Raw genomic sequence first — 72089 nt, 5'->3', positions numbered from 1 at the left:
AATAAGTCACCAGGACCAGATGATCACCCAAGAGTTCTGAAGGAAATATGAAACTGCAGAACTACTAACTCTGCTATGTAACCTGTCATTTAAATCAGCTTCTGTACCAAATGACTGAAGGATAGCTAATGTACACCAATGTTTAAGAAAGGTTCCAGAGGTGATCTTGGTGATTACAGAACAGGCCAGTAAGCCCAACTTCAGTACCAGGTAAATTGGCTGACACTATAATAAAGAACAGAATTATTAGACACACAGATCAACATATGTTGGGGAGGAGTCAACATGGCTTTTGTAAAGGGAAATCATGCCTCACCAATCTATTAGAATTCTTTGAGGGGGTCAACAAACATGTGGACAAGGGTAATCCAGTAGATATAGTGTACTAGGACTTTCAGAAACGCTTTGATAAAGTCCCTCACCAAAGACTTTTAAGCAAAGTAGGCAGTCATGGGATAAGAGGGCACGTCCTCTCATGGATCAATAACTGGTTGAAAGATAGGAAACAAAGGGTAGGAATAAATGGTCAGTTTTAACAGTGGAGATAGGTAAATAGTGGTGTCTTCCAGGGATCTGTACTAGGACCAGTACTGTTCTATATATTAATAAATGATCTGGAAGAGGGGGCAGACAGTGAGGAGGCAAAATTTGCAGATGAGACTCAAGGTAGTTAAGTCCAAAGCAGACTGCAAAAAGTTGCAAAGGGATTTCACAAAACTGGGTGACTGGGCAACAAAATGGCAGATGAAATTCAATGTTGATAAATGCTAAGTAATGCATACTGGAAAACGTAATCCCAACTGTATATACAAAATTATACGGTCTGAATTACTTGTTACCACTCCCAAAAGAGATCTTGGAACGGACCATGTTTATGGATCAGCTGCAGATACGAATTTTCTTTCAGTGCCGGGATCTAAATAAGACAGAAAATATAATGTCACTATATAAATCCATGATATGACCACAACTTGAATACTGCATGCAGTTTTTGCCACTTCCTCTCAAAAAAAGATATATTAGAATTAGAAAAGGTGCAGAAAAAGGCAACAAAAATTATTAAGTGTATGGAACAGCATCCATATGAGGAGAAATTACAAAGACTTGGACTTTTCAGCTTGGAAAAGGATGACTAAGAGGGAATATGATAGTGGTCTATAAAATCATGACTGGTGTGGAGAAAGTAAAGGAGGACCTGTCGACCTCATTGCCGGGGTATGTTGTAAAGGCCAAAACTATAACGGGATTCAAAAAAGAACTAGATAAATTGATGGATTATAGGTCCATCAATGTCTTTTTAGCTAAGGGGGTAAGGGATACAACAGCATGCTCTGAGTGTCCCTAGCCTCTGATTGCCAGCGTGGATGATGATGATTGCCTATTCCATTCATTCCCACTAAAGCACCTGGCTTTGGCCGCTTTCAGAAGATAGAAAGGCTAGATGGGCCATTAGTCTGACTCAGTATGGCCATTCTTATGTTCTAAATTGTATCATTTGCCCATTTGAAATATTTTGTGGGAAGTGATAACTCCGCCCTCAATCCCCATCCTCAAGATGACAATGAACTTGAAGCCCAGAAAGTCAATTCACTTTTGTATTGAACTGCCAGCAGATTTTTATTGTAGTTTAAATATTCATATCCCTTAGTCATGGTAACTACTTTCTAATTAAGATACAACTTATTTTGTATTTCAGGTTTATGAAGAAAATGACTACAGGAAGGTTCGATTTGTTGCTCGACAGAAGGAGGTAAAACACATAGTAGCTAGACTCTTCAGGATATGATTTTAATTTTCTTGAGTAATGATGCCTTAAATATTTAGGTTTATCAAAATAAATAGCTTTAATGTCTACAATTTTTAAAATGTGTTACAAAGTAGAAATGACAGATCTGTTTTGCGCTGTCTTCGAACAAGTTGCTCCTCCAGACTCTCGCTGATGTGTACTTCTTTGCTTTGATGTCAGACTGCTTATATACTCCTCTGTTCCACAGCTTTGATCTAGGGGGTTGTCTACCTGTGGAGTTATTCAGGAACAGCTATTAACCCACTGGACTAAGATAAACAGGAACAAGGCACTCTTATTCTAGAATAAGTGTGTCCACATATGTAGTTATCTGGAATAGTACCATGACTAGACAAGCCTTAAATTTTATTTACTAACTCCTACTCCCTCAAATATTGTTACTCTGGAGAATTTCCTCTTAAACTTTTTAAAATTTGTATATATTAGCCACTAAATTTCAGTTAATAACAATACATTTTATTCCATCTACTCCATGAAAATCAAATTCTGTCAAACTGGATTAAATCCATAGATGAATGTAAAAGTAATCAATAGATTATCAAAAGATACTTGATACATGTTTATTATTTGAATTGTGGTAGCACTTAGAGTCCCCAGTGACATGAAGCCCCTATTGTTCTAGGTGCTGTAAAAACACATAATGAGAGAGTAACCACATTTCATACAGAATTTTAGTACTATATTACTGTTTGACTATCCTTTAATAATGAATGATCTGTCTGTGGAAGCTTACTTTGTCTTGATCTTTCCAGCAGCAGTTCCAAATAGAGCAATAATAGTACTCTATTATAGCAGAGTACTGATCATGATTTGCTTAGTTAAAATTACATAACATTTTACATTATAACTGACTTTTCAGTTGTTTGAAAACTTCCTATGCTTGGGCTTAGCCTCTAGAGGCTGACTTGTTTTGTAAAGTTGAGCAAGAATGTTTCATCTGTTTTTCTGAGCATGACAAGATTAGTGAAAGAATTGGAAAATGTACCTTATTACTCAAAGAACTGTTGTGATAATTGGACCTACAAATTTACTCTACTTGTTAGCTCAATTGTAAAAAGTGAGTGTAAGTTTATGAGCTGTCATAATAACCTGTAACAACAAATATTAATGGGAAAAGGTGCAAAAGTGAGACAGACTGAATTAGTCCAAACAAAAAAGTCTCCCGATATGACTCAAGGACTGTGTTAAGATTATGCTTGGTAACAAGAGAAGTGTAGAACCAGAATTGCCGTGTATAAAACTAGACCTAATTGGTGGACAAAATGATGAAGGGATGGGATATTCCACCCATCATTCCCTTTTGGGGTCCTTAAAGAAAGCTTTTGGGAGAAAGATTGGTTACTGGAACGAGGTTCACCATCATGGCTGCCATCCTCCCTCCCTCTGGACTCCTTGGTCTCATGATTAGGATGAAGACGGTCCAGAGAGAGATCCTGAGCAGACCAGGCCAGGAAGAAGGAGCCAAATAACATTGCTACCTCCACTGGCTTAGGCTAAATCCCAAATACCACCTGAGCTGTGAGACTCTTTCTCACCCTCACCCCACTAGTGTCTTCTTTTTCCTTCCCTACCTGATTTCTTCTCTTCTACTATTCTTTTCCCGTCTCTCTAAAGAGAGTCTGGCATAGTCTGCTAAGACTGTATATTTTACAACACTGCTATAAGCTGTGACAAGCAAGAGGCAGCAAAAAGTGATGCCTTAAATAGCCTGATGCTCATATGAGTTTGCCAGGCCTGAGAGTGGCTGATAAGACTGTGCTGTACCTGTGTTTCTCCAGCAGTAAGGTTGCAAGTGAAAGTCAATACCAGGGAGACAAGCTGCAGCTTCTATCTTTGAGGTTCTTTTTCTCTCCCTTTGTGTGTGTGTTTCTTGTTTTGTTGTCTTAGGATTGCACTTAACAGCAATAACGACAGCTCCAGCTCATCTCTACTAAATTCTTATTTCCCCAAAAGGAGAGTTATTACCATTTTCAATACCACCTAAAAGATTGTCAAACAAGGATTTTTTTTCCTTCTTAAAAAGTGTCCAGCTAAAGGGAACAAGGGGGGCATGTTAAAATGAAAGTCTTCTTTAATACTTTACATTTCAAATACTTTGACTGTTTTCCTACTTTTCTGTATCTTTAATAAAAAGTTAGGATTTTTAATGGTCTGTTTGCCATGGTTCTAAGCAGGCTGAGGTCTCTGTATACCAAACCCCAAACCTGGTTTAAAACTGTTTAATGTTGGACAGTGATTGGGTTGTATTGACACCTTTAACTGTTTGGGCTCATATATTCCATCTAAATTAATGTAACAATGCTCAGTCTCTTTAATTTAACAAAGAGAAGGTTAAAGGATGACTTTATCACTGTCTATAGGTACCAACATGAGGGGAAGAAATTTGACTAAGGGCTTTCCGTTCTGGCAGACAAAGATATAACAAGATCCAATGATTGGAAGTGAAATTAGACAAATTCTGACTAAAAAATATGGTGCACATTTATTACAGTAAGAGTAACCATTTGAACAATTTATAAATGGTTGTGGTGGATTTGTAGTTACCGGAAATCTTTAAATCAAGACTGTATCTTTTTCTAAAAGAGATACTCTAGTTCAAACAGGAATTAATTTAGGAAAGTCCTGTGGTGTATTTATATTGGTCGGTGGGGTGGTGATGGTGGTCAGCCTTGTTGATCACAGTGATTCCTTCTGGCCTTATAATCTCTGGGGAAAAATGGGAGTTTGAAAGGAATACATGTTTTGGGCAATCCTACTGCCTAAATGCATAAGGCTGGAAGCTGAAATTTGGCATGAAATTAGTTTCCACCGAAGAGGAGTCTCAGCCTTATTTCAGCAGATATAGACTTTGATTTCACTATTTTCTAGGTAATTGAAACTGGGTTCTGACCGTGTGCAGTAACTTTTTGTTAAGTGTGCACTGAAGAAGGTTGGTGGCATGTGTTTGTGCACTAAGTTAGATTCACAATGTGCAGTCCAATCAATTTAGGCTCTGATCCTACAGACACTTAAGCATGCACTTAACTTTAAGTATGTGTGCAAATATATGCAGGTTTGGGGCCATAGAGTCAGGGCTGAAGCAAGAACTTTCATACACTGTGTATGGTAATTTAGGGGCTGAGAAAGGGTTCCAACTGATCTTGAAAAGTGCACAGTGGAAACAAAAGCTCCCCTGGATCCCATATGGTGCACAAGATTGTTATGTGGGAGTTGGATTGTGGTAATTCAGCGCACTGTTTGCAGTTTGTTGGAAACCTGCAAAACTTGGAAGTCATACAGCCTGAAGCTTCTATAGAACAACTTTTTAATATTATATATGATGGTGGATAGACTTCATTGGGCCCTGTTGCTGTTGAGCTGGCATACAGGAATAAAAAAAGATTATGTATTATAGAACACTTTATTATGAAGCTTCTGTAGAACATCTTTTTAAAAACAAATATCTTCCCCCTTCTCTCCTAGTAATTCAATACCAAAAACAAGTTGAGACCATTAAAGTTGCATGGGTAAGCACTAAATATTCATGAAATACCATAGCAAAGGATGCATGTGCAACCTTCATTCTGTTCTATGTGAGGATGCATTACAATAGTCCTTAATTACATAATCACATTTTTTCTACAACCTTAGCTGCATGGGTAAAGTATCTGTAGTATTGTGTGTGCTAGAGTCCATGAACGTTATTTATATGAAAAGTACTCAGGACACTAATTAAGACAATATATTACAGATTAAGTATAACTGAGAATAATAGGGAAAATGTGCTGCCATTTATAGGGTTTTAAAATTTAATTACAGCATTAAGTCAGGCCTCAGTTCAGCAAAACAGTTAAACACATTAACTCCATGAGGAGTCCTATTGAAGGCCAATGAGACTATTTATTTGGCAAAGTTACCGGTAAGTACTTATTTGCTAGACAACTAGAGTATTGGGTCCTGATCCTGTACACAAAGTGAAATCAATGGAACTACTTGTGTGTGTGAATGTTTGCAGGATGGGGCCTTAGTTCATTAATATATCTTATAGTAAGTACAGTGTTACTACAGAGGAGTGAGGTTCTTGAACAGCCTTCTAATATTAGTGGGGGCAAACAACCTAACTAGTTTTAAAATGGATCTTGTTAAGTTTATGTACAGGATTACATGACTGTGTTGCCTTTGTTAAACACCCTTGCCCATTGAGGTAGATGTTGGAGTTCACAAAACAAGTCCCTCAGACGTCCCTGAATTCCTTTTGGTAAAACTAGTGAACACCAGACTTGACAATCCTCATATTTTTAAGGGTAAAGAAAAAAAAAAAGAAACAAATTTGGGGGCCTTCTTTATACATCTTAGAAAAACCAAATTAGACACAAGCCCATTTTAAAATAAATCTTAGCAGGATCACCTTTAACTTTCCTGGTCTACGTCTTAATTATGAAAATGAGAACGTAAATGTTCTTTGGGTGAAGGGTGAAATCTGACACCATTTCAAATAAATATTTTTTAGTCTACTTATATTACAATTTTTCTTAAAATCCCCACTTTTGTACAGGCACTAAAATATGTAAGTGGTCTCTTTTTTTTCCCCTTCTGAATCTTAGAATCATAGAATATCAAGGTTGGAAGGGACCTCAGGAGGTCACTTAGTCCAACCCCCTGCTCAAAGCAAGACCAATCTGCAACTAAATCATCCCAGCCAGGGCTTTGTCAAGCCTGACCTTAACAACCTTTAAGGAAGAAGATTCCACCACTTCCCTAGGTAACCCATTCCAGTGCTTCACCACCCTCCTAGTGAAAAAGTTTTTCCTACTATCCAACCTAGATCTCCCCCACTGCAAGTTGAGACCATTACTCCTTATTCTGTCATCTGCTACCACTGAGAACAGTCTAGTTCCATTCTCTTTGGAACCCCCCCTTCAGGTAGTTGAAAGCAGCTATCAAATCCCCCCCTCATTCTCTTCTGCAATCCCAGTTCCTTCAGCCTCTTCTCAGAAGTCATGTGCTCCAGCCCCCTAATCACAACTTTTCCACATCCTTCTTGTAGTGTGGGGTCCAAAACTGGACACAGTACTCCAGATGAGGCCTCACCAATGCAGAATAGAGGGGAATGATCACGTCCCTCGATCTGCTGGCAATGCCCCTACTTATACAGCCCAAAATGCCGTTTGCCTTCTTGGCAACAAGGGCACACTGTTGACTCATATCCAGCCTCTCGTCCACTGTAACACCTAGGTCCTTTTCTGTAGAACTGCTGCCTAGCCATTCGGTCCCTAATCTGTAGCAGTGCATGGGATTCTTCCGTCCTAAGTGCAGGACTCTGCACTTTTCCTTGTTGAACCTCATCAGATTTCTTTTGGCCTAATCCTGTAATTTGTCTAGGCCCAATCCTCTAATTTGTCTTCAAGATAAGTATGTTATACTATAATGACACAGTTTTTCTTTGCTTGAATTCATATTTACCCTTCTGGCGTAAGTGGCAGAATACTGTACTGGAGAAGAATCCAAAACGGCAGAATCAGTCTGTGACTTTCAAGTCCAGCTTTTCAACATTGCATTTATAAGCATGCCAGCTATGCTTTCTGAAAATGGAAGTTCAGTGTCTTTAGTGGATTTAATCAAATCCGTACAGAAGCTCTGTTTCATGTTTAGTACTCTTACAGCATGATTGTATCTATACAGTCTTGGTTATGCATATATCCCCTGGTGCCTTGGCATCTAACTATTGGTACAGTGAATTTTGGGAATTGGCCAGTATTGGGGAGCTCTTGTTAGAATATGCATTGCATTCTTGAAGTTTGAGATCCTGGAACTATTTTCTAGCATTGCTGTTTCCACTGAGGAGGTATTTTGCTGTGTTTGTCACTGTTGATACCTAATGGATTCAAACAGAAGCATACAGGACTGTTCAAAAATAGAACCAAGATGATAGTTCAAGAGGGGGTTCTTAACCAGGGCAACCCTTTTCCAACTATCAGAATTGAAAGGTCTGGGCAGCCTTAGTTATGTTCTTGCCCTGTGACCAGGTGGAACATAGCGCTTGGAACTGAACCCACTCAGTATGTGGGTGGAATGAGTCAATACTGTGGATCTGGGTTGAAAGGAATGACAGATCAACTGCTGAATGAGGAAGACTGCTTTTTCTTTGTGGGGAGCTATGCATGACATGCAGCAGCCATTTTACTCAGATCTGAGCTACCACCTCTGAAGAGAAGCAAACTGCTAATGTTTTATTGTGGACTATAAATGTTTTTTTGCTGGCTATAAATATTTAACATTACTTCCTGGTGCACTTATTTTGATGTGGGCAAGTCAAGAGTTGGGCCTGGTCTACGCTTGGGGTGGGTAGGTGGGGGATCGATCTAAGCTACGTGAATAACGTAGCTGAAGTCGACTTACTTAGATCAACTTATTGTGGTTCCTTCACCGAGGTGAGTCGACTGCTGCAGCTCCCCCGTCGACTCTTCTTGCGCCTCTTGCAGCGGTGGAGTACAGGAGTTGACGGGAGAGTGCTCGGGGGTCAATTTATCGCATCTAGTCTAGACGTGATAAATCGACTCCCGCTGGATCAATCGCTGCCCGCCGATATGGCAGGTAGCGTAGACTTACCCGAAGATATACTTTGGTACAGCAGGAATGGAGTTGAAGTTTTTCCATCATCTTAAACTGATAGGTAATAAGGGGCCCAGTGAGGAAATTAATCCTCGTAACCTGATATTATCTGTAAATAACTTCCTTGAGGTACAGCACCTGTGCTTTTACTTAATCCAGAAGTGGCTGGAAATTCTGGAACTTGGAAATACAGCCCTTGCAGTGCTAAACTGCAAAGCATATCTATTTCTTTCCCCCAAAATGTTAAGGCAACATGATGGCTCATTGAGTGTTTCAGAACTATTGTTTAAAATATGGTTAAATATGAAGTAGTTTTAATGGTTCACTTTAACTAGATTTTTAGAGAGGATGTTTCATATAGATGCTAACAAATCTGCTTACTCCACTAGGTTTATTGAAATAATAAGCAATTGAAAATATAAGGAAAGGAAAAGGGGTTTAGTAATCACATGAACAAGTAACATCCATGAATTCAAATCACCTATTTGAACAAGTAACTAACTTAATCATTCACTGCAATCTGTAATACTGCAAGATAATTCATTGTATCGCTTAACTGAAAACAAGATAAGGATTTGTAAACCACTACTTACCTTTTAAAATCTATTAAAATGTTTTTAAACCTCCTTTTTCCTCCCTCATCAGTCAGAAAGATAAATCTGATTTCTCTCAAACAACTGCACATCTAATTGATAATAAATATCAACAAAACCCTAATAACACTGGTCTACAATTTTTGAGACGTCGTCTGCTTCAGAGATAAAATGTGCTATTTATTATGTATTTTGATGTGCTGAAGTCAAATATGACAATTAAAACAACTGATTGGCTACTGTTTCTAAGATATTTAAGTGTTTACATTTTATGTCTATGTATATTGTGTACATAGTAGAGTTTTAATCATAAATTGTAAACTTAGGTCTCTTCATGTGTTTATGGTTGCTTTACATGATAATATTTCACCTGTCCTGTTTATGTAACACTTTACAAATCAGCAAAAGGGTTATATAAATACAATTTATTATGAAACAAAAGGCAAAAAACTATTGTGTACATAGTTTAGTCCTGTTCAATGTCTACTCGGCACTTCTTGGCTTGTCTCTTGTATTCATTAAATGGAGCATCTCTTGTCACTGTCCAGCAATAGTCTGCAAGCATTGATGGGCTCCATTTGCCCTGATAGCGTTTCTCCATTGTTGCAATGTCCTAGTGAAATTGCTCGCCACGCTCGTCGCTCACTGCTCCGCAGTTCGGTGGAAAAAAATCTAGATGAGAGTGCAAAAAATGTATCTTTAGTGACATGTTGCAACCAAAGCTTTTGTATGCCTTGAGGAGGTTTTCCACCAACAACCTGTAGTTGTCTGCCTTGTTGTTTCCGAGAAAATTTATTGCCACTAACCGGAAGGCTTTCCATGCCGTCTTTTCCTTGCCACGCAGTGCATGGTCAAATGCATCATCTCGAAGAAGTTCATGAATCTGAGTACCAACAAAGACACCTTCCTTTATCTTAGCTTCACTTAACCTTGGAAATTTTCCACGGAGGTACTTGAAAGCTGCTTGTGTTTTGTCAATGGCCTTGACAAAGTTCTTCATCAGACCCAGCTTGATGTGTAAGGGTGGTAACAAAATCTTCCTTGATTCCACAAGTGGTGGATGCTGAACAATTTTCCTCCCAGGCTCCAATGACTGTCGGAGTGGCCAATCTTTCTTGATGTAGTGGGAATCTCTTGCACGACTATCCCATTCGCAGAGAAAACAGCAGTACTTTGTGTATCCAGTCTGCAGACCAAGCAAGAAAGCAACAACCTTCAAATCGCCACAAAGCTGCCACTGATGTTGGTCATAGTTTATGCACCTCAAAAATTGTTTCATGTTGCCATAGGTTTCCTTCATATGGACTGCATGACCAACTGGAATTGATGGCAAAACATTGCCATTATGCAGTAAAACAGCTTTAAGACTCGTCTTCGATGAATCAATGAACAGTCTCCACTCATCTGCATCGTGAATGATGTTGAGGGCTCCCATCACACCATCGATGTTGTTGCAGGCTACAAGATCATCTTCCATGAAGAAGAATGGGACAAGATCCTTTTGATGGTCACAGAACATGGAAACCCTAACATCACCTGCCAGGAGATTTCACTGCTGTAGTCTGGAGCCCAACAGCTCTGCCTTACTCTTGGGTAGTTCCAAATCCCTGACAAGGTCATTCAGTTCATCTTGTGTTATGAGGTGTGGTTCAGAGGAGGAGGATGGGAGAAAATGTGGGTCCTGTGACATTGATGGTTCAGGACCAGAAGTTTCATCCTCTTCCTCTTCCTCTTCCTCGTCTGACTCAAGTGAGAATGATTCTGGTGCATCAGGAACCGGCAGTCCTCCTCCGTGGGCGTATAGCTGACGGAATGTTTGGATAATGCACAGTCCACTTTTTCTTCTTTGACACACCTTTCCCAACTGGAGGCACCATGCAGAAGTAACAATTGCTGGTATGATCTGTTGGCTCTCTCCAAATCATTGACACTACAAAAGGCATAGATTTCCTTTTCCTGTTCAACCACTGGTGAAGATTTGTTGCACAAGTGTTGCAGCATGTGTGTGAGACCCACCTCTTGTCCTGATCTCCAATTTTGCAGCCAAAATAAAGGTGATAGGCTTTCTTAACCATAGTGGTTATACTGCGCTTTTGTGATGCAAAAGTCACTTCAGCACAAACATAGCAGAAGTTATCTGCACTGTTCACACAAGTACGAGGCATCTCTGCTCACTTTGGCTAAACAGAAATGTGTCCCTTTGCAAAATCAAACACTGACAAATAAGAGAGCACGACACTGTATGATTTCTAAAGCTGATATAGGGCAATTTGTTCAGCAGAGTGATGTAAGCTTCGTTATGATTGCATCATCCATGACTTCTAGGAATAACATGATGCAATTCATATCATGTATGACGCAATACCAGCTTCAGATTGCATCATTCATTCATTGTTTTGCCTAAAAAGCAAGTACTGTCTAAACCCAGTCATAAATTTATTCATAGATCCAGTCAAAGATGTATTTTAGTCATTTCTGGTTTAAATTGAGATCCCTTCCCTTTATAACTCACTTATCCTCCGGCATTCCCAAGTCAAGGGTCGTATATACTGACCCAATAGCATATCTTGAAAACTAGAGCCAATCAACAGTTTTAAGCATCTTTTTCGTTCTCAGTGACCCAGAATTAGTAAAGTTTGACTACATTTATTTCAGAAGCATTTTGGCTGTAGAGCAGTGTAATTGATCAAAAGTTAAGAACCTTCTGTAGACTCCTTAATGCTATTTTTTTTACTTTAAGGCTGGCTTGCTTGGTCACCAGAATCGCTCTTGAAAGTTGTTGTTTAGGAATTAAAGGCTTATTGAAAAGTCTAAAAAAGGCATAGATGTTACATTTTAGAACAATGTGCATTTTTAGCTGTAATTTTCAGCTAGTATTTTCAAAAATAGCCTAACTTTAGACCTCTGAATCAATATTTAGATACTTAAGTGGCCTGATTTTCAGTGGGAGCTGCTGAATTCTCATTACTTGGAAAATCAGGCCACTTAAGTCCATCCCTGTTCAGAGAACTATGTATTTTAAAGTGTTTGCTGAATCAGGGCTTTATTTATATGTTTGAATATGGATTTAGAAGCCTAATTGTAGGCTGCTATTTTTGAAAATCTCAGGCTTTCAGTCCACGGTATTTAGCAGTTTCTTAGGAAGATACAGTATCACCCAAAGGCTGGGCATTCTCTTAAAAAATGACTAATTGTTAATACAAACTAAAAATGTATTTTGTTGTAAAACAATAATGTGTGAATACCAAAAAGTCCAAAGACTGTCACAGTTCAGGTCAACTGCACCTGTATTCCCCCTCTGTGGTTCAGCAAGTACACCCACTCTATGCTTCAGGCTCCCCAGCCAACACCTCTCTTGGGTGGAGACAAGTGTCCTGCTCCCTTTTGACTGGGATATTTCCAGCCAGAACAGTTTCCTGCCTTAACAGTGTTATTCCTAGCAAAGGACAGTCTACCAAAGCAGGTTTGTTTGTTTCTCTCCTCAGATGGTACCCAGTATAATTGCCCCAGTTATGTTATCTCATTGCGTTTTTTAAGCAAGCATATTTTATTCTTAAAAGCAATACAGAGAAAGCATAGAAAAAATAATAGAAGAACCACCACACATGCTAATAAGCTTGCCAGAGATCACCTCAACTGCAACACGGGCTGTGGTAGGAGCAATCCTTCAACCGTGGTTTTAAGTTAATCAAACCCTTTGCTCTGAACAAGAATAACCCATGACTCAGTGAGTCCCTCATTTATCCAGTTTGGCTCTTTGAAGAGACAGTGAAGAGGTCATTAGCCAGGCAATGGGTTCCTGCTTAAAGTACAGCTTCAGTAGGATGGATTTGAGGTGGGTCATTTGCATTTTCCTTTCTTCCCCTGCCACGCAACTATTTTCTAGGAAATGCACTTTACAAGTATTGTCCCCAAAGTGCTTTGAAGTGCCTAAGATCTCCCAGAGATTGCATTAGTCCCGCTAAAGAAATTCCATGCAATCCCGCAATAGTACACAAACCTTTGCATTTTCAATACAATGGTCTGCTAAAATACTTACACTTAATTCAGTAAGGTTTGTCCAGTATTTTACAGGACATTGTCATATCTGTCTCACTGATTAAACAACAAGCTATGTATAATAGTTTCAAGTTGACTAAGAGTAGTGCTGGTATAATATAGGAAGCATGTGTGAGAGAACATGAGCTGTACTATGTTAGATTCTGCCTCCTGAACACACAAGCCCAATAGGAGTGTGTGTGTGAGGGGAGGCACTATCCATGTTCTGCTGCTGCCTTAAGGGAGGAAAAGAGATTGTGTTGAAACTCTGACCTCAAACTCTGCATTTCCCACCTTCTGAGTGCCTGGTTGGCTTTTCAGTATGAATATTGTAAATTAAGAGGTACATATAATTCATGTAGTAAAGCATAAGAAGCAATTCATTAATGCAATTAAACTAGGAAGGGGGGGTGTAATTGAAATATCCAGCAAGGGCAAGTATAACTGAGATCAGTTGCTTTACTTGTCCATGTTTGTCAGTTTAAAATATTATTACAGTACATTATAATAAGTCATTCATAACAACATACTAACCTAACTCATATTTGTGGCACTGTGTGCCTCAGAATAGCATCCTGGAACCCCCATATTCAGCACTGTCATATAATTATATGTTTTGACAAAGTATGCCTTATGAGATATAATTTTAAAAGTTTTCATCGGTTGAACATTAATGTCCTGTTGGATTGTATGTGTTGTTATGGTATGTGAATTTATGAAGTTTTGCTATGTGTGTTATTGAAATATGTTGTGAGGTGGGGAATACCCACAACCAGCCTTTCAGGTACAACAATGGAGTAGCCAGATGAGCTAATGGCCCATTAAAGGGAATCCACACTCACAATGACTATCCTAGGAATTGTATACAATGGAGACTTCTCAGAGAGACCACGTAGACAATGGAGAATGCTTGACCAATGGAGGCGGACCTCCATGTCTGGAGCAAAGATCTTTCCAGCAAGCTGGAAGAAACTGTAACAGAGGGGAAGTGACATCATCACTTGGTCTCACTCCCCCCACAACTCAACATCTAGAGGACAAAGACTGAAAGGGTGAAGGTGTTCCCGAACTGGAGGGGAATTCCAGCCTGTGTATTGTAGCTCTGTTAACTGGCTTGTACTATCTATTGGGTTGAGATACTGCTTGATTCAAATCCTGTTTAGTTTATAAAACTTAGATCATGTGCTTATTTTTATTTTCTTTGGTAACCATCTCTGTCCTTTATGCCTACCACCATAATCACTCAAAATCTATCCGTAGCTAATAAACCTGTTTTATGTTTTACCTAAAACAGTGTATTTTGTGTGAAGTGCTTGGGAAACCTCAGCTCAGGAATAAATACTGGTGCTGCATGTCCTCTCCATATTGAGGAGGGACAGACTGGGTTATAAATGTATTCTGGTCAGGCTGGTACAGCTCAGGGGAATAAAGTTGGGGAGCTGGGGGGAATTGGCTGGAGCCTCTCTATTGTTAATTCATGAGTGGGTTGGAGAAGCATTCATGTAACTCAACTGGGTGTGTCCCTGCCTGTGGATGTCTTTGTTAAATGCAGTACCTATCAGAGGTTTGCAGCTTGTCACAGCTACATAAGGTGAGAGGGAATCCAGTTTGGTTGGACAGAGGGCTCCCAGTTTCAGGTTGCACACCTGGAAAACCCGTCATGTAGTCCAAGCCAAAGAATATTAAAATTGCAAAGTGAGGAACTTTACTGGTAGTAAATCTGAAATCAAGGTAGCCTTGTAACCTTAATTCTCCCCACCCCATGCATGTGCATTATTACTGTCCTTAATTACTTGATCACTTATTGTTTTTCCATATATTCCATGCAAGTTGAACAGTACATGAGGCATAGTTGTGTAGTGTATGAGGCAGAGGTTCCCTTGGCAAAGGAAATTGTTGGACATTGAATATGTCAGAGAGATGGGTTCTATTCCTGCCTTTGCATCAGCTATACTTCAGAGCCATATCTCCTTCTGTGCTCCCTATCTCCTGTTATATAGGAGGAAGGACTTCCTCCATGCCCACTTTCACAATTACCCAAGCCCTCCCATGTTAACTGAAGTTCCACCCACTTGTGCACACATGCATAATGCCAATGAAATTGAGACACTGGCTCAGCAAAGTTTCTGTATTTATGGTTATTTGATTGTTTTAAAGTTTCATATTTTAAAATGCAATCTCTAATTTTTGCACGTGTGTATTTGTGGGTAAATAGCTAAATCTTGGTTTGAGGCTATGCTAAAACTTGGTTCAAAATGGAAATTATTGATTAACTTCTTTAGCTATTAAAACATTCAGTCTGGATAACTGATTTGATTAGCTACATGAATTTTCTAATCTTGTATTAAAGAATTTAAATCCTGTGTGGAAGACATAATTTGGGAGCAGGGAATCTGTTACATGTTGCCATATGCCAGAACTGTAAAGTAACTACTTTTAGCTCTTCAGATTCACCTGATATAAACCTACCTACCTTATGCTTGTATTCCCCATGAGTATCTGCATTTTTCAAAACCAATCAAATTGCATGTTTTATATAATACTTGTGAAGATATGCACACAGCAGATACTGCTTCTTTTGATTGACATTGCAGAATATTTTATACTCTTGTGTATATAAAACTGATTTTTTAAAAATACCCAGCTTTTCTAGTAAAGTAGAGGCCAGCATCAAACAGGCATGTATTAACAAAAGTTATTTTTTTGGGAAAAGTGGTATGTTAGTCTGTGTTCAAGCCCTAAAGGGAAAACAATGTGTATATTGTTCATTGACAAATACAGGTCAATTAAAACTGCTAGAATAACTTTGTGTTTCACCATATGTTCCTATTTTAATTTAATACAATAAGCTGTACTTTAATAGCTATTAAAGTTAGTGTTCAGTACTTACAGATATCTGTAAATATTTTTTCTAGACTTTCTCCCATTTGGTCTGTGAGATCAAAGTTAAATCCTGTTTGCTGTTCAGGAGATACTGTGTGTATAAAAATATGAATTGTGTTGAATTCTATATTTGTTCATTTGAACTTATTAAAGTCAGCGAACGTTGTGTTCAGATTTGAGGGCAGAATTTGTTCCTTGGTATAAAAGCAGAGTTCACACTCTAATTAGAAATGTGTGTAATCAAAGGTAAATGGTCTGAGTCTTTGAAGAGTATAGACAGTGAATTTGGGAAAGCCTGGACAGATTTGTGACAAGACCATATTTTAATGCAGTTGAATAGATCTAAAGTTATTTTTGAACTCTGTTTGCTTCAAGTTGAGGTAATTATTATTTTAAATGTCTATAAACTATTTATAAAATACAAAGTTTCTGTTTCAGATATATGCTGTTAAAGGAGTTTCTGTGCACTTCAGAGTTCACTATATTAAAAAATCCCAATCTTTTTCCTAACATGAAGGAGTTTAAACTGCTGTTGTTCTATTAAAGCAAGGAAATTTACCCATAGTTTGGTAGAAATTAGATAAGCTTTGCTTGATATTTAGTATATATTTAGTTCGTTCCCTTAAACAATCACCTATGGTTATCTGTTCAATATTTAATAATGCTTCTTTTAAAAATTATTATGCAGAATTTGGTTTCTGAGGGGCTCAGATGGTGATCTTCTGATTTGTGCCTTAGTGCAGTGAACCTCAGGAAAAATCTTTTCTCTTGTTCTGTTATTGCAGGTAAATGAGACCTTTGCTATTGACTTAATAGCAGAGCAGCCTGTGAATAAAGTTGAAAGCCGAGTGATATCATGTGATGGTGGTGGTGGAGCTCTGGGACATCCTAAAGTGTACATAAATTTGGTAACAGAACTTTAATCTCCTTTTGTGCTATCCCCTGTATCACATGTAGTATATTTTATTTACTAATTTATTTATGGTAGGTAAAATCACTCACTCTTTAGATGTTTTGGCTTAGTGAGTTGCAAAGGAGAGAGTGACTGTCACTTTTATTATTTCTATAATAACATTGGTGTGCATGGCTAAACATATAGGGGTAAGGTTTTCTGCTCAGAAGAGTTTACAGTCTTAAATGACTGAACATGACCCTCATCTCTAGTCCATTGAAATTAACAGGATCTTTCTGTTAACATCAATAGGTTTTAGATTAGATCCTGGGAAGAGGAAGTGGAAGGAATGGCATGATCAAACAAAGGCATAGTGCAAAGTGAGCTAGGGAAAGATCAGCTAGGAACAAATAATGCCTTATAAACAAAAAGTAGGAACTTTCATTGGGACATTTCTGTCCTGAATATCTATGCAGATTCATGATAGTCTCTCTGTTTTTCAAAGTAAGGTTTTTTTTTCTTAGATAATTTTTTTTTTTTAATTAAAGCATATCAGTTTAGTACTTGTATAAAATGCTGGTTTGACAGTTTTGAAGACGGAAGTCCTTCATATATCCTAAGAGAGCGTGTGCAGTATGAACTTCCCCTCACTATCTTGCTGTTCATAAGTACTGACAGTTTCCGGGATGCTGCCCTGCCAATGCATGTCATTTTAGAGGAACCATTTCTAAGTGTAAGTAGGATGTGATTATTGGTGGCCTGGTAGCATGCTGGGTGCTCGCCACACACACAAGACATGGTCCCTGATTAAGAGTTCATAATCTGAGTTTAAAATCTTCATTCTCTATGTCCACTTGGTCTCTGGCTAAGATGACCATCAAGAACTCTTTTCTTTTCTTTTCTTTTTTTTTTAAATTGGTGGTTTTATTTGATGTCAGCATCGTTGTGATTTTTCCCAATATGGAAAAACTCCATACGTTTTATGAAGAAAACATATGATTCATTTTATAAGTATATTTATTACTCAGACATGGAAAGGCTCAATTATATTTAAAATTGAAAAGTTTGTGATTCTATAAATGAAACAAAATAATGGAATCCACAGTCTATAAGGCTCTTAGATATGATGTGAAAGATTGAGATGCTTTTACCAACTAAATTGCTATTGTCATTCCCAGCCCATTATGTAGCTTTGGACAAACTAATGTGAGTATACAGAAAACTTTCTCAATGGATGTGGAGCTGAATGGACAGAAGTGTAGATATTTTAATTCACAGTTCTGAATTAAGTTGTCTTTTCTTCTGTGACTTAACTTTCACAATTTCTCACTGTTCGTTTCAGTTCAGTGCAACAAATCACCTTTATAAATATATATTTGGGTAGTAATCTGGATCTTCGGTTCTAATGGTGGAAGATTCTTTTAGTTTCTGTATTTTTCCTCTTTTTCTTCACTGGAAATATCTGATAGTGGATCTGAGAGTTAAATCCATCTGGAGGAAATATCCAAGGCAAAGTGCTTCAGTCCCTTTTATTTAATTGCTAGTTTGCATAAAAGAAGATTGGCATGTTTTTCTCAAGTTGAAGTCTTTGCTTGTCACTTATTTTTGTGCCACAAAATCACTGATGTTGATTTTTGCCATTTGTGGGAGATGCTAAAGATGAATGGAGACTGCTCCTGAATGAACTTGATGTTGAAGAGCAGCTGGAAAGCCAGTGACAAGTGCTTAGCTCTTATGGAAGCTTATGTTTTGAGGATGAGAATGGCAGGAAAATGTCTTGCTGGCAGAATCAGTCAAACTCGTGTTCTATGGTCTGAGTTGAGCAAACAAACTAATCCTATGGTACCTTGGCTCTAAAACAAACAAACAAATCAATTTTCTGCACTTTGAGATGAGCTCTCGAGGTCCTTTCCAGTCCTATGATTCTATAAATGCTTTTTATATTGTTACTTAACAACTCTTGGCTGTACTTGCCTGGACTTTTCACAATAATCTTATTCTTCTTCCAAAGTTCCCCTTTAGGATGTCCCTCAGAACTCAGCCTCTGAACTTTCCTTCTCTTTGTCAGCTACACTATAGGACTGTGCAATTGTCCGAACTCCCAGTGTAGACATGTCTTAAGAGAGTTACTCTCTACTATTTTATTTTGAATAATCAACATACAATGTTTGTTAAATTCCAATCAGTGACATCTGAAAACCCAGTGAAGTTACTTTTTGTGGTAACTTTGCAATTTGAGGAGTTGCACAGGTGTCAGAGGGTCCAATTTGGCTTGAGAAACCTTTTACTGTTGATATACTGATAGAAATAACAGCTTGATTTTCAGATCCCACTTTGAGCTTATAGAGCTGGCATTTTTAAAAGGAGGAGAGAAATAACTTGGAAACTGGGCATGATATGGAAGTCAAACATGACCCCCTCAATGCAACTTCTAGTCAAATTTCAGTATAGATATCACAATTGAAATGTAAAGTTAACTATATTTGAATCAGGATGTTAGTCATTTTAGGAAGAAGATAGGTAAATATACAGGTAATTTAATGAAGTGCAATTTTTAAAATCTACAATAGTAAATTAAAATTATACTTGTCAAGTCTTATATTTTTTTATTGAGATGTTTTCTTTTTGCAGGACAAAGATACAAAAACTGGAACATGTGGTTACTGTGGACTTCAGTTTAAACAGAAACATCATCACTGAAAGATCATCCCTTCATGCCCTGCAGAATTTTGTCATAATTTGTGTTAAAATATTAACAATAAATGAAATTTAAAAGCTCAAAGCCTTTATATTTGTTTTAAAAAAATATCTTGCACAATGGCGTTTCCATAGATTAAAACATGAAAAACTAAGGGCTTGTCTACATGGTGAGGTAATGCACCCTGCAGGTTAGGGGGGTGATTTTTATAGAGCATTAACATATTGCATGTTAATTGGTCCATGTAGACTCTACTGATGCACAGTAAAGTTTCCCTAGTGCTCTTTAATGTAGTGTATAGTACTATGTTGAGGCTTTCTTGAGAACTTTTAGTGTGCACCAGCAGAGTCTACATTATGGGAAGACCGTGAGCCAAATCTAAATCACCAGATGCTTTTGAACAGACCCCAAAATCTTTTTATTTTACATATTAATATTATTGTTGTGGTTTTTTCATTATTTTCTCTGGAATCTGGATCTTGACTATACCTTGAGCAAGAAATTTGGACCTTGACAAAAATAACAGACTACCCCTGGTCTACGTGGACCAATTAATGCACAACACATTAATGTGCTTTAGAAATCACAGCCCAGTAGTGCACATTATCCTACTGTGTAGACAGCCCTAAGTGTTTTGAGAGATGAATGTAAATAAGTTTTGAGGTAGAAATTCTAATATCAATTTGTTCATAGAATAGACCTCGTGCCATGTTATGCTTTTGCCATCTGGGATGCCTCTTAGTAAAATTTCTTGGACTTGAAACTGATGCTGAAATCAAATGGAAATCTGATACCCTTTCCCTTTTGATAGGTTAAATATATATAATTTCTTTTCCACCCTGAATTAGACCTGGGTTTCAGATTAGAGGATATGAGGTTTGATAATTCTAGGTTTTTGTCTCTTGGCTTCATTATTACTCCTGTTCATAGATTGGTCATTGTGTGCCATTTCTCTGCTGATATAAATAACTAACTAAATTGAAATCCATTTGCTCTTTTGTTGTGTGGGATAGAGATTTCTCATTTTCAAAGCTAGAAGTTATGGCTGACTAGAACAGTATATAGTAATTGTCTATATTTCTCAGCCATCTTGAAAACCTCACAAAATGTCTAAAGTACAATGAAAAGGGTTGACCACACTTAAATTCTCTTCATAAATATGAAAAACAAACTTTCAAAGTTTTTCAAAAAGTTAATGATGCTGATAACCAGTAAATCTTGGTCACTTTCTATCTTAACTGCTGAAAAGACATTTAGGATCTGATTGTCCATTATCCTGCACCATTTGTAGTCATTTACAGGATTGTGAAGTAGGTACAAAATGCTATCAGATCAAATTAGTGGGATTTTATAACCACTTAGCACTGGTGCAAATTACTATATTTGGTGCAGGATAATGGAGAACCAGACCATCTACATTCTAGTTTTTATGTGGACTAAGTTCAAAAAGTAGAACATTGAACTACACCGCTTTATCCATTCATGTATGTACAATCATTTTTTTGTGTTTTTCTTCAGCAGATTGAGTGGAAGGCGTGAATCTTCAAATCTTTTTTTCTCCACCTGTACACTTAGAATAGTTTGCAGATATAACTTATTTTATTAAGCATTTCTGTAATGCTGAAGAATATTGCAGTACCTCAGAATAACCTTTCAAGATTCATCAACAGCAGAGGAGAAATTAGATGTAGATTAGCTATCAAAGAGAACCCCCATGTATTTAGTGGAAAGGTAAACTTGAATTCTGTTGCACTCTGTAGCAGCAGACTGGAAATTAAGTTTAAAAAATTGGAAACTTTTACTGAATTGAATACAAAGTGAATAATACAATTGATACTTTAACCCTGTTTATTTTTATATTCAGTTCAACTTGCTGTTCCTATACTTTGTTTTTGATGTAAATATTTCTGAACTTCCTACACACCTGCATTGTAGAAGTTGTAGGATTTGGCAACTGGGGCTTTTGGCACATGGAAAGGCATAGGACGCAGCCCTATATTGTGGGATAAGCATACTGGCTTGGTGTGAAATAATTTAAATGTCAAGTGCTGTCTTCAGGCTTTTGACTTTATTTTAAATGAGCTTTGATTCTGAAGCACAATTCTGCAGCAAGCAGTATCTTTACAGTAACTTCTGTGTCCACAGAATTGTGGCATACACAAGGTGTGCATAAACTGCACATATAAATCATTTATTGTATTATATGCACAGTAGCTATGCAGAAGTATACTAAAAATAATTCTTTAAGGACTTGTGACAAACATTTGGCAGTCAATGAAAAATGGGACTAAGTGATGCCAAATTGATTTTTATTGTGTATGTACTGTATATGGCAATTTTTTGGCCCTGACCAGTGAAAGGCATTGGATTATACCCTGAAGCATGAGATTAGATTACCTTTATTAGTCTGTTAGAATATATAACTACACATACTAATTTTAATATTCTCGTGTTAAATCCAGTGTCAGTGACACCAGACCCTATATTTTGATGACATACTATGTGAAACAGCATTTCCCTTTAATTGGTTCCTGTATTGCTCTTCAGGAAATAATTTATTAATCTGATTCCCAATCTGGGGTCTAGCTAAAACTGCTCCTTAGAAGCGTTCTTAACTTTCTGTACACTTTTTTTAATATCAGGCAACAGCAGCTATTTGTAATCTTTTTTACAAATCAATATCAGCATTTCAAAATAACATGGGCAGAGACAGCGGCATAAGAAAAAAATATATGCCTTTTTGCTACAGTATTGCAGTGGATGATTGTGTTTAGTTGATTAAAATATAATCTCTCAATCCTTTTCAGTCACTGCTTTCCTGGGTAGTCTCTTGCCACCATTCTCCCTGTCCTTTAAGTAAGCCCTACATTTGTTCCTAAATGTGATCTTGCCTTTGGCTTTATTAAAATATGTTTAATTGCACCCAGTATACCACATGCTCTGGAGTGCTGTCTCAGTGACCTGTCCTCCTTGTTTACCCCCTCACCAATAACACTGAGTTTATATATTCTTCTGGATCATTGATTTTATAGGAAGTGTATTGAGAAATGTTACATTGATAGATTCTGAGGCAAGAAGGCACCATTTTGATCATCTACTCCAAGGTTTCTCAAACTTCATTGCACTGTGACCCCTTTCTGACAACAAAAATAGCTACACGACCCGAGGGGAGGGGGATTCAAAGCTGAACCCCCAGGGTTTCAGCCCCAGGCGAGGGGACCTGTAACCTGAGCCCCACCATCCAAGGCTGAAGCCCAAGGGCTTGGGCTTTGCTCTGGGTGGTGGGACTTGGGCTTGGGCTTCAGCCCTGGGACCCAGCAAGTCTAACCCCAATCTAACACCATTAAAACCAGCCACTACCCATAATTGAGGTCCCATTTCAGCGAGTAGCTGTGGATATTCTGGGTCCTTTCCCAAAGAAGACACCCAGAGGAAAGCAGTACGTACTGACTTTCATGGATTTTGCTACCTGATGACCAGAAGCAGTACCCTTAAGCAACACCAGGGCTAAAAGTGTGTGCCAGGCATTAACAGACATTTTTGCCAGGGTAGGTTGGCCCTCCGACATCCTTACAGATTCGGGAACTAATTTCCTGGCAGGGATCATGGAAAACCTGTGGGAAGCTCATGGGGTGAATCACTTGGTTGCCACCCCTTACCACCATGAAACCAATGGCCTGGTGGAGAGGTTTAATGGAACTTTGGGGGCCATGATACGTAAATTCGTAAATGAACACTCCAATGATTGGGACCTAGTGTTGCAGCAGTTGCTTTTCGCCTACAGGGCTGTACCACATCCCAGTTTAGGGTTTTCACCATTTGAACTTGTCTGTGGCCGCGAGGTTAAGGGGCCATTACAGTTGGTGAAGCAGCAATGGGAGGGGTTTACGCTTTCTCCAGGAACTAACATTCTAGACTTTGTAAGCAACCTACAAAGCACCCTCTGACACTCTTTAGCCCTTGCTAAAGAAAACCTAAAGAATGCTCAGGAAGAGCAAAAGGCCTGGTATAATAAACATTCCAGAGAACGGTCCTTCAAAGTAGGAGACCAAGTCATGGTCTTAAAGGCGCTCCAGGCCCATAAAATGGAAGCGTCGTGGGAAGGACCATTCACGGTCCAGGAGCGCCTAGGAGCTGTTAACTATCTCATAGCCTCCCCCACCTCCAACATAAAGCCTAAGGTATACCATGTTAATTCTCTTAAGCCCTTTTATTCCAGAGAATTAAACGTTTGCCAGTTTACAGCCCAGGAAACAGATGACACGGAGTGGCCTGAAGGTGTCTACTACGAAGGAAAAAAGGATGGTGGCGTAGAAGAGATTAACCTCTCCACGACCCTTGGATGTCTGCAGCGACAGCAGATCAAGGAGCTGTGCACAAGCTTTGCACCAATTTTCTCAGCCACTCCAGGACGGACCGAACGGGCATACCACTCCATTGACACAGGTAATGCTCACCCAATTAGAACCCCACCCTACCGGGAGTCACCTCATGCCAAAACTGCTATCCAAAGGGAGATCCAGGACATGCTACAGATGGGTATAATCGGCCCCTCTAATAGTGCATGGGCATCTCCAGTGGTTCTAGTTCCCAAACCAGATGGGGAAATACGCTTTTGCGTGGACTACCGTAAGCTAAATGCTGTAACTCGTCCTGACAACTATCCAATGCCACGCATAGATGAGCTATTGAAGAAATTGGGACATGCCCAATTCATCCCTACTTTAGACTTAACCAAGGGGTACTGGCAAGTACCACTAGATGAACCCGCTAAGGAAAGGTCAGCCTTCATCACCCAGGCAGGGGTGTATGAATTCAATGTACTCCCTTTCGGGTTGCGAAATGCACCTTCCAAAGACTTGTAGATGGTCTCCTAGCGGGATTGGGAGAATCTGCAGTTGCCTACCTTGATGATGTGGCCATTTTTTCTGATTCATGGGCAGAGCACCTGGAGCACCTGGAAAAAGTCTTCGAGCGCATCCAGCAGGCAGGACTAACTGTTAAGGCTAAAAAGTGTCAAATAGGCCAAAACAGAGTGACTTACCTGGGGCACCAGGTGGGTCGAGGAACTATAAATCCCCTACAGGCCGAAGTGGATGCTATCCAAAAGTGGCCGGTTCCAAAGTCTAAGAAATAGGTCCAATCCTTCTTAGGCTTGGCTGGATATTATAGGCGATTTGTACCCCACTACAGCCAAATCGCCGCCCCGCTGACAGACCTAACCAGAAAGAAACAGCCAAATGCAGTTCAGTGGACTGATGAGTGTCAAAAGGCCTTTAACCAGCTTAAGGCAACACTCATGTCTGACCCTGTGCTAAGGGCCCCAGACTTTGACAAACCGTTCCTAGTAACCACAGATGCGTCCGAGCGAGGCGTGGGAGCAGTTTTAATGCAGGAAGGACCGGATCAAGAATTCCATCCTGTCGTGTTTCTCAGCAAGAAACTGTCTGAGAGGGAAAGCCACTGGTCAATCAGCGAAAAGGAATGCTACGCCATTGTGTACACGCTGGAAAAGCTACGCCCATATGTTTGGGGACGGCGTTTCCAACTACAAACAGACCATGCTGCGCTACAATGGCTTCATACCACCAAGGGAAATAACAAAAAACTTCTTCGGTGGAGTTTAGCTCCCCAAGATTTTGATTTTGAAATACAATACATTTCGGGAGCTTCTAACAAAGTGGCTGATGCACTCTCCCGGGAAAGTTTCCCAGGGTTAACTGGTTAACAATTGTTCTTGGAATGAAACATATTGTTAGTTTTTATATAATCAGTAGTATGTCCAAAGGTACATGTGTCTTATTAACTCTGTTTTCTCCTAGAGCTCCAGGAAGAAATCACACCCAGTGTGGAACCGAACGTCCAACACTATCTGTGATTTGGGGGGCGTGTCATAACTATAAAGAGAAGGGTAACAGCTGTCCTGTATACAGTACTATAAAATCCCTCCTGGCCAGAGACTCCAAAATCCTTTTCCCTGTACAAGCTCAGGTAACCTGGCTGGCGACTGACCCAAAGGACCAATAAGGGGACAAGATACTTTTAAATCTTGGTGGGGGGGAAGGCTTTTGTTTGTGCTCTTCGTTTGGGTTGTTTGTTCTCTCTTGGGACTGAGAGGGACCAGACATCAATCCAGGTTCTCCCCATCTTTCTAAACAAGTCTCTCCTATTTCAGACTTGTAAGTAAAAAGCCAGGCAAGGCGTCTTAGTTTTACTTTGTTTTCTCAACTTGTAAATGTACCTTTTACTAGAGTGTTTATCTTTGTTTGCTGTACTTTGAACCTAAGACTAGAGGGGAGTCCTCTGAGCTCTTTAAGTTTGATTACCCTGTAAAGTTATTTTCCATCCTGATTTTACAGAGATGATTTTTACCTTTTTCTTTAATTAAAAGCCTTCTTTTTAAGAACCTGATTGATTTTTTTCCTTGTTTTAGATCCCAGGGGTTTGGATCTGTATTCACCAGGGAATTGGTGAAAGGTTTCTCAAGGCTTCCCAGGGAAGGGAATCCATTGGGATGGTGGCAGCGGACGAGACCTAAGCTGGTAGTTAAGCTTAGAAGTCTTCATGCAGGCCCCCATATTTTGTACCCTAAAGTTCAAAGTGGGGATACAGCCTTGACAGCTACCAAACCTGGATAGTCATTCATTCTGTAAGTGTTCTTTGTTCCTAGATATAGACATCTATATGTAGCCATATTGTTTGCTTGCACCCAGTTTACCAAGCAATCCATATTGTTCTGTATCAGTGATCTGTCCTCTTCTTTATTTACCACTCCCCTAATTTGTGTCATCTGCAAACTTTCACTGATTCTGTTTTCTTCCACTTCCTTAATAAAAATGTTAAATAGCATAGGGCTAAAAACAGATCCCTACAGGACCCCATTAGAAATGCACCTATTTGATGATTCCCTGTTTACAATTACATTTTGAGACCTATCATTTAGCCAGTTTTTAATCCATTGAATGTGTGCCATATTAATTTTATCTTTCTAGTTTTTAATCAAAATGCCATGTGCTACCAACTCAAATGCCTTCCAGAAATCTAAGTAATTACATCACTCTTCTTTTTTTTTAATGAAATTACAAGTTTGGTTGGTAAAAAGTTAGACAGGATCTATTTTCCATAAACCTATGTAGGCTTGCATTAATTATATTATAGGACTTCTTTTAGTAAAGAATTAAATCAGCCTCTCTATTATTTTTCCTGGAATCAATGTCAGACTGACAGGCCTGTAGTTACCTGGGTCATCCTATTTAGCTTTTTAAAAAATTGGCACAACATTAGCTTCTTTCCAGTCTTCTAGAACTTCCCCAGTGTTCCAGAACTTCCCCACAGTAGAACAGTGTTCCAAGTCTTACTGAAAAATGAACATAATGGTCTAACAAGCTCCTCTGCCACCTCTCTTAAAACTCTTGGAATAGAAAGAGTGTTATCTGATGGGACCTATTTTCCTCCCAAATACAGAATAGAAATACACCTCTACCCCGATATAATGCGACCCGATATAACACGAATTCGGATATAACGCAGTAAAGCAGCACTCGGGGGCGGGGGGGGCAGGGCTGCGCGCTCCAGCGGATCAAAGCAAGTTCGATATAACGCAGTTTCACCTATAACGTGGTAAGATTTTTTGTTTCCTGAGGACAGCTTATATCGGGGTAGAGGTGTATTTATTAAATACTTCTTGCCTTTATGCATCATTATTAGTAATTCTACTAGATGGAAATAATACGGACCAGTACCATTGTCAGGATTATTTTCATTCCTAATGTATTTAAACTCCTTAGTGTTGGTTATAGGCTTCTCCTTGTCCTTTTACCTCCCTTATCAACTTTCTACAGTTTCTAATAATAAATATAAATCAGCAGCTATCAGCTTCCCCTTTCATATATGTAACTTCTAGGGCTGTCAAGCGATTAAAAAATTAATTGCAATTAATAGCACTGTTACACAATAATAGAATACCATTGAATTATTTTTTGACGTTTTCTACATTTTCTAATCTATTGATTTCAATTACAGCTCAGAATAAAGTGTACAGTGATCACTTTATAATTATTTTTGATTACAAGTATTTGCACTGTAAAAAAATAGTATTTTTCAATTCACCTAATACAAGTACTGTAGTGCAATCTCTTTATCCTGAAAGTTGAACTTACAAATGTAGAATTATGTCCAAAGAACTGCATTCAAAAATAAAATAATGTAAAATTTTAGAGCCTGCAAGTCCACTCAGTCCTACTTCTTATTCAGCCAGTTGCCAAAACAAAGAAGTTTGTTTATGTTTGCAGGAGATAATGCTGCCCACTTCTTGTTTACAATGTCACCTGAAAGTGAGAACGGGTTCGCATGGCACTGTTGTAGCTGGTGTCACAAGGTATTTAAGTGCTAGATACGCTAAAGATTCAGAGGTCCCTTCATGCGTCAACCACCATTCCAGTGGACATGCGTCCATGCTGATGATGGGTTCTGCTCAATAACAATCCAAGCAGTGTAGACCGATGCATGTTCATTTTCATCATCTGAGTCAGATCCCACAAGCAGGATGTTGATTTTCTTTTTTGGTGGTTCGGGTTCTGTAGTTTCCGCTTTGGAGTGTTGCTCATTTAAGACTTCTGAAAACATGCTCCACACCTCGTTCCTCTCAGATTTTGGAAGGCACTTCAGATTCTTAAACCTTGGGTCAGTTAGAAATCTCACATTGGTACCTTCTTTGCGTTTTGTCAAATCTACAGTGAAAGTGTTCTTAAAATGAACATGTGCTGGGTCATCATCCGAGACTTCTATAACATGAAATGTATGGCAGTATGCAGGTAAAACAGAACAGGGGACATACAGTTTCCCCCCCAGGAGTTCAGTCACAAATTTAATTAACACATTATTTTTTTAATGAGCGTCATCAGCATGGAAGCATGTCCTTTGGAATGGTGGCCAAAGCATGAAGCGCCATATGTTTTTTTTAGCATATCTGGCACGTAAATACTTTGCAACACGAGCTTCAAAAGTGCCATGCAAATGCCTGTTCTCAATTTCTGGTGATGTTGTAAATAAGAAGAGGGCAACATTATCTCCTGTAAATGTTAACAAATTTGTTTTTTAGTGATTGGCTGAACAAGGAGGAGGACTGAGTGCACTTGTAGGCTCTGAAGTTTTACATTGTTTTGTTTTTGAATGCAGTTATGTAACAAACAAAAAAATATACATTTGTAAGTTGCACTTTCACAACAAAGAGATGGCACTACAGTACTTGTATGAGGTGAATTGAAAAATACTATTTCTTTTATCATTTTTACAGTGCAAATATGTTATCAAAATATGCACTTTGATTTCAATTACAACACAGAATACAATGTATATGAAACTGTAGAAAAACATCCAAAATATTTAATAAATTTCAGTTTGTATTCTATTGTTTAACAGTGCAATTAAAACTGATTAATTGTAATTAATTTTTTTAATCAGGATTAATATTTTTTGAGTTAATCGCATGAGTTAACTGTGATTAATCGACAGCCCTAATAACTTCCTATAGCTTTCTTCACTTCCCCTCTAAACCAGGTCACTTATTAAAAAATTAATACAGCCTTTTTCCTCTATTGTGGCTTTTTGGTCATAAAGTAAAATGTTCTTAAATAATTCAAAGTTATTCACATTTCTGATTTAATTGACATTGTTCTGTATTGGTCTGGCACTGACAGTGACTAATGATTAGCTGAAACTTAGTGGGGGTGAGTCTATTAAAAAAACACAGCTTTATACTTGTTTAGTTAAATTGGTGCAACTGTGTGTTTAGATACTTTTTAATTGGTTTAAACCTGGTCTGTAGCTCTTTGGCTTGATTCATAGATTCCCAGGCCAGAGGGGACCATTGTGATCATCTAGTCTGATGACCTGAATAACAGGTCACAGAACTTCCGTGAAATAATTTCTAAAGCATATTCTTCAGGAAAAAAGTCCAGCGTTATGGAGGAAGCTAAACCAATATAACCAAGTTTAAGTGAATATAAATGCCTCCCTGCAGCAATTAGTACTGGCTTACCTAAATGCAGAGGGAATGTGAGGAGAAACATGGCCACTTATTGAAACTGGATCAATTGTGGTTCAGCTTCCTGAGAGCTTGACCCATGGGACACTTTTCAGCAGTAGGATGAGTGACTTCATATGCATTTGTCTGTGCCTTTATTTGTGGATTCTGGCAGAGCCTGCATGGCTCATTTAGATGCCTTGAGATGGAAGAGAGGGAAGTATCAGTAGGGGACAGGCCTGCTGGCAGTGTTCCTTCAGGCATGTGCAGTCAGCTAGCCTGTCACTTCATTGTCTTATTTCTTCAGGTGACCAGAATCTGCAGGTTTAAAAAAAAAAAAAAAAACCCTAGAATAAAGCAGTTTTATGTCAGTCACTCAGGGACATTAGAAGAGGTCCTGAAAATAAGACTTGAGTTTTCAGAAGTACTTAATCACCTCATAGCCATTCTTACTCCTGTACCAGGACATCTTTCACTATGCTGTGGGTGCCATGGAAGAGCTTGAAGCAGTGGATATTTAACACTTGGGGTGGGGGAGTGGTTCACCCACACCAGTAAGGGCTTTTCAGCACCCGCCCTATAATCCTGGGGTTTTTGGACTGTGCTGCTTTGGCTTAGAGCTCTGATACTAGCCACCTGCTCACAGCACAATGGCCTCCCCCTGACATCCCCCAGCTTGGCTACTCCTTGCAGCAGGACACCAATAGCCTTTCCATCCCTTAGTCTTCCCAAAACAATCTTCCCTGCTGTGTCCAGTCCTCATTGCACCCTCACAGAAATTATCAAATTTACTTCCTCCAAAGAGACAGAGCACACACCAGCCTGTTAGACTGGGTGAGGATTTTACCCTTCAGTTTAATACACAGCACTGAGAGAGTTTCATAATAAAACAAACAACAAAGAACAGATGAGAGAATAGAAAATGTACAGTTTTAAGTAAAACAAGACCTAACATGATTTCTATTGACTAAAATCTAACTTCAGCAAGCTACTTTGTCTAGGCATATTTCTTCCCTATAATTAGCTCCAAGAGACTTCAGCTCCTTTTGCTTGAAGAATAGAGTGACCTCAGCTTATGAGAGTTCTGTCCCCTTGTGTCCATCCAGTGATGGACAAAATGGCTTTTTGTCTCTGAATATATCTTCTCAAAGTTCACTCACACTGTTTCAAGCAGTAGGAAGGCTTCCTCAAGGTTGCAGTCTCCATCTCTTGTCAAGATTAAGTGGTCATCTTCCCCTACTTACTCTCCTGTTGGCTTTGGTTTACTTTACTTGTAAGTGTACTTTTCGTTCTCTTTGGTCACATCTTGCTTAATTTACTTTGGAGACACAGTCAACCCTGGAAAATGGCATTCTTTTGTCTAAAACAGGCTAGACTTAGGGAGGGCCTGCCAAACATTTTAGGAACATTTCCAGCACACGTGTAATTCTTTATTCATCATCCCTACATATACCATGCAATAATATTAAAGGCAAGCCTGTTAGCAGTTTTCATAAGACACCTTTTAGATACAGATTATGACAGTGAGCATGTCATGTGCGAAGTGAGTTGTGTTGTGGTGTGTCCTCTGCCCATTGGTATTGATAGACTCCCTTGCTCACAATGTTAAAACAATATATGTTCCATTCTATATGCATCCGAAGAAGTGGGCTGTAGTCCACGAAAGCTTATGCTCTAATAAATTTGTTAGTCTCTAAGGTGCCACAAGTCCTCCTGTTCTTCTTTTAATGTTAAAACTGCGGGTTTATGCAGCACTTGACAGTGGCCTGTAGATTGCTGGGTGAGTAGTGCTCACTCTGCACTGCTAAAATGCATTCAAAGGTGGTGCAAAATAAATCAAGTACTTTCCTAATATCACTTCTCTGTGTAAGGAATTGAGCAGTTGTCACAGGGTATTTCACCTCATGAATGAATGAAAGAATGATCAGAATGGAAGGGGATGTGGGCCAGGATAACTTTCTATGAAGCAGTTTTCACTGTGGAAATTGTCCTGTAGTAATATCTCATATGCACTGCTGTTTTCTCTTCCTTTCAGCTATATGTTCACTTAATACTTCTGTACAAAGTTCTATTTTCATAGAACTACAATCATTCCCAATCTTCAATGTGACAGTTTTATCCCCATTTTACAGAAGGCAACAATGAGGTTAAGATCTAAATTTTCAAACATTTGTTCCCAACTTAATAACCTAGGTCCATATGCATATTTAGGCAGCTAAATAAGGATTAAGATATCTAGCTTTAAACACCACTCCAGTTTGAAATTTTTACCCTAAATAACTTGTCCAGATGCTTATCCGAGGGTAGATCTAAAATTGGGTGTACATCACAACTTCCATGAACACTTCATCAATTTGCTTCAGTAATTATTGTACCCCATTTATGTTCACTTTCAGTGACTAGTGATCAAATTTGGTTCACAGAAAGCAAATGTCAAATACTAATGCTGAGCTATTCAGATTACTAATTTTAATTTTGCATGTGCAGTATTCACAAAAGTGGTATACTCTCATGATGTTGGATACTGCTTGGGACAAAACCCCACTCTAGAGCCTGACAAAGAAGCAAGCAAGCTGGGCAGGGCTCTAACCTCACCCTTCACAATTAGGGCTCTACACACCCATGCAGAGAATATGGCAAGAGAGGATTATGTGTGAATGCTGTACTCTAATGATAGACCTATTTCTGCCACCCTTCCTCATGTTGATTAGTACCTTATTTCTTGAATATTTTCTATGGCTGTAGTGGTTCTTGCCTCTATGTGCTTTTCCTAAAGGAGGTATTAGGAAACTTCCCTCCCACCATTGAGGAAGGGATAATGGGTACTAGGTATGAGAAAACTAACTCAGATACCTCACACTTTAACCTTTGACTTAGGATACTAAATCTAGCTACCTGGACTCCTCCATTTCTTTCAGTCATACACCAGACCACACAAGTTCCCCCCAGCATATTCTGAAAAGCTTATATACCATCTCATGGAATCTGATAATCTCATAAAAGGTCAGAATACTATATTACTCTGCACTTACAGCTTCTTTTGTCTGAGCCTCTCAAACTCTTTTCAAAAGTATTTTTATTCACAGTTAGCAGATAGAGAACCCTATTGCATTTAGTATTGATAAAGTTACATTTTTCAAGATTGAGTGTCAAGTTAGGCATATGAACAAGAGGTGATGAGCAGTACTCTTTGGAAGTAAGTAAGAGCTCAATCTGCTCAACACCTTTGAAAATATCCTTCCTGGGCATGGTATATCATGATACTGGCTGTTTCCTCTGAGGGGACAGGACAGGTAACTCTGCAACCAACTGCCCTCTACAACTGAAAAATCCCAGACCTAAACAATGATTTGATCCTGGTGTATAACGGAAGTAAACATTATATACTTATTTGCATATTACTCAACTTGTAAGAGTAGCTGCAATTGTTCTAGTTTTGTACAAACATTTTGATTTTCAAATATTCCATTTTCGATTGAGCTTGTTTTTCCTTTTTAAGTTTGTCTTGGTTTTCATTTTTGTTCTTACATCTTCCTTTGTATCTGATTTCCATATTGTGTCTCATCTTATTGTTGATAAGAACAGGATGTTTGACAAAGTAAGCTGTTTTTACAGAGAGGATCTTCATGAAAGTGTTCAGCTGGCTCAAAAGTTGTGTTTGAATTATCTGCAGTTTCATGAAGAACAGACTCTTTAACAAAGCAAGGGATGCTGTTCTTTCTGAAACTCTGCTAGTTCAGGCTGAACAGTTTCACTAAGATCACAAGCTTCAGCAGCAGCCTTTGTTGAAGACTACCTCTGATGTAACACTAGTGACTCTGCACTAGCAAAATCCATTCCCCTACACTGTTAGGGCCCAGATTCGGGGGGTCATTGTTGGGTGTCTATGCTGGGTGACAGAAAACAAATAAAGACTTCTATGGCTGGAATGTCTTTTTTTTCTCCCCCTTCAAACACTATGTAGTTATGGTGATATATTGGGTATAGTTTATCATCCTGAGTAAATATTGCTGAGTATTCAAACTGATATCCTCTAGATAGCTAGTTTATTTGTTTCTAGTACACCTCCAATTTAAGAGCAAGACTAGAGCTTCTGACAACTCAGTATGTCTGTGTTTTTAAAAAAAATAAAAAAAAATCTTTTTTTTGTGGTTCTCCAGTTTTACTGAAGTTACATCCTTTAAAAGTTCACTTTATTATCGTAGATTAAAATGATGTCTTATGGGTTACTTAAAGTGATTTTGAAGCAGCCAGGTATGTGGCTAGAACTGTTAAAGCCTTGTGTGCAATAAGTCGTCAAACTGGTATTTTCTCATATAATTGGGGCGGGGGGAGGGGGAGAAGGCCTTTTATCAGTAGAGAAATTACAAATGTGGAGGAAAGATGTTAGGAAATAGAAATCTAAAATGAAGTTATGGTGAACTGAGCTGGGCAAATACTGCAAAATCTCTAAGTATTCGCTAATTTAAAAATGAACTTGTTTCAGCTGTAATCATGTATGTCCCCTGTGTTAGCTTTCCTCAAATATTTAAGTGACTCTGCTTGAGGGGCATAAATGAGTGCTGACAGCAAATTTCAAACTTGCATATTTAGAGTACTTGTGGATAATGCATTTTAAACTTGCATGCACCTGCAGTGATTTTATTTGGGGTAGAATATAGGTTGACGAAGGATATCACACCTACCCCCTCCCACTACAACCCTGGCACAGAATCAATTAGAGTGCCTGAAATCTGACATCACCTTTCACAATTGAGCTACATCTACACAGAATTATTGTGTGAATGTAATTAGAGATAATTTAAACTCTAGCCCCGATGATAATCCTTACATTAGCCTAATTTTTCTTAGAGTAATACTTTAGCTGCAGCAAGTATTCTAATCCCTATTTAACTGCTACATCTCTGTATAATTACCTCATTCAGCTTTAAGGTTCCACAGGCATCTTCATTTTCTCCTCTTTATTATTATGGAGGAGGTAGCACTCAACCTCAACTTCAAAGTTGCAACCCTCTTCCTATTATAAGCTCTAATTTTCACTGTCCTCAGACATGTGCAAATAAAAATGATAGGTCTGAAAAATGCTATGGCAGGGCTGGGCCCAAGACTGAATTTCTCTGACAAAATTCTGGTACTACTTATCTCTAAGAATTGGTTGGATGCTTCTACTTCACATATTCTAATGACTTTTTTCTGTTCAAAGTCTCACGGATACAGATAGGCAAGTCACTGGGGATATAGTAGTATTCCATTAGATTTAGGCTTACCCCAAGGCTAGGATAGTTGTGAGGTTCTGCTCTAGAGTGGCAGTTCTGGCAAGCCACTTTCAGATTGCCTGTATACTAGTTTTCTCTGGCTTGCGAGCCCAGCACTTCCTGCTTGTCTTTCGTAGCAGGTTCATTACTGGGGAAGCGTAATTCCTAAGTGGTTTCATAGATGAGCCCATGCTCCTTGTTCTGATGGAGGTGTCAGGCTTTCAGCCATTCAGGGCATAGGTAAGATGAATGGCTAGCTACTGCTGCTTTTCTTCATCAATACACCATTTGGCCTAGGATATGAAACACTGGGTGGGAACTAGGAGACAATGCATCCTCTCACTGAATGGCATTAATAACTTTATATTTCGCAACCATTAATGAATGAAACTTTGTATCCCTCCCCTAGATGGAGGTAGCTATGAGATTCCTATCTCACAGATTCAGTAACTGAGTCCCCAAAAGTTTGCATAAAAATATTTCTGATAGAGACTGATTTCTATTTTGAATTCTAACATAGCAGACCCAAGTTTAGCCAAGCACCTAGATGTAATATGTCCTTTTTGAGAGGTAGTCTGACTATGTTGTTTGCAGACTGAGGCTACTCCTATATATTCACATTTAGAAAACATTTGAGACTTACAGATAAATGAATATTATGTACATCATAATAAAAAATAGCACCCAAGCATCCTAGCAGTCAGTCCTCTGCTAAACCACATGCTATTCCCAGATTCAAGAAGAGAACCCAGAAATCTTTATGTGCAGTATTCTATTGCTGGCTAATGAATAATTGCATATTATGCAATTCCTGTGGATTAAATGAGGCAGGAGTCTACAGGAAGAGAAAGGATGGTCCTGTGTTTAAAGCACTCTCCTAAAATTCAGGAGAACTGGGTTTTGTGCCAAGCTCTGTAACAGGCTTCCTTTGTGCTGCTGGGAATGCATTGAAATCAGAGGTGGTCACTAATTTTATTTTATGGATGCCTGTCTTGTGACACCTAGAACCTGACTTTTAGAAGCGGTGAACACTCACCATTCCAATGAAGTCAGTGGCACCTGTGGGTGCTCAAAACCTGAAATATTAGGCCCTTGATGTCTTAAGGTGAGAGCACACCAGATACTGAAATCAAAAGTTCACCATAGTATCTCAGAACAACAGGATGTCTAGGTGCTTTTGAAAGCTGCTTCTCAGCACCTATCTGTACCTTTTAGGTGCCTAAATACCTTTAAAAAATAAGTGACTTAGATGCTCAAGATCCATTTTCAAAAGTGCCTGTGTGACATAAGAGCCTAAATCCCATTGACTTTCTCAGAGACTCTACAATTCTCAGTGCCCAAGTTTAAGGAAAATGGTTTTTAGGCTCCTAAGTCAAGCACTTTTGAAAGAACTCTCTGGTATTGCAATGCAGATACATAGAATTAAGGTTGCAGAGGCCACATAATTAATCTCTCTCATTGTTCTGAAATAAACTATATTGTAAGTATGAAAAAAATTCAAACAAAAAAATTTACATGGACTTCATGATTGTAGCTATACAACAGGGCTCCTTATGCTGCTTGTGCCCTTCCTGAACATCAGAGGATCACTCCCCAAAGTAAGCTTAAAAACTATGAGAAACCTGAGAAATGCAGAATTAATTTTACTTTCCCCATAGAATACAACCATACAACTTTAATTCTAGTCTCATAGGAAAACTAAGAACATCAAAATGCCTTAATCCTCTCTAACAAAACCAGCCATTTTTCCTGTGCCCACTGGAACTTCAATTCCAAGTCATGCAGTACAGTAGGGCCTTCAGTGTGATCTTTGTAGCAGCATTGATCAGGAAAGTAAGTGCTGCTGGTCAGAGATCTCACTTGAGACACTGAGCTGCCTCTCTTCTTTGCTTCCAGCTGTATGAATCCAATGAAAGAGGCTGACAATACATTAGAGCAGTGTTTCCTAAACTTGGGATGCCGCTTGTGTAGGGAAAGCCCCTGGCAGGCTGGGCCAGTTTGTTTACCTGCCGCGTCCTCAGGTCTGGCCGATTGCGACTCCCACTAGCTGCGGTTTGCCGCTCCAGGCCAATGAGAGCTGCTGGAATCGGCGGCCAGCATGTCCTTCGGCCCGCACCACTTCCAGCAGCTCCCATTGGCCTGGAGCGGCAAACCATGGCCAGTAGGAGCTGTGATCAGCCTGATCTGTGGACGTGGCAGGTAAACATACCGGCCAGGCCCGCCAGGGGCTTTCCCTAAACAAGCGGCGTCCCAAGTTTAGGAAACACTGCATTAGAGGATTTTGCTGAGTCTCTTTCCTGAAGGTCAGATCACTAAAGGTAAATATTCCCACTTCCAAAAGAAAGATGAAACCAGTTGTTGGCAGCTCAAATGGGGTGGAGTTAAGGGCATGTGGCTGTGTATTAACTCTTTTCCCAGCTTTTTAATGCTCTTGTTTTTACTGTAACTCTAACACTCTTGGAAGATATATGCAGGGGAACTTTAATTCCACATTTCCTGGATTTCCAGCTCTTGAGGTTTGGAGATTGACACTTGTGCTCTTGATGAACATAAGTTTCAGAGGGCATTTTTGCAGAATTGTAACTAATATAGAGTTAAGGAAATTGTTGCAGGTGAATAAGTTATGCTCACCCCCTCAAGAACAGAACCCTATCTGACCAATCACAATCAATGAACAGAACTCAAATTTAAAATCAAGTGCTGACTTACCGCAGCAAACTGTTCAGTCACTTTGGATAGTGAAAATAACCAAAACCAAAAAAGCTGAGGGGATCCTAATAATGAATAAAGCCAAGATGATTTTTTACATTCTGTGAGCAGAATAAGGGTTGAGGCCAAAATTTGCTAAGTACCTAGTCCTCAGTGAAATAATTGATCTATCTTTAAAACTATAACTCTAACTTCCTGAAGTTTTAAGTTCAGAAGTCTATATTGAGCAAATAAATTCCAAAGGCTGATAGCTTAGTGCCATGGCCTCATTCCAACTGCTTTGTGCAGTTCAGGGAGTGCAAAGTATTTGGAAATCTACCCTAATGAAGCAGATGGGGATTTTCCTAGTAAGGTGATAACGCTATATAGCATAAAGCTGGCATCTTCAGCGCTACATTGCTTATTCCTTTCTGTGTAATGGGTATGTTGGAGGAGACTGGGGCAGGAGAGACTGTGGCTAGAATATTCTTACCACCAGCAGTTTAGAACAGCAGGTAGGCTGGCCAGGTATGCTGCATTTATGGCTGCTTTATGTTGCTGTAGAAGTGCAAAGCAGCTAGAGTGTACTGGTAAATTCTGAATATGTCCTCTGTAACAATGTCACTTTTACAAGTGCCTTTCTTAAATCTGTACATGTAATACATGATGTATGTAGTTTGCTAAAAATGAAGTGGGACAGCCTTTACCTAAAGTCAGTTGCCATTAGATTGATTAGCTTTCCGGATGACAAACCAAAGGTTCACATCAATAGCCAATTCACCAGCTTATCACTGAGCAAGTCCACCAGATTTTCTGGAGTTCTCAAATTTTGGGAACAATACTGATTTTTATTCTCTGGGCCAATATTATTGAGAGGTGGTTATCTTTTTTTGGATGGTATAGGGTATGTCATGCAAGTTACTTTGTAACACTAACTAATACAATAGCATATCTGTATGTTACAGATTGTGTAACTTGTCTCTAACCTCCTCTTTGGAGTACAGAATGTAACCCAATCTACTTTATCTCCCTGGAAATCAGCATTTCTGCAAATCATCTCCATGGAGGAAAAAAAATAGCAAAATGACATAAAATTGACACTTGATACAAGGGCTGGAAACCCTTCTGAATTCTCCATCTGAGTGAATTCAAGAGAGAGAATTTTCAGGGATATAGCCCACAGCAAAATTATAGGAGTTTAGAGGGAGATTTCTGATCCTCTCAGGAGATAGGATGGGCAGAAAGGGCCAGATAGTTGGCTGGTGAAAATCAGCATAGTTTTGTTAGACTTTTGCTATCTGCCTTCACCAGAATCTTCTACCCTGGCCCTGGGCCCTTTAAATTAAGCCCTTTGCCCAGGCTTCCAAATGAGACTTGTCCCCCTTCTCACGATTTACACTACTTTGCCAGGGGTGGAACCCAGGCATGCCCATTATTCCAGATTCTAACCCCGGGACCCTATAAACAGCAGCCACATACTGCAGACGTCAGTTCATTGCTGCTACTTCCCTGGACCTCTTCTCACCAGGCCTCTTCATCTTCTCCCTTTACCTCAGGGTTTAAGTTCTCAGGTCTTTTCTCTTCCAGCTTCAGCAAATGCAGCCAGAACCAAACTCTAGTTATCCCTCAAGTGCCATTAGCCAGAAAGTGCACTGTTTGACAAGTCCTTACTGGTTAATAGCAATAAAATGGTATTTTTAAAAGTACTATAGCAAGTAGTGGAAAGATGGATTCCAGAATAGGCCAGTTCAGTGATGGTGCTTGATATTAACTTCCTAAGTAAAGTCTTGTGCCAAGGTGAATATATAGCATTCTTTCCTTTTACTTTTCCCTTCTGGTTATTTCAGATCAGTGAAAGTGTGGAACCAGAGTGGATGAAACTACAAATTAATTAGCTAGTAGATACTATGTGAATTTAAGATCATTGTATTCTCAGAGATATTTGGGGTTATTCATCTTCATTTCTTCTTACTTTCATGCGATCGTCTCTTAATCATATTTATGAAAGGAGCACTACAGTGGGTGGTAATGTGCAAGGTATATGTACACTTTTCCATGTTGGTAAATTCTGTCTTACATACAAAACATCAGTTATTATTTTTATATATGTTATATTTGGAGTGGAGAAGTAGATCTTCTATCCTTTAACAAAATATAATTTTAAAACAGTTATGGACCTTATCTGTGAATGTATACAAAATTAGATTAAAATTTGTTTAATAAAATATTTGGATGGTGTGCCAGTGAAGCCAAGGAAACTCACATTGTCAGCTCATCACTATGAACCCCATGGTACCATCTAAAGTGTTTCATGTATCATTCATTATAGCAGGTAGGGCAACATGAAAATGTGGTTCACTTTAGCAGTGTTTTCCTCCAGGACAACTAGGTTAACTGACTTAATAGTTTATTCTTAATGTTCTATTCTTTTATTCTGAGACCTAATAACTCAAAGTGCCCAAAAATAATTCAAATCCTTCTTGCTTGGCAGCAGATCACCTATGAAATATTTTCTGGCCAAAGTTTATTATTTTTTAATATAAAATGTGAAAAAAACCCTAATACATTCTGTTGACAAGTCATAGTATAGATGTTGGTTTTATATAAATATACACTTCCAGGCAAAAATCAATTTCTCACTTCTTCCCTCCATACAAATTCCACTGAGAAAAGTATGTACTAAATTCTCACTAAAATTCCTAAATTACTTTCTGTTCAATAGCTATTAAACTCTACAAATTGGCAGCATGGAGTCCATTTTTAGCAGTTCTTGACTGCCAAGAGCCATGGATGGTATGCCAAATAAAAAATTACATATACCAACAAATCAAATGTATAGAGGGGTTAATGGTATTCACACTAGCTTATTTTAATTTTTTACTCAGATTTTCTCAGATTACAGAAAATATATAATATCTGTCATAGGGCACAAGTTTTGGAAGACACTAAATACCAGATATCCATAGGAAAAAATGAAATATGTTTCAAATTGATACGCAATAATATTATCTGGAAGATATCCCTAGAGGAGACATTTACAGTCTTTCATAGAAAATCATAAAGAGGAACAACCTTAGGCAGTCTTCAGACCCAGTTCTTACTTTTCAGAATAGGTATATGTCCTTACCTTCTGAAAAAGGTAGAAGAAAGCTGTACCATAACCTATCAACAATCAATCAGAAAACAGCATGTAACTTGCATGAAATCTTTCTTGGGAATATGACTTAAAACAGTCAAAGTGAGCATTTGACTCAGATAAAATTTACCTTAAGAAAATCTCTCTTGGTTAGATTTCAATAAGGTAACTGTCACAAGTTCAAGGACAATGTTGTTTTGGGCTCCATAATCAGGGAAATCATATCATAGACAAGGAACTAATAGTGATTCTCCATACAGCTCTGGTTTGGCTACATCTAGAATAAAGTGTTCAGTTCTGCACAATACACTACCAGACAGACAAATTGTTCAGGCAAGAGTAACTATAATTACCAAAGGGAAGGAGAGTGATCATTAAAAGACAAATGAGGGTGACACAGGGTAACAGACCAAAAAACCCAAATAAACCCCCCAAATCCCAAATATTTGTAGACTGTAAAAACTAACAACAAAAAGCAATAATTGGGTGAGTGAAGTGAAGCCCTACACTCTACTCAATGGCATTACTCTGTCTGTCTGCCTATAACAAAATAACTTTTGAAAACTACATCCTTCCAATTCCACAGTTTCAGGGAATGTTCTAGGAATCAATGAACAGGACCCTACTGATTTTGGAGCCAACCAGAACCAGAAAAAAACGATTTCTACTAAAAATGGGTGATTGACTGATTTGAATCTGTCATCATAATCACACTGGGGAGCTTCTGGATTCTGAGGAGAAACAGGGGAAACACAGAGACCCTGGCATGGGGTGGGAAAATGGGGTACACTGTAATGCAGATGGGGGAGCACACATGATTAGGGTTAGGGGGATGGGAGTGTGGGACACAGAGTTGAGGTTAGGGTTTGAAACAGAGAGAGAGACTGAAAGGTGAGACACAAGAAGATTGTGGAGAACAATGGTGGTATGCAAGCAGCTGTATGTGTACAATGAACTTGGCCTACAGAAGTGACACTGTGTGCAACCTCCTAGAGGGTTACATATCTGTTGCTCATGTTGGCCGAACTCCGTGTGTTATCCAACTTTTTAAGTGCAAGTGGAGGCCTGGCTGAGAGGGCTGGATGGAGTTGGAGGGTAAGGATCCTGACGGGGGGCTGGCAAGAGTGGGGATGAGAGTCCTAGCTAGGGAGCCTTGCAGGAGTGGGGAAGAGGGGCCCAGTTAGGGGAGGCTTGCCATAGTGGGGATGCAGCGATTACCTCATGTGGCTCCTAAAAGCTATCTGCACACCCCTCTCGCTGTGGCTCCTAGGCTGGGGAGACACGGGGTCTCTCCGCAGCACCACCCTCGCAGCTCCCACTGGCCGCAGCTCCTGGCCAATGGGAGCTGTAGATTCACCTCTTGGGGCAGGGGCAGCATGTGGAAACACCCCCTCATCCCGGTCCATAGGGCCGTTCCGGCCATTTCCGAGAGTGGTGTGGAGTGAGGCCGGGCAGGAAGCTGCCTTAGTCCCGCTGCACTGCCAGAGGTGGTGGCGGTGGCCGGGTACCTACAGGCAGTAGCGTAGCTAAAGGGGAGGAGCGGGGTAACGGCCACTCTCCCACCAAGCCCAAGCGGCGCCTTTTCAATTTCTTGGCACCTTTTTAATTTTTACTCACCCGGTGGCGCTTTTACTGACGGAGCGGCGCTCCAGATCTTCGGTGGCACTTCGGTGGCGGTCCTTCACTCGCTCCAGGTGTGTTTGGCAGCACCAAAGGACCTGCCGCCGAAATGCCGCTGAAGACCCGTGGAGCGTGTGAAGGACCTGCTGCTGAAGACCCAGAGCCCCCGGGTGAGTAAAAGGCGCCGCAGCAGGTGGCACCTTTTTTTGTGATCGCTCCCCCTGATCACTACACCTGGGTACGCCACAGCCCCCAGGCCCTTTTAAATCACCTGGGGGCAGCAGGCAAGGCCGGGAGATGCTCCAGAGGAGGTGCGCGGGGGCGGCAGGGGGAGCCGGGTGAGAGACCTGACCTCAAACTTTGGTGCAGTTGGGCCCCCAGGTCCTGAATATTCCTGGTCCCATATAACTCACCTTCCCTGATTCTGCGGACTTTCAATCTCAACCCAAACACCAGCTCTCAGGTTTGACCAGCTGTATGAGTTGAGCCTACAACCAACTGGGATAGTCCCATGGTAGAAGAAAGAGAATTATATGGATATTGAAATCACCAAGCACAATCAGACTGGGTTACTTCAGTGTTATAGCAGTAAGACATTCCATCAGCTTAACTAGGGACTTTGCTGTGTAGCAAGACAAACCATTCATGAGAACCATCCTCATTTTAACACCATCTCAGGACTCCCATAGTAGATGGAACACTGTATCAGATCCATGTTTTGGGTGGAAGACCTCCTGCATTTATAGGCTAGATGCTATGTCTCTCTCTCTCTATGATCCTTCTTAGTTCATATGGTACCAAGTAGCCTGCCAGCACCACCTGGGCCAAAATTGGTCCACTGGCATAATCCAACCATATTTCAGTAAGAGTTGCAAAATTGGGGACCTTACTTCTGATTAAATCATAGATATACTAATAATAGATGTTTATGATTATGCCTAAATTAGGTCTCAGATCTCCAGCTACCACCTGTCTTGGGGCAGAGACACTTGTCCCACTGCCTTCTGACTGGGATTTTTTAAGGGTGCACAACTCCTTGCCTTTCATTGTGATATCCCTGGCAAGCCAGTCTGTCTAATGGCCAATGCCTGTGCATTGTTTTGTCTCTGAGGGCTATGAATAGCATATTGCCGGCAGTTAAAAGCTACCACACAGCTCTTTTTATGCAAGCACATTTATTCTTCAGATAAAATCATTACCAGAGAAAAACCATAAAAACAGTAAACAGATTTAAATACATACTAAACGTACCAGGAATCACCCATCAGTCTTATGAGACCCTACTAAGGCAAAGTCTTTCCAACCCTTCCAACCTTTCCAACCCCCCAGGGTTGGGGCCCTGCCTTGAACAGAAGGTAGATTTGCTAGATTACAAAGAAGGCCCTGAGTCAGTTTGCCTTTTTATGCCCCCCTACTGTTTTTGGTTTCTGGAGGAGTTGTGGTACACCTCCTCTTCCCCTGGAGTTGCATACAGTCTGTGGTTTACAGTGATGCCTAAACCATTCATAAGCTTAATACATTATGGTCCCCAAAAATAATGCATCTAGTTGCAATTTCTGTCACAGTGTCATCTTCAAATTTTGTACCTCACTGCTCATCCCCCTTTCCAGTTTGTTAATAAATACATTAAACAATATCAGATTATTAACAAAATGGTCCTTTCTGGCCTTAAAATATATGAATCTATTAATCATCATAGACACAGGTAGTTGTCATAACTATAAAGGGAAGGGTAACAGCTATCCTGTGTACAGTACTATAAAATCCCTCCTGGCCAGAGACTCCAAAATCCTTTTCCCTATAAAGGGTTAAGAAGCTCAGATAACCTGGCTGGCATCTGACCCAAAGGACCAAGATACTTTCAAATCTTGCAAGGGTGGGGGGGGGGAGGCTTTTGTTTGTGCTCTTTGTTTGAGTTGTTCGTTCGCTCTCGGGACTGAGAGGGACCAGACATCAGTCCAGGTTCTCCCCATCTTTCTAAACAAGTCTCTCCTATTTCAAACTTGTAAGTAAAAAGCCAGGCAAGGCGTCTTAGTTTTACTTTGTTTTCTCAACTTGTAAATGTACCTTTTACTAGAGTGTTTATCTTTGTTTGCTGTACTTTGAACCTAAGACTAGAGGGGAGTCCTCTGAGCTCTTTAAGTTTGATTACCCTGTAAAGTTATTTTCCATCCTGATTTTACAGAGATGATTTTTACCTTTTTCTTTAATTAAAAGCCTTCTTTTTAAGAACCTGATTGATTTTTTCCTTGTTTTAGATCCAAGGGGGTTGGATCTGTATTCACCAGGAGTTGGTGGGAGAAAGAAGGGGGGATGGTTAATTTTTGCTTGTTTTAGATCCAAGGGGGTTGGATCTGTGTTCACCAGGAGTTGGTGGGAGGAAGGAGGGGAATGGTTAATTTCTCCTTGTTTTAGATCCAAGGGGTTTGGATCTGTATTCACCAGGGACTTGGTGAAAGGTTTCTCAAGGTTTCCCAGGGAGGGAATCCATTGGGATGATGGCAGCGGACCAGACCTAAGCTGGTAGTTAAGCTTAGAAGTTTTCATGCAGGCCCCTACATTTGTATCCTAAAGTTCAAAGTGGGGATACAGCCTTGACAGTAGTACACTAGTTGACAGAGTTGTTGTTATTGCTCTTCGTAGTGTTGTGGATCTGTCACAACTCCTTGGCTTTACTTCTGCACTAGAACTCATCTCTGCTATAGCCAAGGTTCTGCATTTTTCTGGTAGCTACCAGTAAATTTGCATTCCAGCAACTATTGGAAAGATGAAACTAGACATGCGCCTTTCTCTAGAGAGCAAATCTATAGATTAATTATGTGTGGAGTTGAAAGCGCTGCCTGTTGTTAAGGTTGCCCAACACTTCCCACTACAGAACCCTACTTTCTGTTGTTGATTACATTTTGGTAAAGTTATAATTTGGGCTGAAATTCTCCATGCAAGGTGTCTGCTTCAGCCTAAGGATCAGGGTAGGGGAAAATACATCGTTTTGCCCATGTTTAAAAATTCTGATGACATTTTCTTTGAAAACCTGTAGTGGCCCCATGCTTTGAAGCAGACAGTTGAAATTTAGTGATGGTGGTAGTAGCGGTGGTGGTGTGTGTGTGTGTGTGGGGGGAGGTTGTATCAGGGATGTGGTTTGTGCTGTCCATCAGAAAAGTTATTCCAATGGTTACTTGCCCTTACTGTGAAACAATTGTGCCTTATTTCTAGCCTGAATTTATCTAGGTTTAGCTTTCAGCCATTAGCTCTTGTTATGTCATCATGGCTTTAGATTGTACATGCTTGCAACAAAAGTCAATTGTAAATAGGACCCTAGGGTGTCTGCAAATGGTATTTGAACAAAAGTGGATATCCTGTCCAGATGACCCAAAAGCTGAGGAGTGCAGAAAGGTGAACAGTTTTTTTATTCTATCTGCTATTACACTAAACATGCCTGCCATATAATGTTTGATTTTTAAAGCCTTGCAGTGCTGCTGTCATGAGCAAGGGAGGGAGGTGCAGGTTCTGTTCTTGCCAATGCTAATGTAAATTGTGAAAATAAAAGATCTTTTTCAAATGGTCAACTCATGTGTCTTGTCTGATTTCCAAATGTCTTCGAGTGTCCATTGTCTCACCAAATATGTGCCACGTGTGTTTGTCTGGTATATATATGTATTTCATTCATTAGCTTTCTGCAAGCATTCTGCTGGAGCAAAAACACAGATGTTTTTCCAAATGTGACCTAATTCATCACTTGCATTTCCCCAGTTCTTTTCTTTGCCAAAAATTAAACCACTGAGAAGTGACTTGATTACAGTGACTAAATACCTAAACTAGATATTAAAGGGCTTTTAATCTAGTGAGGGAAGGCATAGCAAGAACTAAAAGCTGGAAGCAGAAGTCAGACCATTCAAATTAGAAATAAGGCACATTTTTTGACAGTGTGGGTAATTAACCATTGAGACAAACTACACAGGGAAGTGGTTGATTCTCCATTTCTTGATATCTTCAAATAAAGACTTTCTGGAAGATATGTTTAAGCCAAACACAAGTTATGCTTTAGCCAAATTCAAGTTATTGGGTTCAATACAAGGGTAACTGTGTGAAACTTAATAGCCTGTGATATACAGGAGGTCAAACTAGATGATTTAATGGTCCTTTCTGGTCTTCAACTCTGTGAATCTATGAAAAGTTTCTTGACACAAGAAACCAAAGGCAGCTTGCAGGTATGCTGGCTGGTTTAGTAGTATGTGTTCTGTAGTGGGCAAGGGATTGTTTTCATTGCAAAAAATAAAGATTTCCTTCAAACTCCCAGAAAATTTCTCCAGGTATCCAGCTTTGGGTTGGGTATGCCAAAGAGATCTTTGCTGTCCAAAGGAATCTCCTCCTGGTGGAGTCAGTTGGGTGCCTTCTACAGTCTACTCCAAACTGTCCAAAACCCCATGCCAGGGTTTAGTGATGGCCTCCCTTGAAGAAATCCAGTCCAGCTCCTCAGGACAAACAGGTACTGGCAATATTACTGAAGACTCTGTTCTTGTCCCTTGTGTTCTTGTAATCCTTTGTAGTGGCACTGGTCTGTGTCTTGGGAGAACATCTTCTGAATTTGCTTTGCCAGCCACTTGTAGCTCTTGGCACTCTGGTGACTACTGTTAAGATGGGACTGGACATGCTCCTCTGTCCTGAAGGTGAGGAAGTCCAGGATTTCCTATAAGACCATGTGGAAGCACAGCGTATGGCTGCTATAAGGTATGTGCCTCTGGGTGTGTGAGCTTGCCATCAGCTGCAATCACCAAGGGGCACCTGAGGAAATAATGTCTGGTCAAGATGACCCTAGCACAGTTGAGAGCAGTGTGGGACAGCAGTGTGAGGACTGCCAGATATGGAATAGAGAGACAAGATAGGCAACATAATATCTTTTATTGGACCAACTTCAGTTGATTCAGCTGTGTGCTGAGCTTGTGTTTGTCAGTCTGTTTGTTTGTTTTGGTTGTTTGAAGGACCGTGTGCTGTGGCTGGCAGTTGGAAGCTGTGAGCTTCAAAGGAAGGTTTGAAAGCTAGAAGCCTCTGGTAAGTGGCTGAGCCTTAATCAGTGGGCGGGGCATTCATACAGGCCAGGGTTTTATAAAGCAGCGCACAAGTGACCAGGGAGCTTTTGCGAACAGGGGCTGCTAACAGGGAGTTTCGCAAGGGAGCAGAAAGGGGGCGAGGGTCCCTTGCCGGTTCTATCTGTTTTCTCTTTATTCCCCTTAATACCTATAAACCAACTACATTCAAAACTTCTTGCTTAAACAACCCTTTCAGCGGACAGGGGGCTGCAGACGGGAGTTTGACAGAGGGAGGCTTACGATGGTTAGGAAGACCCGCAACACCTGTGCCAGCACTGCTTCTGTCTCCTCCACCTGTGCCTGTAGCCAGACAGAGCGCCTGAGCATGGATGCTTCTACCCAGATCCTGGTGTGGTTTTGCAGAGACTGTAACTTGCAATTTCCACTTACTGATATCCAGGCTGGGGGGGACCATCCAATGTGAGAGGTGCCTGCTGGTGGAATCTCTCAGGCAGCAGGTGGGAGAGCTACAGGAGGAGGTGGCTAGGTTGAGGAGCATCCGAATCCACGAGCAATTCCTCGACAGTGTCCGTGTGGAGACAGCTGAGGTAGCTGTCCCAGTACACAGGACTGCTGATACACCACTGGTGGAGGAGGAGATGGCTCAGGATGGACACTGGCAGCTGGTTACTTCTGGCAGCAGGCAGTGCTCCACCCCTGCTCCGAACCCTCCTGCCGTGGTAATAGGTAACTGTTATGCTCTTCTTGATACAGGAAAGAAGGAATCACTCCCTACAGTAAAGGAGAAGAAGCCTCGTACCCCTAAGGCTGGGAGGTCTGCTGCCACCACTGCGAATAGGAAACGTAGGGTAGTGGTGGTCAGAGACTCTCTGCTGAGGGGGACGGAGGCGCCCATCTGTCGCCCTGACATTTCATCTCGGGAGGTATGCTGCCTGCCGGGAGCCCGTATCCGAGATGTTACGGAGGCATTGTCGAGGATTATCCAGCCCTCTGACTACTACCCCATGCTACTCATCCATGTGGGCACAAAGGATACTGCGCGGTGTGACACTGAGCGGATCAAGAGTGACTACAGGGCTCTGGGAGTACGGGTGAAGGAGTTTGGAGCGCAGGTGGTATTCTCTTCAATTCTTCCTGTCAAAGGTAGGGGCCCGGGCAGAGACAGATGCATCATGGAGGTGAATGCCTGGCTGCGAAGATGGTGTCGCCAGGAGGGCTTTGGCTTCCTAGACCATGGGATGCTATTCGAGGAAGGACTGCTAGGCAGAGATGGCGTTCACCTTTCGAGGAGAGGAAAGATCCTATTTGGACACAGACTGGCTAACCTAGTGAGGAGGGCTTTAAACTAGGTTCGACAGGGACAGGTGAGCAAAGCCCACAGGTAAGTGGGGAACATGGAGACCGGGGAGATGGGTCGGAAACGAGAGGGAGTGTGGGCTATATTGTCAGAGAGAAAGGAGGGTCAGGACAAAACTGGGAGGAAAGATCAAACCAGTATCTTAGATGCCTATATACAAATGCGAGAAGTATAGGCAATAAGCAGGAAGAACTGGAAGTGCTAATAAATAAATACAACAATGACATTGTTGGCATCACTGAAACTTGGTGGGATAATACACATGATTGGAATGTTGGTGTGGATGGGTACAGCTTGCTCAGGAAGGATAGACAGGGGAAAAAGGGAGGAGGTGTTGCCTTATATATTAAAAATGTACACACTTGGACTGAGGTAGAGATGGACATAGGAGATGGAAGTGTTGAGAGTCTCTGGGTTAGGCTAAAAGGGGTAAAAAACAAGGGAGATGTCATGCTAGGAGTCTACTACAGGCCACCTAACCAGGTGGAAGAGGTGGATGAGGCTTTTTTTAAGCAACTAACAAAATCATCCAAAGCCCAAGATTTGGTGGTGATGGGGGACTTCAACTATCCGGATATATGTTGGGAAAATAACACAGCGGGGCACAGACTATCCAACAAATTCTTGGACTGCATTGGAGACAACTTTTTATTTCAGAAGGTTGAAAAAGCTACTAGGGGGGAAGCTGTTCTAGACTTGATTTTAACAAATAGGGAGGAACTCGTTGAGAATTTGAAAGTAGAAGGCAGCCTGGGTGAAAGTGATCATGAAATCATAGAGTTTGCAATTCTAAGGAAGGGTAGAAGGGAGAACAGCAAAATAGAGACAATGGATTTCAGGAAGGCAGATTTTGGTAAGCTCAGAGAGCTGATAGGTAAGGTCCCATGGGAATCAAGACTGAGGGGAAAAACAACTGAGGAGAGTTGGCAGTTTCTCAAAGGGACACTATTAAGAGCCCAAAAGCAAGCTATTCCGCTGGTTAGGAAAGATAGAAAATGTGGCAAAAGACCACCTTGGCTTAACCATGAGATCTTGCATGATCTAAAAAATAAAAAGGAGTCATATAAAAAATGGAAACTGGGACAGATTACAAAGGATGAATATAGGCAAACAACACAGGAATGCAGGGGCAAGATTAGAAAGGCAAAGGCACAAAATGAGCTCAAACTAGCTACGGGAATAAAGGGAAACAAGAAGACTTTTTATCAATACATTAGAAGCAAGAGGAAGACCAAAGACAGGGTAGGCCCACTGCTTAGTGAAGAGGGAGAAACAGTAACAGGAAACTTGGAAATGGCGGAGATGCTTAATGACTTCTTTGTTTCGGTCTTCACCGAGAAGTCTGAAGGAATGCCTAACATAGTGAATGCTAATGGGAAGGGGGTAGGTTTAGCAGATAAAATAAAAAAAGAACAAGTTAAAAATCACTTTAAAAAGTTAGATGCCTGCAAGTCACCAGGGCCTGATGAAATGCATCCTAGAATACTCAAGGAGCTAATAGAGGAGGTATCTGAGCCTCTAGCTATTATCTTTGGAAAATCATGGGAGACAGGAGAGATTCCAGAAGACTGGAAAAGGGCACATATAGTGCCCATCTATAAAAAGGGAAATAAAAACAACCCAGGAAACTACAGACCAGTTAGTTTAACTTCTGTGCCAGGGAAGATAATGGAGCAAGTAATTAAGGAAATCATCTGCAAACACTTGGAAGGTGGTAAGGTGTTAGGGAACAGCCAGCATGGATTTGTGAAGAACAAATCATGTCAAACCAATCTGATAGCTTTCTGTGATAGGATAACGAGCCTTGTGGATAAGGGTGAAGCCGTGGATGTGGTATACCTAGACTTTAGTAAGGCATTTGATACAGTCTCTTATGATATTCTTATCGATAAATTAGGCAAATATAATTTAGATGGGGCTACTATAAGGTGGGTGTATAACTGACTGGATAACCATACTCAGAGAGTTCTTATTAATGGTTCCCAATCCTGCTGGAAAGGCATAACGAGTGGGGTACCGCAGGGGTCTGTTTTGGGACCGGCGCTGTTCAATATCTTCATCAACGACTTAGATATTGGCATAGAAAGTACGCTTATTAAGTTTGCGGATGATACCAAACTGGGAGGGATTGCAACTGCTTTGGAGGACAGGGTCATAATTCAAAATGATCTGGACAAATTGGAGAAATGGGCTGAGGTAAACAGAATGAAGTTTAACAAAGACAAATGCAAAGTGCTCCACTTAGGAAGGAAAAATCAGTTTCACACATACAGAATGGGAAGAGACTGTCTAGGAAGGAGTACGGCAGAAAGGGATCTAGGGGTTATAGTGGACCACAAGCTAAATATGAGTCAACAGTGTGATGCTGTTGCAAAAAAAGCAAACATGATTCTGGGATGTATTAACAGGTGTGTTGTGAGCAAGACACGAGAAGTCATTCTTCCGCTCTACTCTGCTCTGGTTAGGCCTCAGCTGGAGTATTGTGTCCAGTTCTGGGCACTGCATTTTAAAAAAGATGTGGAGAAATTGGAAAGGGTCCAGAGAAGAGCAACAAGAATGATTAAAGGTCTTGAGAACATGACCTATGAAGGAAGGCTGAAAGAATTGGGTTTGTTTAGTTTGGAAAAGAGAAGACTGAGAGGGGACATGATAGCAGTTTTCAGGTATTTAAAAGGGTGTCATAAGGAGGAGGGAGAAAACTTGTTCACCTTAGCCTCTAAGGATAGAACCAGAAGCAATGGGTTTAAACTGCAGCAAGGGAGGTCTAGGTTGGACATTAGGAAAAAGTTCCTAACTGTCAGGGTGGTTAAACACTGGAATAAATTGCCTAGGGAGGTTGTGGAATCTCCATCTCTTGAGATATTTAAGAGTAGGTTAGATAAATGTCTATCAGGGATGGTCTAGATGGTATTTGGTCCTGCCATGCGGGCAGGGGACTGGACTCGATGACCTCTCGAGGTCCCTTCCAGTCCTAGAATCTATGAATCTATGAGTGAGACAAGCTTTCAAGCTACAAAGAGCACTTCTTCAGGTCTGGGAAAGTTACTAGGAGTATTACAGCTAAATACAAGATTGAACAGATAGGGAACTTAAATTCATAATTTTGCTAGACACTAAAAATTATGGTCTTAATAAAGACACTGGCTTTATGGCTTATTACAACAATCTGTGACCCACAAACTGCCTTTTGTCCTCTGACTACAGGGGTGTTAACAGTCCACTTCACCTTGAATGGTCCTTTAGAATACATGTTTTAGCTACTACTTGTGCTAAACTACCTTTTTGATCTTGTACTTAGCTGTGAAACTTTTTGTTCCTTTCTCAGACCTGAAAAAGAGTTCTGGGTAGCTCAAAAGCTTGTTTCTCTCACCAAGAGAAGTTGGCCTAATAAAAGATATTACCTCACTCACCTTGACTCTCTAATATCCTGGGACTGTCATGGTTACAACAACACTGCATACAAGATATGAAATAGTTAATCCAAGATACGGATGTGTCCACATGAACCTTATACCAGTATAACTCATTCCAGACTGGAGTTAATTTTGTTTTCAAAGCAGATTAATTAAAGCGGGATAAAAGAGCAGAAAAGGAACTTTTGTGTGTGGACATAAGACAGTTTGTGCTGAAAAAACTTAAAGTTATAGCCGAAAAACTTTCCCATGTAGACAAGCTACTCTAAAACAGCACACTGCAATTAAGTAAAATTATAGGTTAGCAGGATCTTAAGAAATAGGCCATTAACAATGTGGAGGGACGTAATTTCAGAACTGTGAAAGGGGTGAAAGTTTGCAAGAAGGCTGTGTTGAGAAGGTTACTGAGAGAACAGCTAATATGAACCCTACAGTGTAAAAACTTGGCCTGGAATGTTTCCTGGGAAATTTTGCCTTCATTCAGGAAACTACAGTGCACTTGAACGAAGCACAGGAAACTCCAGGGAGGCTCACCAGCACAAACCATTTTAACTAAGTGCTATGTTTTCCAGGAAGCTCAGAACCAGATTTTCAAGTTCTCAGAACCCACTCCTGGGGGCAACAATTTTCAAAGTCACTCATCTCCTATTTATGCCCCTAAATAAAGACCAGATTTTCAAAAAGCTCCACCTTCTTCATGCACTGACTGTGTTGAGATTTTTTGAAAATGTGGCCTCTATTTGGGTGCCTAAGTAGGAGCAGAGCCGTTTGAATCTAGCCCGGCTGTGGGTGTTGAGCCCTCCTGAAAATTCTGGCATAAACTGCCTTCACTGACTGTACTTAAAGCACTATCTCCAACTTGCATTTTCAATGACAACTATTTTAGAACCTTTTATAAAATTGTGCGATTCAACTCCAGTGGGCTTATCCAGGCCTGAAAATGCTACTTACACGACTTCTTGAACATTATGTTCAAAACTTTCACAATATCAACTACTTCCAGCACATTATGAACTCTAGCAATGATAGATAGCTAGAACATTCATATTTGACAGAACCTCTTTAGTCATGCTAAACCGACTTTGATTCCTGGGAGGCTATCAGTATTATAGTACTAATTTATTAGACATGGCTAGATTTAAAATTTTATTTTTGTGCAGTTATTTAAAATTTAAAATGATTAAGTCTAAACCAATTAAATTTCAGTTGATCATTCTCCAAATGCACAAAAAGTTTTATAAAATATGTATAAAGACTCTTTGGAACTTTTATAACAATTTAATCTTCATATAGTGATCAGTCTTTCAAATTGTCATGCCACACAGTAAATATTAAGAAGTAAAAAAGTTGAGATATGATCAGAAGGATACAATATTGAAAATTGATCTGAACTAACTAACTTGAAACTAAAGTAATTGGCCTGTTTCTCGCATATTATTTCCTGCTAATGCATTTTAATAGTCATATCAATCCATTTGATCTCTCCCTTTGGGAATTTTAGTTATTTTCATAATTCAGACTCAAAAGCTATGAGCGCTAATTTTCAGCTGTGCAGACATGAATAAATATGTATGCTGACAATAGGAATTGATTAAATTAAGACAAAATAATTTGAGTGTTAGGATTTGCCTAAATTATTTTGTCATTTTATGCCCAGACAAATACTGTACTTTACTTTTCATTTTTACAGACCTGGCCTCTTTTACTACAAATCAAGTGTCATATCACTTTAATATCTGGTATGTCCTCTTTCGGTGCCTGTGTCTTTTACTTGCAGTGTGATGACCTCACTGTTCTAATAAACCTCTTCCATGTTATAACTTCTCCTAATAAGAATAGTTATATTAAACTAGTGCCTAAAGGCCTCAAAAAATTTTGGGGTCCTTTTGTGCTCGGCATACTACCTTCACAGAGGGAGAGACAGTCCCTGACCTGAAGAGACACAAGAGTGGCAAAGCATGGAAATAAAAACAGGCAGAGAGCTGAAGTGACTTGTCTGTGGTCACACAGCAGAAGAATAGCAGAGCTGATAACAGAATCCAGTACTCCTGACTGTCACTCCAGTGCTCTGTCTACCGAACACACTGCCTCTCCATATCATGCTTTTCTGTGGTAAAGCCCTTTAGTATGGACAGAGTGCTCTTTACCATGAAACTCAGAGTTTCCAAGGAATATTTACTGTTCTTCCTTAAGAAGAGCAGGGGCCTGTGGAGGAGGCTGGGGCACAAGGAAAAGGAAGCTTCAGCCTCAAGGAGGAGATGCCCCTCCATGGTGCACTTTGGTCCTTCCTCCCTCCCTCCTGGCATTAGGGATAACTCTGGGAGTTATGCTGTCATTCTCTTTTTCCTCCTGCCCTGTCAGAGAGGAGAGAGTTGAGTGGCAGTTAATCCCTTGCTAAATGTTTTTGCCATTGGTTTTTCAGCTGTTCTGGACAGAACATGCTTCACACAGTGGATGTACCCTGGCTCTGTTCCCCAGCCATAATGATATGGGTGAGTCATAGAATCATAGGATTAGAAGGAAATGCCATAGTCATCTAGTTCAGTGGTTCTCAACCAGGGGTACACAGAGATCTTCTGGGGGTACATCAACTCATCTAGATATTTGCCTATTTTTACAACAGGCTACATAAAAAGCACTAGGAAGGTCAGAACAAACTAAATTTTATACAGACAGTGACCAGTTTATATTTCTCTATATACTATACACTGAAATGGAAGTACAATATTTATATTCCAATTGATTTATTTTATAATTATATGGTAAAAATGAGAAAGTAAGCAATTTTTCAGTAACAGTGTGTTGTGACACTTTTGTAATTTTATGTCTGATTTTGTAATCAAGTAGTTTTTAAGTGAGGTGAAAGACAAAGACAAATCAGACTCCTGAAAGGGGTACAGTAATCTGGAAAGGTTGAGAACCACTAATTTAGTCTAACCTCCTGTGAAAATGCAGGCTTTGTTGTGTCTAAACCATCCTAGACACATGGCTATCCAGCCTCCTTTTGATAAACTCTAGGGAAGGAGATTCCACAATCTCCCAGAATCATAGAGTCCTCATCATGTGGTGTTGACTATGGAAGGCTTTTAGGGACATATGAGGAAGGAGGGAGGGAGCATGCTAGAGCTGGGTGAAACTTTTAGGCAAAAAAAAAAAATTCACAGCAAAATGCAGATTTGGGTTGATTGAAACATTTTGCAAATACATGTCGAATTCACCAAATTGTTTTTGTCAAAAAACCCCTAAACACAAAAAATCCAAAAGAGTTGAAACATTTAATTGACATTTTCAAAAGACCAATTTTATTTTAAAAATTTCAAAAAGGTTAAAAAAAAACCTCAAAAATGAAAGGAAATGTTTCATTTTGACTCAAATATGTTTCATTTGACCCCAATTTTTTTTAAAACTTTTTAGTTAGGTGATCAATTCGAAGAGCTCTTTCATGTGTATATTGCTCTATTAGGATGGTTAATGGGGAAACTTGGGCTGCAATGTCTTCAGTATACAGATGACACTCGGCTTTATGTTTATGTGCCAAATGATCTAGAAGGAGCAGTTGAGATTGTCCCAGTGTTTGGTGAAGATTGAGGCATAGATAAAAATGAGCTGTCTGAAAATCAATGCAGACAAGACAGAAGAAATGGTGGTAGGTTGGCAGAAATAAACACAAGAGATGGTAGAAATTATATCTGCTTCTAGGATTGAGGCTTTTCATTGCCATTGGTAAATCAAGTGTATAATTTGAGGGTCTGCCTTGGAGATATCCTATCCTATTTCCTAGGACTGGAAGGGACCTTGAAAGGTCATTGAGTCCAGCCCCCTGCCTTCACTAGCAGGACCAAGTACTGATTTTGTCCCAGATCCCTAAGTGGCCCCCTCAAGGATTGAGCTCATAACCCTGGGTTTAGCAGGCCAATGCTCAAACCACTGAGCTATCCCTCCCCCTTTAATTTTTTTTCGCCTTGATAAAGATCAAGTGGCAGCAGAAGTCAAGAGAGCCTTTTATTATTTACACATGGCAAGATGGGTACAGTCTTACATTTTGGATGATGTTTTTGTTATCAACAAGGCTAGACTATTGTAGTGTGCTGCACCTGGGGCTACATCTTAATCTAGTTGAAAGCTGGAACTGGTGCAGAAGGTAGTGATCCACTTGGTGTCACGACTGAGACATAGGTGGTCATACCTAGTGGTCAGAGCAGGAGTTAGGCCAAGTCAAGTACCAGGAAGTCAGAGTCCTAGATAGGCCAGCTGGCAGACCAAGAATCAGGCATCAGGAGGAGTCAGGGTCAGGTTACCGGGAGATCAGAGTCTGAGACAGGCCAGAAGAGAAACTGAGAGTCAGATGTCAGGAGGCAAGCAGGGTCAGGTTACCAGGAGATTAGGGTTGGGCTTCAGGTTACAGATAACAATCAAATAGCAAAATCAAGGACAAACCTGGCTCGGAAGCCAGAGTCTAAGTTCTATTGCAAACAGAGTCTGGAGCAGAGATGGGCAGGCAGTCTGTGTAGTTGCTCAGACAGCTCCCCTTCATGGTTTCCTGATTTGAGTACTGATACCAGTCAATCAATGGGCTGTGAGGGGCTGCCATTCAGGTCGTGCTGGCTGGTATGTCCTGTCAAGCCCAGCCTCACAGGGTCCTCCTGTAGGAGCTTAGTCTAAGCAATGCAGAGGCATCAACAGCCCAGAACCCCCAGGTTCCAGCCCTGCAGATTCTAACATCACCACCTGGGGTGGTGCTGGCCTAGGCTTGTCTGGGTGAGCCTTGTGGAATTCCTTCACCAGGCCAGGACTATGGACATAGGAGGCAGGCACCCCAGTGCGTTCTTGGGGGCCGTAGACTTACCAGTCCACCAGATAATATAGGCATTCACACATCTGTTGTGAATTGAGGATGGCATGTGCTTTGTAGTCTTCATGACCCTGGATTTTGACTGGGGAGGCGGTGGTGTGGTTCGGTCAGGGAAGGGGTTCCCAATGTAGAGCTTCAGAAGGGAAACATGTAAAACTGGATGTATTTTGAGAGACTGGAGAAGCTGGAGTTTGAAGGTAACCAGGTTAGTTTGCTGGCATATCAGAAAGGGTCCCAGGAACTGGTGGTCCAATTTTCAGGACAGTTGCCTGGTCTGGAGGTGTTTGGCAGTGAGCCATACTGTCTGACCTACCATAAATAGTGGAGCTTGTCACCAATGGTCCATATGCCTTTTGTAGGCCTCCTTCTCCTGTTCAAAGTGGTTCTTGAGTTCTTCCTGAATGAGCTGGATCTGTTGGACCCAGTCAGTGGCAGCAGAGTTCGAGGAAGCTGCTGGTAATGCCAGGTAGAAGCAGGGGATGGAACCTGTAATTAGCAAAGAAGAGGCTCAGACATGTAAAGGAATAGTTAGCATTGCTGTAAGAAAACTTTGCATATGGCAGGAGCATGGACCAGTTATCCTGATTATAATTCACAAATCGCTTAAATTACTGCTCCAGTACTTGGTTCACCCATTCTGTTTGTTAATCCATTTGCGGATGATATGTGGGAGAAGTTGGAGATTAATCCCCTATAAAAATTCACAAAGCCCAGGAAGTGCTGTAGTTCCTGGAGGGTCTGGAGTGCTGTCCAGTTGCGAATGGCTTCCACCTTTTGCGTATCCATCTGGACTCCCTCTGGAAAGATGGTGTACCCCTGAACAAATTCAATGGTGGCGTGGTCAAAGGTTTACTTTTCCAGTTTAGCATACAGCCTGTGCTTCCAGAGTCTCCTCAGGACAGACCAGACATGGTAGTAGTGCTGCTCTGGGTTTTCAGAAAACACCAGTATATCATCGAGGTAGCTAATCACATGCTGGTCCATAATATCCCTGGAAACATCATTTACAAAATGTTGAAATGTTGCAGAGGCATTGGTTAAGCCAAACAGCATCACCAAGTATTCAAACTGCCCATATTGGATACAAAAGGAGGTCTTCCATTTTTGTCCCCAGGCCTTATGAGCACTAGATTGTATGCCCCCTGAAGATCTAGTTTCATGAAGATCCTGGCAGTCTTCAGGTGGTCCTGCAATTCCAGAATGGGATACCACTTATGAACAGTCAGTTGATTCAATGTGTGATAGTCTATGCAGAGGCATAGTGACCTGTCCTCCTTCTTCACAAAGAGGACTGGTACCCCCACTGGAGAGGTAGATCACCAAATGAAGCCCTTGGTGAGGTTTTCCTGGATAATCCCATGTAGTGCATCCATCTCAGTTTCAGACATGGAGTATATCCATCCATAGGGCACCTTTGCCCCAGTCATAGTCTCTGTGTGGGGGTAGCGAGTCTGCATTTTTCTTTTTGAATACATCCAAGTAGTTGTGGTACTTGCCCGGGAGACTGAGGTTTTGGCTTGGAGCTGCTTCTCCCTGGCTAGCGCCCACCATCTAAGATTCAACTTCGAAGGGTCTCCTCTCATCCTTGGGCCCTAGGCATGGGTCACATGGGGGGTGGGGGTTGGTTGCTTCTTTGGAAGCATTCTTTCTGACAGTATTTGGAGGAGAAGCTAATGCTCTTCTGCCACCAGTAGATACACTTCACCTAAGGAATGCCAAGAATTATCGGGAAGAGTGGGGAGTGGATCACATTGAAGCATATTGTTTCTTCCATTCTGGCCTCTAAGAGGGCAATCTCTTGAGTCACCAGTCCCGATGATGGGGTGACCCATCAATCATCTCTACCAGGTTTGATGGGGGTTTCAGCCAGAGGGGGATATGAAGAGTTGTGGGTGCCTAAGTATCTATAAAGTTGGCTGCAGCCCTGGAGCCTGTCACTGCTAGTTATGGGGGGGATCTGCTGTGCCTGCCCCCAGACCTGCAACTGCACTAGCAACTGGAAATGCAGGGAGGCACCAGGGTTCCCACGTCAGATTCTACTTGAGGGCTGGGGGATGGTTCCAGTGCATGGAGCTCTGGTGGTGCCCAGGCTATGCTCCCCTACTGGGCCTGGGCTGGTCCATTTCCTGAGCTGGGCAAGAGGCAAGGACGTGTCCTGGTCTCCCACAGTAAAAACAGAACTTCAGCTGTCATTGATGCTCTCTGTCCTCTGTGGTCAGACATCGGTGACCCAGGTTGACCTGTATGGATTCAGGACTCAGTTCTACAAGCCTAGGTGTGGATGGCAGCATGGAGGTGTTGGGCTATCCCTCCTTTCCTCATTCTGTGCCTTCCAACCAAAAGTCAATGTGCAGGGCAAGGTCAATAAAGGCACCAAGGTGGGTGGGGTTTTTCATGTGGGCTAACTCATCTTTTACCTCATTATTGAGCCCCCACAAGAATTGGTAAAGTTGAGCTGCCTCATTCCATTCAACATCAAACACAAGCCATCAGAAATGGATGGTGTAGGAAATGGCCAGCCCTTGCCCTGGTGAAGTTTCCAGAGGGTGGCCGCTGCAGAGCAGATATGATGCAGGTCATCAAAGATGGTCATGAAGGCTTTCAGGAAGGCATCCCAGTCAGAGAGCTCTGGGCTGTCCTGCGCCAACAGGGTGGAGGACCAATTGAGCACTTAGCTGGAGAGCAGGCTGACTACCAGCCCCATCTTAGTCTGGTCTGTGGGGTATGCTCGGGGTGGAGCAGGAAGAGCAGCCTGCATTGGTTCAGGAATTCCTGGAATTTCCGACAATCCCCATTAAACCATTCTGGCAGTGGCACCGTGGGGGCTAGTTCCAGTGATGTATGGTCTGTTTGGGCATGTAGTGTCACCATTTCTCCCTGTGAGTGTGCGAGCTGCTTACGTATGGACTGTGCTTCGACATTGAGCTGCACCACTTGATCCTGAAACCAGGCTCATTGCTCGTGCAGGGTCCGTATGTTGAGTGCACAATGCATAGCAGAGGTCTGTAGAGCGAGGTTCTCCACCTGCAGACAGGTGACTTGATCCTGTAGGTCCGAGGCCCTCAGGGATCCACTGGCTGGAGAGATGCCCACCCCTTCCATCATCTGTGGATAGACTGGATGTATTTGCATGGGGCGTGAAGGTGGTCTGAGCAAACTGTCACAACCAAAACCTGGGTAGTTAGACCTAGTGGTCAGAGCAGGAGTCGGGAGTCAGGTTGAGTCAAGTACCAGGAGGTCAGAGTTTGAGACGTGCCAGTGAGCAGTCCGAGAATCAGGCATCAGGAGGCAGACAGGATCAGGCTACTAGGGACAGGCGCAGATTAAAGACAGCAATCAAATAGCGAAGTCGAAGACAAACCAGCATCAAAGCCAGAGTCTGGGTCTATTGTAAACAGTGTCTTGAGCAGAGATAAACAAGCAGTCTATGTTGTTGCTCAGACAGCTCCCCTTCATGGCTTTCTTCTTTAGGTATTGGTACTGGTCAATCAGTGGGCTGTGAGGGGCTGTTACTCAGATCCTGCTGGGTGGTACTTCCTGGTGAGCCTAGCCTTACAGCCTGATGCAGAGGCATCAGCAGCCAGGAATCCCTTTAGTGCCTGGTTCCAGCCTTGCAGGGTCTAGAACAGGGATGGGCAAACTACGGTCCGGCCTGTGAGCCATTTTAAGTCGGCCCTCAAACTCCTGCTGGGAGCCGGGTCGGGGCTGCACCACGCAGTTCCTGGAAGCCACAGCATAGCCCTGCTTTGAGGGTCGGGAGCCTCTCCATGCCTAGGAGCCGGAGAAGGGACATGCCACTGCTTCCGGGAGCCACTTGAGGTAAGCGCCGCTCGGAGCCTGTACCCCTGAGCCTCTCCACACGTCTCAATGCCCTGCCCCAGCTCTGATCTCCCTCCCACTCTTCAAACCCTTCGATCCCAGCACGGAGCACCCTCCTGCACCCAAATCTCTCAGCCCCTCCCCAGAGCCCGCACCCCCAGCCAGAACCTGCACCCCTTCCTGCATCCCTGCCCCAGCCCTGATCCCCCTCGGTCCCAGCACAGAGCACTCTCCTACACCCCAAACTCCTCATCCCCAGCCCCACCCCGGAGCCCACACCTCCAACCAGAGCCCTCACCCCCTCCTGCACCCCAACCCCAATTTTGTGAGCATTCATGGCCCGCCATACAATTTTTATTCCTCGATGTGGCCCTCAGGCCAAAAAGTTTGCCCACTCCTGGTCTAGAACATGGTACAGTTACTGTGTTATAGAGAATACATGCCACCTCTGCTAGAGGATTTACACTGCTGAGTTTGGTGGCACCTTAAAGACTAACAGATTTATTTGGGCATTTATTATGCATTTATTTATTAATTATTATGCATTTATTATGCCAAAATAAATCTGTTAGTCTTTAAGGTGCCACCAGACTCCTCGTTGTTTTTGTGGATACAGATTAACACGGCTACCCCTCTGATACTGCTGAGTTGTGAGCTTTCAACTAAAGTTTAGGTGGTTTGTTTTAATCTTTAAATGGTCCGGGACTAGGCTACCTGAGAGACACTCCCCCACGACATACTGCCACAGCTACAATCAATAGAGGTGCTGATGCTAGATCACCCTTGATATAATAGAGTGGGCAGCAACAAAACAGTTTCCATAAGGGCCCCAGGAGTCTGGAATTCCTTCCCACCACTTATTCATTTACTGACATTCTGGGCAGGTTACAAGGCCTATTTGTTTCACCTGGTCTTTGAACATAGGTAGGGGAATTTCAAAATGAATGGGGATATTAATATTTAATTACAATCTGCTGCTTGCTACATGGGATGAGCTGATTAAAATGTATTTGGTTTGTAACATTAAATAATTGTCAGGGTGCTCAAAGCCTGAGTAATATCACTTTTTATTATTTTTATAAGATGAACACAAATAAATGAATTAAAGAATCATTTTAGCCCATTTGCCAACTGCTTACTTTGTAGGGGGTGAGAGAGCTCAGGGGTTTGAGCATTGGCCTGCTAAATCCAGGGTTGTGAGTTCAATCTTTGAGGGGGGCCATTAGGGAGCTGGGGCAAAAATCTGTCAGGGACAGTACTTGGTCCTGCTGTGAAAGCAGGTGACTGGACTCAATGACCTTTCAAGGTCCCTTCCACTTCCACAAGATAGGTATAGATAGGGTTATGAGGAAACTTCACCATATGGGTAGGTTGTTCTGCAGTTGTCCATTATGTAGTTTCTTTTAATTTCCTTTAAAACATCTGGTTCTGGCTACTGTTGGAGATTGGATCTCAGATTAGATCTGTTACATTAGTAATGGGACTCTGCAGACAAGCAGAGTTGTAAGAAGCACAGATGTATTCAGTATGTTCTGAGAGGCCACAGTTACATTCTGAAGCTCTGCTGTGTGACTCCCAGCTACTCCTAGGAACCAAATCAAAGCTTTCATTAGCCTCTGTTCACTCGTTAATCTCAGTCCCTCTGGAAACGTGATCCTCTTTATACAGTTCCACTCATTTTACTAAATCTTTCCTATTTTACAAACACATTAACAACTAACTTCCAGTCCTACAAAATACGGTTAGGCCCAGAAGTTACTAGCTGTAACTGTGCCTTAGTCTTAGTGGGTCACAACTGAGGATGCCAAATTCAGGAATAACTGCTGAGAAATAGGGCAAACACAACCCAAAACTGGTGGTTATTCTTTTATGATATACCAAACCAGCCACAAAAAGTAAACTCCTGTTTCACCACACTGGCTAACAAGAAAACATAATGGCAGTTTCCTCAGGCATTCCAGTTCTTATATCACCACCAAAAACACTGGATTCAGAAATGAGTGGTTCTTTACAACCAGTTTAATCAAATAATAGGTTCTTTTGATCCCAAAGGACCAGCTACAATCCCAGGTCAATATATAACTTTGATCTTACCCAAAAATCACGCTGATGCCAATCTTTTAGTATCTAAAATCTAAAGGTTTATTTATAAAAAGAAAGAAAGGTGAGAGTTAAAATTGGTTAAAGGAATCAATTACATACAGTAATGGCAAAGTTCTTGGTTTAGGCTTGTAGCACTGATGGAATAAACTGCTGGCTTTAGTCAAGTCTCTGGAGTACATCCATAGATTGGATGGGTCATTCAGTCCTTTGTTTAGAGCTTCAGTTTGTTGCAAGGTTCCTCCAGAGGTAAGAAGCAGGACTGAGGACAAATTGGAGGTACTTCCAGAGCCTTTTATAGTTTTTGCCATGTGGAGGGCATTGTTCTTACAACAATTTTTGTAATTGTTTCTTTTAAGATCCAGCAAAAAGCCTAAGTTCAAATGTATTTCCTTTCTTTTTGTTTTTAATAAATTTTACCTTTTTTAAGAACAGGATTAGATTTTTGTGTCCCTAAGAAGCTTGTGCATATGTTGTTTAGTTAGCTAGTGGCAACAGCTAATTTCCTTTGTTTTCTTTCTCAGCTCTTCCCCAGAGGCGGGTGAAAAGGCTTGAGGGTACCCCACAGGGAGGAATTCCCAAATGCTCCTCCCTGGGCTGAAGGGGTTTTTTGCATTTGGGTGGTAGCAGCGTTTACCAAGCCAAGGTCAGAAAAAAGCGGTAACCTTGGGAGTGTAATACAAGCCTGGAGTGATAAGTATTAATTTTTAAAATCCTTGCGGGCTCCCATCCTCTGCACTCAAAGTACCAGAATTGGGATTCAGCCTTAACAACTTCAATCTCCCTGGACATTCAGTAACAGAGTTAAAAGTAGCCATTCTTCAACAAAAAAACTTCAAAAACAGACTTCAAAGATAGGTTTCAGAGTAGCAGCCATTTTAGTCTGTATCCGCAAAAAGAAAAGGAGTACTTATGCTCAAATAAATTTGTTAGTCTCTAAGGTACCACAAGTACTCCTGTTCTTTTTGCAGACTTCAAAGAGAAACTTCAGAGCTACAATTCATTTGCAAACTTAACACTATCAATTTGGGCTTGAATAGGGACTGGGAATGGCTGGCTCACTACAAAAGCAATTTTCCCTCTCTTGGTATTGATACCTTCTCATCAATTATTGGGAGTGGACCACATCCATCCTGACTTTATTGGCTTCAACATTGGTGCTCCACTTGTAAAGTAACTTCCTTCTCTTCATGTGCCAATATATATTTATGCCTTTATCTGTAATTTTCACTCCATGCATCTGAAGAAGTGTGTTTTTGCCCACAAAAGCTTATGCCCAAATATATCTGTTAGTCTTTAAGGTGCCACCAGACTCCTTGTTGTTTTTGTGGATACAGACTAAAACGGCTACCCCTCTGATAACTAATCCTGTTCCAGACTGCTCCTACTTATATCTTTCTGATGTCATACACAACTGGCAATGGTCCCCAGTGCTGCAAACTATTCAATCCCACATCAGGGAATCATCCAGAGACCTTCAGAATTACACCTCCAAAGTTTAGAATGCTGTCATATAGTGGGCTGTCTCTTCCCCCTTATATTGGTCAGCTTCAGAGTGCAGCTTCTTCTTTGCCCTGCTCCCCCAATTAGATAAAATAACATTTTTACTTTTCTACTTCTATCATCTTCCTGCATACTTGGCTTAAGGCTCTTGTCTTCAAAATCTGGGTGCCTAAAGGCTTCAGGCCTAGTGTCATGATTTACACTGATTATTGCTGCATTTGGAGCCTTAAAGGAATAATTTAGACTAGGATTTAAGATGAGATGCTGGCATGTTAGCTAACTTGCTAACTCATTTTAAAAGTCTGGCTTAGAAAAGGCAAATAATAACGCAAAACTGTTTGATTAAAGCCTAGTCTTCCCCTAACCTGTACTAACATCACACCTTTTAAATCCTACTTTAGACAAGGCTTTAGGATTAGTTTTGACTAGGAAAAGTGCCCAAGTTTAGATCAGGCTTAGTTAACATGTAGCTAAACCTGATCTAGAAGTGACCTACTTTCTAGTGTACATTCATTATTATTGAGAATTCCACCATTTCCATCTAGTAATTGGACCACTGTTAGGATTCTTTTTGTTCCTAATATACTTTAAAACTCCTTCTTATTGTCCTTAACTCTGCTGGCCATAGATTTCTCCCTGTTCCCTTTTGCTTCCTTTATCAATTTTTTACAATTCCTAAATTCTGATTTATATTCATTACTATCAACTTCCTCTCTTTTCCATTTGTTATATAATTTTTATAGCTGCTTTCCCTTATCCTCTAGGCCAGGTTGGTTTTTAACCATTGTAGCCTTCTTTCTCAGTTGTGTGATTGAAAGTTAAGGCCTTCTCTATACTACTGCTTAAGTCGACGTAAGTTACATCTCTCAGGGGTGTAAACCTCCCTCCCCAGAGTGACAGCTTACATTGACTTAACCTGGTGTCTACACCACGCTATGTTGGTTGGGAGATGCTTTCCCATCAACATAGCTTCCGCCTCGCGTTGAGGTGGATTAATTACATCAACAGGAGAATGCTCTTCTGTCAATTCATCATGTCTTCACCAGACCTGCTAAATTGATACCACTACATCGATTGCAGCGGCACTGATTTAGACAAGTCCTCAGACTCAGGAATGGGAACTCAATGATATGATATGATATTGTCAAAGAACACAAACTAGTTTTATTTTTGTTTTATTTTCATCTGCTAGAGGTGAAACTGCATACACTTGTTAATGTGTGCTTTGTGTTTTAAACTTCCTGTAGTATTACATCACCTATAACAGATGTTAAGAAACCCCATAAATAATAGCCCCATTAAATTCTCTTTTCACTAACTAAACAGTTTTTTAACTTTTCATTTATAGTAGTGTATTGATCTGAGATTACTTCTACTGAATTTACTTTACTGTTTCAGTCAGTGTAACAGAGAATGCTGCTAACACCATAATTCATTCTTGTTTGGCCTAGCACTGAAGCACTCAGTTGAAATCAGTGTAACTATCTTACAGTCAGGTCTGGGGGGTAATTTGGAACCAATACAGATGGAGAGCAGAAAGCACTTTTAAAATATTCCAAACAGATTTGCTTACCAAAACAGCACAGAATAATTCATTATACAATACTTCATTTACACTTTAATTTAAATGACATTCAAAGCAAAAAAATACAGTAAATAATGAGCAAAAGATAAAGAAACAATATAATAATTTTAAAAATCATTTAGAGACCGAGGATGGTGTTATAGGTGTGTGGGATCTTTCTCTAGGCCATAAAAGCTACTTTGTTATCCCTGCAGAAGACTCAGTTAGCTCTTTAACCTGTAGCATTTAGGTGGGAGGGTAAGGAATCAGTGGTCCTCATAAGCTGTTCTACAGTGGCTTGCATACTTGAGTACTGGACCATGTACATGCTTGCACATGCTCCCCATATGCATACTGAGGCCTTGTTTACACTACAGAGTTCTGTTGATGCAAGTTGTGCTGACTATCAATAACCAGTATAATTACATCACTTGTGCATGTTCACAAAACACTCCTTCCCAGCAGAGCACGTCCACATTTGATGCTCTACCATTCACTGAAAGAACAGTGCACTGTGGGTAGCTATCCCACTGTGCTACTCGCCACCTTCTGCAGCTAGGAGTTGTGGGAAGGTGGAGTGGATTACAGTGCATCATTGGTGCGGGCTCAACATCCCAGGATGCCGTTTTTTTCCGTCCCATCATTCCAAGGGCTTCCGACTGTGTTTTGTGGCATTTTTCAGTGTCCCATGTTTACTATACCCCTGCCATCTCTGACTGAAAGGATGGATCCTGCAGTGCTCTTTATTGTTGTGGTCTCTGTTATGAACACATCAGGGCTGGTCATGCAGTATATCATGAGCACCCAATTTAAACAGAAATCAGAATTTCCTGACCTGCTGTGTGCCATGGAAAGAAACAACACCAGATTACTTTTGCCATTCATGGAGCAGTTGAACACAGTGGCCATCACTTTTGGGCTCAGGAAACAAGCACTGAGTGCTGGTATTGCATCATTATGCAGGTCTGGGATAAGAGCAGTCACTACAAAACTTTGGGATGTGGAAAGCCACCTTCCTGGAGCTGTGTGCAGAGCTCACCCCAGCACTGTGGTGCAAGGACACCAAAATGAGAGCTGCCCTCTCAATGAAGAAGTGCTTGGTGATTGCTGTGTGGAAGCTGTTAACTCCAGACTGCTATCAGTTTGGAGTTGGGAAGTTGATCATTGGGGCTGCATTAACACAAGTGTACAGGGCCATTAATTGCATCCATTTCACTGACATCAACGCAGGGTGGTTCAGGAAGGTGCATGACACACGCATCTTCAGGAACACTGCCCTGTACAGAAAGCTGCAAGCAGGGACTGTGTTACACTGTGTCATACTGATTTCAACTGAGTGTTTCAGTGCTAGACCAAACAAGAATGCATTATGGTGTTAGCAGCATTCTCTGTTACACTCACTGAAATAGTAAAGTAAATTCAGTTGAAATATGATCTCCCACAGTATTCTTGCCAGTTAAAGAAGTATGGGCTGGATGAATGGACTATAACATGGATAGAAAGATGGCTAGATCATCGGGCTCAGTGGATAGTGATCAATGGCTCCATGTCTAGCTGGCAGCCGGTATCAAGTGGAGTGCCCCCAAGGTCGGTCCTGGGGCAGATTTTGTTCAATATCTTCATTAATGATTTGGAGGATGGCGTGGACTGCACCCTCAGCAAGTTTGCAGATGACACTAAACTGGGCTGGAGGGTAGGGATAGTATACAGAGGGACCTAGACTAATTAGAGGATTTGGCCAAAAGAAACCTGATGAGGTTAAACAAGGACAAGTGCAGAGTCCTGCACTTAGGACGGAAGAATCCCATGCACTGCTACAGACTAGGAACCGAGTGATTAGGCAGCAGTTCTGCAGAAAAGGACGTAGGGGTTACAGTGGACAAAAAGCTGGAAATGAGTCAACAGTGTGCCCTTGTTGCCAAGAAGGCTAATGGCATTTTGGGCTGTATAAGGAGGAGCATTGCTAGCAGATCAAGGGATGGGATGTCACAGGCCCAAGGACTCCCTCCCTCAGGGGGTGCCATGGGGAGGCAAATCAGCATTGTATGTTGCTACCGTGGTTGAAAGCATCGCAAGGCATTTCAGGGGAGAGCCAAAGGTGTGAATGTGGAATGGAAGATTCCTTGCAGGGTGCAAGAGGCCAAGAGGGGGAAAGAAGGAAGACAGCAGAGAATGGGTTAACTCGGCACTTCAGCTAGCTCCGTGTGGAGATAAAACGCTGGCCCTGGCCCAAGGTCATGGGCTAGATGAGAAATCTACAGCTGCCTAGTCATGAGAAGAGGAGAACTAAGTTGAGCAGAGCTGCAGAAATACAAGTGAGAAGAGTGAGAGCGAATGAAGCGGTGACAGCGAAGGCCAACAGGAGGGAAAACAAAGTCTCCGGAGCCGGTGTGTTTTGGGCAGCCAAGAAGGCCACAGCAAGCCAATTGGGACTGGCACAAAGAGCACCAGGCACAGAGGGCCCTGGACGACAACGCCCTCAAAGGAACCCAGGACTTAAAACCCATCCGAGAGCCCAAGCAAGGCAGAGATTACAGCGGACCCCAGACGACCTTGCGCCAGGACAGAACTCCTGTCCACCCTTCCCCCTCTTCTTCTTACATTACACCCATGCTTGGCCAGCCGTGGATAGAGTGTGTGTGTGTGAGTATGAAAGTGGGTTAGGGCTTGGGGCATTAACGCTTTCTTCCTTCCTCTGAGTGACGTGGGGAACACCCATCACTTTCCGCTGTTATTTTATTAATGAAGTTTTAAAATTTAAGCCCTTGGTGTGTTTCGTCATCTCCTCCCCAAACGATCCTGTGGCCTCAGCCTGATCACCTGATGCTTCAGGCAGATTGGTAACTGAAATCTGTCACAGTGATCATTCCCCTCTATTCGGCATTGGTGAGGCCTCATCTGGAGTACTGTGTACAGTTTTGGGCACTACCCTACAAGAAGGCTGTGGGAAAAATTGGAAAGAGTCCAGTGGACAGCAACAAAAATGATTAGGGGCTGGAACACATGACTTTTGAGGACAGGCTGAGGGAACTGGGATTATTTAGTCTGCAGAAGAGAAGAATGAGGGGGGATTTGATAGTCACTTTCAACTACCTGAAAGGGGGTTCCAAAGAGGATGGATCTAGACTGTTCTCAGTGGTAGCAGATGACAGAACAAGGAGCAATGGTCTCAAGTTGCAGTGGGGGAGGTTTAGGTTGAATATTAGGAAAAACTTTTTCAATAAGAGGGTGGTGAAGTACTGGAATGGGTTACCTAGGGAGGTGGTGGAATCTTCTTCCTTAGAGGTTTTTAAGGTCAGGCTTGACGAAGCCTTGGCTGGGATGATTTAGTTGGGGATTGGTCCTTCTTTGAGCAGAGGGTTGGACTAGATGACCTCCTGAGGTCCCTTCCAACCCTGATATTCTATGACTTTCTTTCCAGATCAGAAGATTCCAGTGGGGGATGTTGAAATGCACATAGTGATCCTGAGAGACCCAGAGTACCCCTTACTCCCATGGCTCATGCAGTCTTACACAGGAAACCTGGACAGCAGCAAGAAGTGCTTCAACAATAGGTTAAGAACATGCAGAATGACCATACAATGTACCTTTGGCAGATTAAAAGCACGCTGGCACTGCCTTTATGGCAGGTTAGGCCTAAATGAGGAAAATATTCTCATGGTCATAGCCACCTACTGCATGTTTCATAATATTTGTGAGGTTAAGGGTGAAAAGTTTACCCCAGCGTGGAAGTGGATCTGGTTGATTTTGAGCAGCTGATACCAGGGCTATTAGAGGGGCACAATGGGGGTCTGTGACAGGTTGTCCCCCATTAAGATGCCAACTGATGTGCTGAGATACCACTGAGTCAGCCTGTTCTGCCAGCCTGAGCATCCTTTTTATCTGTCTTGCTGAGCCAGGCTATTAATCCTTCTCCAGCACACACACACAGGCAGGGCCACACCCAACTGTAGAACGACACAGACTGATATCAGCTCTGGGAAGACTCAGCTTAAGGGACTTACCTCAGCACACAGGGCGTCCACCTCCTTTGGAGTGCAGACCCAAAGGTATATTGTCTTACACTGTAGAGAAATCTATACAATGTAAGCTCATAAATTTGCCTCCTCACTCAATGTGGAGGAAGATATGCACAACTTCTTGCCCCTCCTCCCAGTTAGAAATTACAGAAACTGGGTTTAATAATAAACAAAATAAATTTTATTAACTATAAAAGGCAAATTTTAAGTGGTTAAAGGAGTACCAAACAGAACAAAGCAGATTACTGAGCAAAGAAAACAAAACATGCAAACTAAGCTTGATTCACTAAAGAAACGGGTTACAAAATGTAAATTCTCACCCTAAATATTGAATTTAGGCAGGATGCAGAGTTTCTGTAGCTCAGAGTTCCAGTTATATTTCTTTTCAGACTGGATCTCTGTCTCAATCTGGGCTCCCCCATGGCCTGACCTTCAGTTGTCTTTAGCAGTCTTTCTTCTTGGGCAGACAGGCCATGGAGTAGAGTCCCATTTGCCTTCCTCTCCACCCTTAAATAAGGTTTACATCAGGCGGGAATCCTTTGTTTCCCAAACTTGACCCCCCTCACCCTTTTAGTGGAAAGTTACAAGAAGTCCAAGATAATGTTTAGTATCAGGTGACAAGACCACCTGACTTAGTAGTGTCACAGTCACGTCCCAGGACGCCTCCCAGGAGAGAGAGAGAGATTAGTATTTTCCCTGTCTTGTTGTTCCTTCCTAATGGCCCATCAAATCTGATGGCCTGTCGTCTGGTGGGTGTCCTCCCAATACACACCCAGTTGGAATAGTTACATGGCCCGTATTCCTAACTTTAGATACAGAAATGATACATGGATACAAATTGGATAATCACATTCAGTAAATCATAACCTTCCCAATGATATCTTACATGAGCCATCTTGCATAAAGTACATCTCGGTTATATCATATTCGTATCATAAGCATATTTCCATAAAGAATATGGAGTGTAACATCACAGGAGCAGCCAGATACTGGGGCTATTAGAAGGGCACAATGAGGGGGCTATTTGAATCAGGTAGGCTTTGAGGCACCATTTTGACAATGAGCATCAGTAATGTGTCTTTCTAAACAGCACTCTGCGATGCTTGGTTATCTTGCTGTATTGCATGAAAATTTTGATGATTCCTGACTCTGCTTTATACTCAGGAAATGATCAAATTGCCACTGTGTGTTAATTCCAGCAGCAACCACTGTGTGTAGGAGACAAATAAAGATTGCTTATTTTTCAGAGAGTTTGTTTTTATTAAATACCAATTAACAACACACACAAAAGGCTTGGTGGGAAAGGAGATAATAATGAAGAGCAGTGTAGGTTCTTATAGCTGTGTGTAAGTCCATCTATCATTTTGGAAGCTGCCCAAAGGGGTGGAATGAATGGGGTACTGAGATAGGCTGGAAAGTTGCAAGGAATGTGTGGGAGGAATTTGGGCAGCATGGAAAGCAGTTCAATATTGGCAGCGAGAGGGCGGGGATGAGAGCATACATGTATTCTGCCGGCAGCATAATTAAGGACTTTAACATATCTATTTGCCTCCATCACTTTTACCATCCACTCCTGGCCCATTAAAATTCACTCCTGGCTTCCCTTTCTGTTCTGACGGTCTATTTTGTAACTTTCTTTTAAAGTCTCTCTCCACGCCCTGCATTCTTGTTTTTGGCCTCTTAGGATTGGAGCATGTCAAGGCTGCTTCCCCACTCTGAACTTTAGGGTACAAATGTGGGGTCCTGCATGAAAACTTCTAAGCTTAACTACCAGCTTAGATCTGGTCCACTGCCACCACTCCCAAATGTGCTAATTCCCTTCCCTGGGTAGCCTTGAGAGACTCTTCATCAATTCCCTGGTGAATACAGATCCAAACCCCTTGGATCTTAAAACAAGGAGAAATTAACCAGCCCCCCTCCTACCTTCCACCAACTTCTGGTGGATCAAGATCCAACCCTCTTGGATCTAAAAACAAGATAAAATCAATCAGGTTCTTAAAAAGAAGGCTTTTAATTAAAGAAAAAGGTAAAAATCATCTCTGTAAAATCAGGATGGAAACTAACTTTACAGGAACAACAAGGAGTCTGGTGGCACCTTAAAGACTAACAGATTTATTTGGGCATAAGCTTTCGTGAGTAAAAACCTCACTTGTTCGGATGCATAGCGAAGAAGTGAGGTTTTTACTCAC

General features: G+C 41.1%; 2 protein-coding genes and 1 long non-coding RNA gene across 7 annotated transcripts in view; all 3 read left to right on the top strand.

Annotated features, from left to right (window-relative positions):
* NDUFS6 (NADH:ubiquinone oxidoreductase subunit S6) overlaps positions 1–19586 on the top strand; it is a 24524-nt gene extending 4938 nt beyond the window's left edge. Inside the window, exons 2-4 of the mRNA XM_034761480.1 lie at positions 1697–1750; positions 16698–16820; positions 19436–19586. Coding sequence (XP_034617371.1) covers positions 1697–1750; positions 16698–16820; positions 19436–19504 — 246 coding nt within the window. The 3' untranslated portion in view covers positions 19505–19586. The remainder of the gene's footprint in view (positions 1–1696; positions 1751–16697; positions 16821–19435) is intronic.
* A 6433-nt stretch (positions 19587–26019) lies between these two features.
* LOC117872736 lies at positions 26020–47224 on the top strand. Its single transcript, XR_004644577.1, has 3 exons — positions 26020–26151; positions 46773–46953; positions 47205–47224. It is a non-coding gene; the product is annotated as an uncharacterized LOC117872736 (long non-coding RNA).
* A 1371-nt stretch (positions 47225–48595) lies between these two features.
* On the top strand, positions 48596–70021 carry LOC117872734. Of its 5 annotated transcripts, none has more exons than XR_004644574.1 (3): positions 48612–48654; positions 54466–54535; positions 69303–70021. XR_004644574.1 is itself a non-coding variant. In XM_034761479.1 (2 exons), exons 1-2 carry the CDS (start codon positions 68128–68130, stop codon positions 69638–69640), a joined length of 735 nt encoding a protein of 244 aa, XP_034617370.1. In that variant the 5' UTR covers positions 67762–68127; the 3' UTR covers positions 69641–70021. The 5 variants fall into 5 exon arrangements, 1 of the variants encoding a protein (XP_034617370.1); XR_004644575.1 differs by lacking the exon at positions 48612–48654 and adding an exon at positions 52018–53782; XR_004644576.1 differs by lacking the exon at positions 54466–54535 and having other exon boundaries at positions 48596–48637.
* The last annotated feature ends 2068 nt before the right edge of the window (positions 70022–72089 follow it).

Source organism: Trachemys scripta, chromosome 2 (assembly GCF_013100865.1).
Source record: "Trachemys scripta elegans isolate TJP31775 chromosome 2, CAS_Tse_1.0, whole genome shotgun sequence".
Taxonomy (NCBI): Eukaryota; Metazoa; Chordata; order Testudines; family Emydidae; genus Trachemys; species Trachemys scripta.
The sequence above is the reverse complement of the archived record's forward strand: the minus strand, read 5'-3'. Positions and strand labels throughout refer to the sequence as shown.

Bases quoted from the DNA above. Each gene is read 5' to 3' on its own strand.
- LOC117872734 (XM_034761479.1), top strand. From the start codon at position 68,128: ATGAGAAATCTACAGCTGCCTAGTCATGAGAAGAGGAGAACTAAGTTG. The intron at 68,525-69,302 runs GTGAGTATGAAA...CTTTCTTTCCAG, and splicing joins CGTGGATAGAGTGTGTGTGT to ATCAGAAGATTCCAGTGGGG.